Source organism: Schistocerca serialis, chromosome 10, assembly GCF_023864345.2.
Source record: "Schistocerca serialis cubense isolate TAMUIC-IGC-003099 chromosome 10, iqSchSeri2.2, whole genome shotgun sequence".
Classification (NCBI taxonomy): Eukaryota; Metazoa; Arthropoda; class Insecta; order Orthoptera; family Acrididae; genus Schistocerca; species Schistocerca serialis.
Window position 1 is genome coordinate 133,672,876 of NC_064647.1, and position 72,089 is coordinate 133,744,964.

General features: G+C 44.4%; 3 non-coding genes across 3 annotated transcripts; all 3 read right to left on the bottom strand.

The window, feature by feature from the left end:
• Positions 1–50,445: 50,445 nt before the first annotated feature.
• Trnas-uga (transfer RNA serine (anticodon UGA)) lies at positions 50,446–50,520 on the bottom strand. The gene has a single exon. It is a non-coding gene; the product is annotated as a tRNA-Ser (tRNA).
• Positions 50,521–50,746: 226 nt separating this feature from the next.
• On the bottom strand, positions 50,747–50,821 carry Trnas-uga (transfer RNA serine (anticodon UGA)). The gene has a single exon. It is a non-coding gene; the product is annotated as a tRNA-Ser (tRNA).
• A 226-nt stretch (positions 50,822–51,047) lies between these two features.
• Trnas-uga (transfer RNA serine (anticodon UGA)) lies at positions 51,048–51,122 on the bottom strand. The gene has a single exon. It is a non-coding gene; the product is annotated as a tRNA-Ser (tRNA).
• Positions 51,123–72,089: the final 20,967 nt, after the last annotated feature.

Below are 72,089 nucleotides of genomic sequence, written 5' to 3' on the forward strand. Positions count from 1 at the left end.
ATGGTCATCAATCCCTAACCTTTCTTCTATAATAAACCAACATATTGTAGTGGTTAATAAAAAAGAAAAAGAGAAGAAAAGAAAAGGTTGAAAATGTGGGAAGAAATGGTGAATAAAAAGGGGTTTTTAAAATCGTTAATGACCGCGAAAAACGGAAAGAATGAAATGCAAATCGGACTTCGTATTACAGAAAAGCTATCGGACTTCGTGATTTGGAAAAGCTATTGTTGGGGTGGTCTTTGTGGCGTTTCTGAGCAAAAGTCAAACCAATTTGCACTACAAAAATTATTTGAAAGAGAACAGAGAATAACAAAATGTGATTAACAGGGGAAATGGCGTAGATAAGAGTTCATTCATTACCATGTTAATATGTCTTCTCTCGTGCAGCGTTCAGGTCTTGTTCGCCAACTATCTCCTGCTTCATTTCTGTATGAAAAGGTCGTAGCTGCTCCAAAATCTTGCAGGAAATTTCATCGTCCAGGAATTACTAATGTCTACGAATGAATACCATCTTGATATTTAATGCAAAGTATTTTACGGCTGCTTCCATCATCCAAATTTCATACAAGCTTCCACAATACTATATGTCCGCACATCAATAGGTTTTTACTTCTTAATCAGACCAAGACTAGCGAATAAGTTTTTACGTCTGAATCATACCAAGACTAGCTAATAAGTGAAGTTAAGCTTTCGCTCTCAAGAGACAATAGCGGGTAGAAAACAAAAAGGTTTCAATTTTTGTACCTTCATTTTCTTATAAATATTTTCTCTGCCGTCGAGCGCTCATACAGCTGCGACGGTATAATTTATATCTGAGTGAACGAGTGTAGCGCGGCGAAATTCAGAGTCCCGCTACAAGATACTCGTGTAAAAACTTCAGTTCACAGTTGTGATTGCGGATGTATTCTAGCAGCTGACAGCGATCTACTTCATCGCCGTGGGACAGTACCAAAGTTTACGAAACCTGCGACAGCACAAAAATGTTGGGCCGCGCGCCGCTGTTGGCTGACCAGAGCAATACAATAACACAGCTGTGCGCGCTCCCACCACGTTCGCCCCTGCCGCTGAAACATGCAACGCAAAATGCAACGCCGACGTAAAAAATAATCTATTGTTCGAGCTGCTTTTGTTAGGGCGATGCCTAATGAATTATTAAAAATATCCCTTTCCATACAGATTAGCACCAGCTAATCAATGGAAATAAAACAAAGCTCGCGCTACTATGTAACGTTTATTAGCCCGTGCAACGCAACGCATCGCTCAGCCACTGTAATACGTGAACTGAGGTTGCCACAGTGTTTATAAAATCTGGCCATTCTGTGTGCCATTAAAACTAACTTTTTTTCATCGTACGTAGCGTCCTGAAAATAATACTGTTTTAAAAATACGGTAATAGCTATCTCCGCGTCCCATATTGATTGAATTTCAGTGCTGTAAGTAAGTTCTTGTACAGATGTCTGACTGTTGTTGTAGGCGTCGAAGGTCATGAAAGAGAAGCAGAAATTGAGAAGGGACGGAGACACAGTTGTAGGAAATCGCCCATGCTATTCAATCTGTACACTGAACAAGTAGTAAAGGAAACCAAGCAGAAATTTAGATGGCGAAACAAATTTCAGGGAGAGGAAATAAAAACTTGCCGATGAAACAAAAGCATCCATGCCCGAGGGAGGACTCGAACCTTCGACGGGGGGAGCCGCGCGGACCGTGACAACTTGCCACAGACCGCGCCGCTACCCCGCGCGGCAGAGAAATATTTAAGTTAGCTCGTGTGTACGATGTGTGACCACAAAGTAACGGGAATTATTGTTTTTCTTAAAAAATCCTTATTTATTCACCAACATCACTTCGTCCCCTTCAAAGTAATCGCCCTAAGACATAATACACTTGCACCAGCGTTTTTTCCACTGGATCTCACATTTCGTTATGGCGCTCAGCTCCTTCAGCGGTTCTGTTTTTATCTCATCAATAGTGGCGAAGAGTTTGACAGAGCACTGAAAGACCTGAGTCGAAACAAGGGTCCGGGATAGACAACATTCCATTAGAACTACTGACAGCCTTGGGAGAGCCAGTCCTGGCAAAACTCTACCATCTGGTGAGCAAGATGTATGAGACAGGCGAAATACTATCAGACTTCGAGAAGAATATAATCACTCCAATCCCAAACAAAGCAGGTGTTGACAAAAGTGGAAATTACCGAACTATCAGTTTAATAAGTCACGGATGCAAAATACTAACGCGAATTCTTTACAGACGAATGGAAAAACTAGTAGAAGCCGACCTCGGGGAAGATCAGTTTGGATTCCGTAGAAATGTTGGGACACGTGAGGCAATACTGCCCCTACGACTTATCCCAGAAGCTAGATTAAGGAAAGGCAAACCTATGTTTCTAGCATTTGTAGACCTAGAGAAAGCTTTTGACAATGTTGACTGGAATACGCTCTTTCAAATTCTGAAGGTGGCAGGGGTAAAATACAGGGAGCGAAAGGCTATTTACAATTTGTACAGAACCGGATGGCTGTTATAAGAGTCGAGGGACATGGAAGGGAAGCAGTGATTGGGAAGGGGATGAGACAGGGTTGTAGTCTCTCCCCGATGTTATTCAATCTGTATATTGAGCAAACAGTAAAGGAAACAAAAGAAAAATTCGGAGTAGGTATTAAAATCCATGGAGAAGAAATAAAAACTTTGAGGTTTGCCGATGACATTGTAATTCTGTCAGAGACAGCAAAGGACTTGGAAGAGCATTTGAATGGAATTGACAGTGTCTTGAAAGGAGGGTACAAGATGAACATTAACAAAAGCAAAACGAGGATAATGGAATGTAGTAGAATTCAATCGGGTGATGCTGAGGGAATTAGATTAGGAAATGAGACACTTAAAGTAGTAAAGGAATTTTCCTATTTAAGGAGCAAAATAACTGATGATGGTCGAAGTAGAGAGGATATAAAATGTAGACTGGCAATGGCAAGGAAAGCGTTTCTGAAGAACAGAAATTTGTTAACATCGAGTATAGATTTAAGTGTCAGGAAGTCGTTTCTGAAAGTATTTGTATGGAGTGTAGCCATGTATGGAAGTGAAACATGGACGATAAATAGTTTGGACAAGAAGAGAATAGAAGCTTTTGAAATGTGGTGCTACAGAAGAATCCTGAAGATTAGATGGGTAGATCACATAACTAATGAGGAAGTATTGAATAGGATTGGGGAGAAGAGAAGTTTGTGGCACAACTTGACTAGAAGAAGGGATCGGTTGGTAGGACATGTGTTGAGGCATCAAGGGATCACCAATTTAGTTTTGGAGGGCAGCGTGGAGGGTAAAAATCGTAGAGGGAGACCAAGAAATGAATACACTAAGCAGATTCAGAAGGATGTAGGTTGCAGTAGGTACTGGGAGATGAAGAAGCTTGCACAGGATAGAGTAGCGTGGAGAGCTGCATCAAACCAGGTTCAGGACTGAAGACCACAACAACAACAACAGAGTCAATACGATGTCCTTTCAAGGTTCTCTTCAGCTTCGGGAATAGAAAGATGTCACGGAGGGCCATGTCCGGCGAATTCGGTGGCTGAGGCGACATAACTTTCTATGTGTCAAAAAAAAATTACGAACTAGCATTGAGGTGTGAGCGGATGCATTACCGTGATGCAATTTCCTTGAAATGTTTTGCCACAGTTCTGGTCGTTTTCTTCGGACAGCTTCACGCATATGACGCATTACTTATTACTTCGAGGTAGTATTTCTTATCGACCGTACGACTATAAGGCAGGAACTCATGATGCACGATCCTACTGCAGTCGAAGAAAACAGAAGGACCTTCATATATGATCGCACTTGTCGAATTTTTTTTCGGTTTTGACTCTTCAGGCAGTCCACACTGGGCATGATTTCGACGTTTTACCGTTATACCTGTATGCCCATGTTTCGTCACCTGTTATAACCTTCTTTAGAAGTTCTGGATCATTGTCGACTTCATTCACCAATTCCAAATCGATGTCTACGCTACGCCGATTTCGAAACAAATTCTGCTTCTATACGTTGCGTGTCCAAAACATCCGAAAATATAGCTTGCCATGAGCTAAAAGGATATTCCGTCACGATCAGCAACCTCTCTAATGGTGATTCGGCAATTTTACGGAATCATTTCATTTGCTTCTTCCACATTGTCGTCAGTAATTGATGTGCCAGTGCGTCCAGGGCAGTCGTCGTCTTTAACGTCTTCTAGAACCTCTTTCTGAAACGTTTACACCGCTCACAAACTCTTGTCTTACTCACAGTTGATTCACCAAATGCCACAGTCAACATTTCGAATGTGATGCTGTACTTTATCATATTTTTCAAACAAAATTTAATGTTAATTCTTTGCCACTTCTTTCACTAAATTAAAAATTTGCTGAGCACTCAAGAAAACGTCAACAATAAACTAAACATTCAAAACACCTGAAAATGCAAACATACATCAGGAACAGGTGTGTGTGTCTTAAGGCAGCATAACGCCGGCCGTTGTGGCCGAGCGGTTCTAGGCGCTTCAGTCTGGAACCGCGCTGCGGCTTCGGTCGCAGGTTCGAAGCCTGCCTCGGGCATGGATGTGTGTGATGTCCTTAGGTTAGTTACGTTTAAGTAGTTCTAAGTCTAGGGGACTGATGACCCCAGATGTTAAGTCCCATAGTGCTCAGAGCCAATTGAACCATTTAAGGCAGCATAACTAAGAGCGCGCAAATTACCCGACTACACCCATCCAGTATTTGAGAATGAAAGCACTTGGCAACTTCCAACACATTTTACACACAATTTCAAACCTTTTAGAAACCTTTTCTCACTGACACCTCTTACAAAACAATGATAAGAAAACTGATTATCGCTTACTACGTTTTCGCTGTTCATACAATCCAACTTCAGGATGAGGCAGACGTTTTAATTTATTGCTTCATTACTACGGACTCTATTTGCAACACATTTTACAGACAGTATCCACAAATTTCGCTCAATGCACCTCTAAAATTATAGCACTGTACGACAGTTAGTCCAGGAGACAAGACGTCACAAACACCAAGAATCGTGAAAAACTAGCCTTTCGTAAAACGGATTAGCTTTGCAAATGGGCATTCGAATTTTTAAAGAATCGGGGTGGGCAGGCCTTCTGGTTATGTATAAAGTGTTAACAAAATCTCGGCTGCACATCCGGAAGTACAACATTAAGTCGGCACACATTAAATCCGACAGTGGAAGTTTACACTGCTGCAGAAGTTACTCCATTCCTGTCATTACCACGTTAATAGATCCATTGAAGACATGACTGCAAACGAACTGTAAATAATTAGTTAACTTTAGCGCGATATTCGACTAATCAGTTTGAAACCGTATGTATGTTTCACACATAGTATACGCAAAAGCACTTCTTCACTTAACTCATTATCTGTCCAGGTAATTGTTAACGTTCTTCCAAAGTACCACATTTCAAGTGCTTGCCGTTTCTTCTTTTTTTGACCTGCTCGAAAAGCGCAAGGCACACCGCGCTTGCATACAAGACGGTGGAAGGACAGGGGTGGGGGGTGGGGTAGGGGGGTGGATGTCCCAAAACAAGTATCAGTGCGGCCCAAGAAGTGAGCGGCTTTATCATCTATTACACGATCGGTAAAAAAGTTATGATAAACTGAATATTTTCGATTTGAAACTTCCGTTAAACTATGCTGTTCTCTTATTGGTCCCTCCAGTCTTTTTGGTTCTCAAAATGGTTCAAATGGCTCTGAGCACTATGGAACTTAACATATGTGGTCATCAGTCCCCTAGAACTTAGAACTACTTAAACCTAACTAACCTAAGTACATCACACACACCCATGCCCGAGGCAGGATTCGAACCTGCGACCGTAGCGGTCACGCGGTTCCAGACTGAAGCGCGTAGAACCGCAGGGCCACACCGGCAGGCCTGTTTTGGTTCTTCCTCGGTGGTTAATGTTAGTGTTGAGTATAGTGTGAGCGGCCCAAAAATACTCGTCTTCTTTCAATGTGGCTCAGGTAAGTGGAAAGGCTGGACAACCCTGTTGTAGGCTGTTACATCGGGCAAACGGATTTGATTTTTTATGCAGTTCTCCCACTCGTTTAGGCAAATGCTGGGGTGGGTTGCTTCCCAAATTGCGCCCCCGCGAATACGATACAAAGATAGTTAATATTTTTTTTTCTTTTTTTTGAAAAAAAGTCGAGTAATTTGTCTAAAAGTAAGAAATAAAATGGATTAGAGAAATATTTGATGCACCTTAGAATGGTGTTCGAAATCATAATCAGCAAAAGAGGCGTGCCTCTGATCATCTTATTTCTTTTACAGCAGGGTGTCCAACCTTTTAGCTTATCTGGTCCACATTGGAGTATTTTTGGGCCGCACAAAATATGCTTAATAAAAACAATAACCGCTAAGGAAAAGAAAGGAAAGTAATAATCAGATGTACACAGTTAACATATTTAAGTAACTTATAATTTTTTAATTTATAATTCTTTATTCTAAAAAACAAGATGGAATTAATTTGACATTTGATATATGAGACATCAATAATAATGTTATATATAAGTAATTACAAATTACTGAATTAATTTGGGATTTGACTTTGATTTTGGGAAACTAATGTACCAGTATCAGGTTCGGTCGAAGAGGTTTCACGGTGTTCCAGAGGTGTTCATCTGAGATTTTGGTTCTATCTTGACTCTTTGTGTGCTTTACTGCTGAAAAGACCTGTTCATAAACGTAAGTGTTTCCAAAATAAGGTGACATATATAACGCATGGCTGTGCGGGAAGGGATGTTTGTCTCTGAGTAGGTACGATTTGTAAACGTCCAACAAAGATAAATGATCTAATGTTTCTTTAATTTGGATGTCAGACGGCGACTCTATGAATTCCATCCGGAAATCTTCTCGGAATGTATTTACATTCTCTTTAAAAGCTGTCATATAAATATAAGAACTTCAAGCATTTTTTCGAAAATACTGAAATCGATTTTCAAATTCTTGCATTAAATCGAGAAGTATGGCTCCGTATTTGATCCCATGTTTGGGGTTGAGTTTCGGTTTATCATATCTTTAACCAGTAATACTTGGTTTGGGCTGCACTCGGCCGGTGGCGGTGGGGGGGGGGGGGGGGGGGGTTAGGCAGCCATGTTTTAGACAAATCATTTCACAAGACATTTCACCGTTTTTTAAATTTGATCAGAAGGCGTGCCATGCAATTAATTTAAATATCAATCGGTATTCTACCATATAAAAAGTGCTTATGTCAAGAAAAGGGAGAGAAATTTCAGTTTAAGATGTAATTTGAGTTTTATTTTCTCAAGATGAAAGAAAGAATTCAACAATTTCTACGCCTAGCAATAGTTAGGCTTCGAAGAGACGGAGTATTTAGTAATTTATTAACACAGCTAGCAGCAGCAGTTAGTGAAATATTTTAATTTTCTCTCAAACCAGTAATTAAATTCTTCTTCAATTCCCTGATTATTTTCAAACAGGTAAATCCTTTTTTGGAAACTAAGATCTAACGCCGATTAATTTCATGCCCCGTTAGTCCATTTCCCACATTGAACCTTCGGGCAAAAACGCACAGCGTAATTTCTAGGCAGACTTGTTTTCGCTCCTCTCAGACACTGGACCAGAAACGCGATCACACACAGAACATAGTTTACAAACAGACAACGCAGGTGACTCTGCTCGCTCACGATATCCTGACGAATGTGGCGTCAAGGAGGGGGGCATCCGGCCACAAAGTAAACAACGAAACAGAGGCTGTCAAATCCTGAAGAAGCAGATTCCGTTCCAGACTGGATAAACTCTAGGGGAAAGAGCAGAAAATGGTTTCATCGTCTCTAAATTCCGGATGGTCCCTACAATGCTCTACTCCAGATAAACACGTTCAGCAGGGTGTTCGTCATTTTCATATCCATATCCAAGTGAATACTGGAAGAAGTACTTTGAAATGTCCAGTAGAGCTCACATCTACTGACCAACGTCCTCCGTCGCGTGTTACTAAACCCACAAACACCGAAAGCGTCAAGTAGGCATGCCGTGTTCGAGACCTGGTCAGACACAGTTCAGAAAGTTTCAAAATAGGGCATATTCTTCCGATGGGTAAAAAGACACATTTTGGAGTTCTACGTTCCACGGAAAAAGAAGAAAAGAGAGACTCGTTACACTTTTCGTTCCCAATCGTTGTGCTTTCTGTGTATAAGTTCCATCTCTAATGAACTTGGTGCCGATATAACGTCAAACTCTAATATTTCTTAAATAATAGTTGGCCACGAGCGAGTAGGACTCTTGCACTGAGGGTTTCATACAAACTAAGTTACGTACGTTGGTGTCAAAAATTGAAGCAACAAACCGCTATTTCCCCTTCCTCTGTCTAATTTACTATGTAATCATACAAACTGTCAACAGATATCCGTATGATCGTGTTCTGCACAGAAGATGGCATTCCGGGCAGCGGACAACCACGCCCATCAAACGGGGTAGAATTTGTCGGGTAGTCCCACATCCACAATCGCTGTGTACACAGTCGCAGATGATACAGTATGACGCAGAGAAGACGCCTGCAGGCTCTCTGCAGTGGAGAGGCGTTGGAGGAACGGAAACAAGGCAGTCGCAAACTAATGTAGCCCGATGGCTTAAAGTGAATCGTTCTGTTATTTCTCGGATGTGGCGACAGTTTGCAGAGACCGAAACTATATCCGAAAGAGTAGGCAGGTCCGGCCACGTGTGGCATCAGAAAGAGAGAACCGTTATTTAGCTGTAAGGTACCCCTCGTAGCATCCACTGGACGTATATATTTATAGGGGCATAGAGGCAAATGCTGTACAGAAGACTTCGGTAGAGTGACGTTTATTGTCGCAGACTTGCTGTATGTGTGCCTCTGAGACGTCTTTACAGACGGGAACGTCTACAGCAGAGTTGTCAACTTGCCAACTTGTCTTCGAACAGTGGTCCAATGTTCTTCTCACAGATGAGCCCCGAGTTGGTCTGGACAGTAATTTTCGACGGATTCGCATCTAAAGGGAATGCGGAACACGATTTCGGAACCCAACCATTGCGGAAAGAGACTGATATCGAGGATGATCCCTCTACATCTACATCTACATCTACATACGTACTCCGCAAACCACCATATGGTGCGTGGCGGAGGGTACCTCATACCAACACTAGGATCTTCTCTCCCTGTTCCACTCCCAAACAGAACGAGGGAAATGCCTATATGCCTCTGTACGAGCCCTAATCTCTCTTATCTTATCTTTGTGGTCTTTCCGCGAAATGTTAAGTCGGCGGCAGTAAAATTGTTCTGCAGTCAGTCTCAAATGCTGGTTCTCTAAATTTCCTCAGTAGCGATTCACGAAAGGAACGCTTCCTTTCCTCTAGAGACTCCCACCCGAGTTCCTGAAACATTTCCGCAACACTCGCGTGATGATCAAACCTACCAGTAACAAATCTAGCAGCCCGCCTCTGAATTGTTTCTACGTCCTCCCTCAATCCGACCTGATAGGGATCCCAAACGCTCGAGCAGTACTCAAGAATAGGTCGTATTAGTGTTTCATAAGCGGTCTCCTTCACAGATCTTCCCAAAATTCTACCAATGAACCGAAGACGACTATCCGCCTTCCCTACAACTGCCATTACATGCTTGTCCCACTTCACATCGCTCTGCAATGTTACGCCCAAATATTTAATCGACGTGACTGTGTCAAGCGCTACACTACTAATGGAGTATTCAAACATTACAGGATTCTTTTTCCTATTCATCTGCATTAATTTACATTTATCTATATTTAGAGTTAGCTGCCATTCTTTACACCAATCACAAATCCTGTCCAAGTCATCTTGTATGCTCCTACAGTCACTCAACGACGACACCTTCCCGTACACCACAGCATCATCAGCAAACAGCCGCACATTGCTATCCACCCTATCCAAAACATCATTTATGTAGATAGAAAACAACAGCGGACATACCACACTTCCCTGGGGCTCTCCAGATGATACCCTCACCTCCGATGAACACTCACCATCGAGGACAGCGTACTGGGTTTTATTACTTAAGAAGTCCCTAATGTTGTGGGCAAGGATCATGTTGAGCACTCGAAGGCTTCTTTATGAAATTGTACGGGTGAATCGGTAAGGTTCAACTGCCGTCAGGTATCGTCGCGAGATTTTGGGACCGCGTGTTAGGTTGTTGGAAGGTGCTGTGGGGCCAGACTTTGTATTGATGGACAATAATGCTCGACATCGAAGAGCACGGGTGGTCGATGTTTCGCTCTTCCGATCTGAACCCCATAGAGCACCTCTGGGATGCACTGCGAAGATGGGTTGTTTTGTATCCCGCCTGGAAGGCGGCGCGTGGGTCTGCTCCTGTAAACTGAAGAGTAGGTCGAATGTAGAGTAGCAGCAGAAAAAGGTGAAATGCTTGGTACTGCAATTAGGTTATAACTCTTTTACTTAACTTTGCGTACAGATGGGCACGTGGGTGCGAAGCCGTTCATCCATCAAATCTAACAGCTACTAGAAGTTGGACAACTATAATTGAAGTAACTGGAGTAACACAGTCAGTAATTGCTAGCCCCCTATGAAGTAGAAACAATGTTGCTAGGTCGTCTCCGCGGAATCAAATGGGCTCAATCTGGAGCGGGGCTCTTAGATCTGCAGAGCGCCGGCTAGAGGGCGCTGTCGTCTGGGTCGGTCTCGTAGTGCCAACCTAAGAACTTGCACCTAGGCCGTGGCATCGCAGCTGTCGATACCACAGGTTGCATCACGTCAGCATCCACCAACAACTCCCCAGCCTTGCGAGCAGCTCTGCAGGAAGAATGGGCGTTACTGCCTCAATGACATCATTCACCGTATGTTCCGTCGTTGTCCGGCCTGTGTTGCTGCCACAGGTGGACACATCATATACTGAGTACATTAATCAGTATTCGGAATGTGTGTGCGTTAAATTGGAAAAAACGAAGAACATTTTTGTCTACCGCTACGCATGTTGTAGTTGCTTACGTCTCTATTCTTTACATGGTATCTATTTTACTATCTCCTGTTTATACTGTTTTATGGTAAAATAAAGGCAACCCTGTAAAGACTCCGTTTGTTGCTTTAATTCTGGACACTAGTGTGTACAGACAGTCCGTCCATTCCGGAAATCGGGGATCTCGTTATTGATACTGGCAAGATATCGGTCCCAGGCGTGCCAAGACCTTCGAGAATGTTTTACTTTCATGTTTGAAGTCGGATAACAAATGACAAAAAATATATTTTTTGTGTGATACAATTGCAAATTATCAATTTTCTGCCTTTTTTTGATTTACTTGTAATGTGAAACCTTTCTTCTTGGCAAATTTCATGATTCTATGTCAAGGGAAAGAAAGCTACAAATTTTTAATGAGTGAGTTTGCGAGTATCAAAAAATGTGACATAAATTCCACCTTCATACGTCTACACGTTCCAGAGAAAAAGGATTTTAAACACGCGGACATACTGACAGACGACAAGAAAGTGACCCTAAAAGGGTTTAGTTTCTACCGACTGAGGTAGAAAAAGTCTCCTATTGCAAATGAATGTACGCTACACATTCGCCCCGAATACATGACGTACTGCGTTCACAAAGAGTTACTCACTTTACATGTGGAACGAGTGAGCTGGAAAAGAACCGAATGAAAGGCAGCTTTATTTAAACTGCGAGACCGCAGCTGAAGGCCGACGCAGTCTAACGCGATTCTGCATGCAGAGATGCGTCAGCAGATCCAATAAGTCAGCCGCTGCTGATCTCGACAGAAAAGTTTAAAGTCCTAAAGTGGAGCCGTCAGCCGCTTCTGCCGCAGTCCTGGGGCGGATCCCGGCTCTAATGACGTCGTTGTAGACGTGAGGCTAAACTCTGAGCTTCCTTCCCTCCTTGCTCCATAGCTTCTACGAGGAAGCTAAGCCACTCCATGCCGCTTACTATCTTTTGCAAAAACACTAGTTCGCATACAGCTTGTGGCGGTGTTGCCTTGTGTAATGAGAGCAAGCAGAAAGACACGCAAACTTGTGGCCTCATTAATTTTGACTGTGCTGGGCTGCTCGGAGATACGGCACTGCGGGCAATAGAACCACACACCCATACCCACATCTCTGCTCCTTTCGGTTCTTCCGGTTTTGCAACACACCATTCTGCACTCTGAGGAATTCAAGTTCCGGCATCTATACATATTATAAATTAAAGACCTCCGCCTGGTTTTCCTGTCTCTATGTGAAGGCTAAACAGTGGAACTACTGTAGAGATACTCACAGGGGTTTCACTAATGGATAGACCATATCACGAGAAAGGTTTGTGTGTGTAATTTATATGCATCGTCGTGGTGAGTGTGCGTACGTAAAGTCAGTACACTGGTCTACGCACTACGAATGTGGACTGCGTTGGAAGTTCGAAGCAAAAATGGCAGAACACAAGTGGTCAGAACATTTTTCCTTGACAAGCGATTGTTTACAGTTCCTTTTACGGTAGGGTAACATGTAACTGTTTGGTTAAGTTGATGGCAGCTACTGAATGAGAGATGTGTAGTGTTTACATGTTCAATTTGTTTTTAAATTACGGTGCTTTCAACTGAAGAACGTATTTTTGTTGTTGAACGTGTGTTTCAAATGGTTCAAATGGCTCTGAGCACTATGGGACTTAACTTCTGAGGTCATCAGTCCCCTAGAACTTAGAACTACTTAAACCTAACTAACCTAAGGACATCACACACATCAATGCCCGAGGCAAGATTCGAACCTGCGACGGTAGCGGTCGCGCGGTTCCGGACTGAAGCGCCTAGAACCTCTCGGCCACTCTGGCCGGCGAACGTGTGTTTCGACAAGGCGATAAATACACGGATTTAGTTCAACACGTATTGATGAAAAATTCTGAGAAACAGCTGTACCTTGTGGTAACGCATCCACCGAGTTAGAAATTTCGAAAGACAGGCTCACTGTCAGATGCCGAACGAACTGGAAGAGCAACTGCTGAATATTTCTGACTCTATGCAGCAGAGCCCAGCAAAATCATTCCGCAAGCTGGCACGAGAAAAAGACATCGGGCTTACAACCGAGCATAAAGCGGTTAGGCAGACATTGCATTATCCTCTTCGCTTCACGCGCGTCATATACAACACGTGGAAATGGTGACATTCATTTGCATGCAGAACGCATATAACGCTAAAGATACACGCTCCAATACTTTCCTCACCTTCTGGAAGTTTCAGCGCTCTGTATCATCAATCACATGTAGTAGAAATGTTACAAGGATATACGTATTATTCTACTAGTGGAGCTAAAGAGGTTATTCCCGTATAAAGTGACAGTAATGCAAGAATTGAAAAATGCAGAGCATGACGAGCGAATCCGTTACCGCCTGTGGTTTACGTCTTCTGCTGAGAGGAATACATTGAGTTCTCGATGTCGCCTTCTGGCGAAATAAGCGCTGTGTTATTTTAAGAACGAGTGTGCCGGGCCTTACCCCAGTTCACTACTTCCGGCGCCACGTCATCGAAAGCGCTTGCGACCAGCCTAAGAAAGGACTGCCTCATAAGCTAAGAGTGAAAAGATGTATTACTTTAAGAAAAAAATAAGTGACGCTAAATAATGAACCTAGAGAGCTAAAAACTGCTCAGAATGTGCAAATGTAAGTCACAATTGAAAGCCACAAGTCTCAACTTGATCAGAGCAATATTCTGGTCAAAATTCGAGTTTTTACGAATATTGAAGGCGCTTTTTTTTAAATATTAGAAAGATGAAAATGCGTATGTAGACTAAGTTTGATCCAAGAATCTGTGACACTACTTGTGACACCAATAAGGTGCCTCTATTAGTTTCCAAATTATATACTAAAAAACAAATTTGGAACGAAAACAGCCTTATTCATAATAGACCAAGTATCATTTGTATTTGTGACAGAAAGTTCTAATTACAGCAATTGATTACAATTAATAAACAATACAGTTGTACCAAGTTTCACGACTTTACTATAAATAACAATCATTACAAGGAATCTTAAAGAGGCAGTTCAGAGGTCATGTTTTACTGTCAGTTCCGTCCTAAAAATGCTAGCCGGCAAAGTTTAAAGGCAGTCAAGCTAAAACTATTTTAGAAACTAAAAATAGCTTAATTATATTCATATAAAAGTTAAGAGTACTGTAAATTATTAAAAGACAGAGATATTAATTAACAAGAGTCCGAGAAAGGGGCCATTTAGATGCTGCTGCCTGCGCCTAGAGCGGTTGATAGCAGATGTTCCGTTCAGTGGTCCGCTGCGCCCATATAAAATACGGCCACAGGGGAGGCACGGAGTGGAGATACTTACGCACTGAGATATCAATTTGTCCGCGTCAGTCAAACGCCTGCATGCGCTGTGTCTCAGATCATGTTACAGCCGGGCAGACAAATGGTTCAAATGGCTCTGAGCACTATGGGACTTAACTTCTGACCTCATCAGTCCCCTAGAACTTAGAACTACTTAAACCTAACTAACCTAAGGACATCGCACACATCCATGCCCGAGGCAGGATTCGAACCTGCGGCAGTAGCGGTCGCGCGGTTCCGGACTGAAGCGCCTAGAACCGCTGGGCCGCTCCGGCCTGCCCGGGCAGACACCAAAACTGTTTTCGGTAGAAGTAGGAAGTGAAATCGCTAGGACTGTATATCGTACTGGGTCACTTAGCCTTCAAGGAAGTAACTGTTTGTGTGCCGCCCGTAATGATGACAAAACCACAAGGCAAGTGGCGAGATTATTTTCCACTTTTAAGACAAGCAATTAACTTTGGTGATTAGAAGTCAGGGTGATAGATCATTTTACTTGGAACTTCCCACAGAGGTCACCTCTTAGCTGTTAATAGCGTTGCTTCCTATTGGGACATTACCATTATTTTTAGGAATATTGTTATAATTTGTACGTGTGAACTTTTACTGAATATACCAATCAGTTCAACGTCAAAACTTTTATTTATACTCATTGGCCCTGATCCTGCTGAGTAAATACCAAGTAGGAATATTTTCTTTCAGTGAGTATAATGAGTAATGTGGACTTTCAGACTGGAAAAATTACAGTCACTGTGTTCTCTATCGCTTTCTGGCTCACCGCGCAAAAATACACTGAAGCACCAAAGAAACTGGTATACGCATGCGTATTTAAATATAGAAGACAACAAGTGTCTGGTGCCTTTTTTTTATTATTATTATTATTTTTTTTACTGCCGCTACACTGGCCAGTTATCAAGTTTTAAGTGAGTTGGAACGTGGTGTTACAGTCGGCGCACGAGCGATGGGACAAAGCATCTCCGAGGTAGCGATGAAGTGGTGATTTTCCCGTACGACCATTTCACGAGCGTACCGTGAATATCAGGGATCCGGTAAAACATAAAATTTCCGATATAGCTCCCACTGCAAAAAGGTCCTGGAAGAACGGGACCAATGACGACTAAAGAAAATCGTTCAACTTGATATAAGTGCAACCCTTCTTCAGATTGTCGCAGATTTCAGTGCTCGGCCATCAACAACCATTCAACGAAATATCATCGATATGGGCTTTCGGAGCCGAAGGCCCACTCATGAACTCTTGATGCCTCGCCTGGGCCCGTTAACACCGAACAGTGGACTGTTGATGACTGCAAACATGTTGCCTGGTCGGACGAGTCTCGTGTCAAATTGTATCGAGCGGATGGACGTGTACGGGTACGGAGTATCCATGGAGCCTGCATATCAGCAGGGGACTGTTCAAGCTGGTGGAGGCTCTGTAATGGTGTGGGGTGTGTGCAGTTGGAGTGTTGTCGGACCCCTGGTACGTCCAGATTCGACTCTGTGGGGTGACACGCACGTAAGTATCCTGCCTAATCATCCATTCATGTCCATTGTGCATTCCGACGGGCAATTCCAGCAGGATAATGCGACACCCCACACGCCCAGAATTGCTACAGAGTGGCTCCAGGAACACTCTTCTGATTTTAAACACTTCCTGGCCACCAAGCTCCCCAGACATGAACATTATTGAGCTTATTTGGGATGCCTTGGCCGGCCGTTGTGGCCGAGCGGTTCTAGGCGCTTAAGTCTGGAACCGCGTGACCGCTACGGTGCAGGTTCGAATCCTGCCTCGGGCATGGATGTGTGTGATGTCCTTAGGTTCGTTAGGTTTAAGTAGTTGTAAGTTCTAGGGGACTGATGACCTCAGATGTTAAGTCCCATTATGCTCAGGGCCATTTGAACCATTTTTTGGGATGCCTTGCAATATGCTGTTTAGAAAAGATCTCGACCACATCGTACTTTTACGGATTGATTAGATTATTTAGCCAGCGCCCTACAACTATCTATACACACGACGCCTGATTTCACATCTGGTAATATTAACATAGAAAACAATCGATTATGGTCAATGGAGACTTCCCGTGCTGTGATTGGAGCCTCACTGGATGATCAGAAAATTGGAGCATGGGTAGCAATATGGCGCATTGTTGGATCTTTATTTTTTGAAGAAACCTTAACAGTGAACGTTACCGTTTCATGAGCCACTATTTCATTGGGCAATTAAAAGGAAGACGAAATAAACTACTCACGGATTCAACATTTGGCGCCACTGCGCACACGGCTAACAATACTGTGCTTCTTCTGGAAGGGCTTTTTGGGGAACGCGTCATCTCAAAAAACAATGGCCCTCGCTCGCCGGACACCACTCCACGAGACGTCTTTTAAAGGGAGCAGCAGAATCTATAGTGTATCGCAGTCGCCCACACATGCTTTTTGACTTAAAAACTTAAATAACTGCATACGTGTGAAGCATAACTAACATTACTCGCCGATATCTTATCTGATCAGTTTGATTTTCAACATCCGTCTACAGCACAACGTCTCAACGCAGGTGGCACGTCAATCACCGTGTTAGTCACGTGAATCTTGTACCACCTATCCTTCAACAGCGTTGTCACGCAATATACAAAGTTTCGCCCTGGTAACTCTTAGTTGGGCCTAACAATATCTGCATCACTTCGTGTAACTGCTGTAACTGCGAACAGCATTTAACTGCATTCTACATTGTTGTCACATAATGTAACACTACGGTATACATAAGCATATTTCATAGTTTCGAATCATCCTTTTGTTTCGAGGATTTCGAGCTCGAGACGCAGCCGGTTTTTCGGAAGAAAGTATGAGAATTAAGATAGCAATACAAACCATTCCAACTATCTGATGACTTAATAAACATTCCTTATAGCCTAGGGTTTATGACCTCATAAATGAGCCAACCATGTTAAAATACTTAATATTATAAGATTTTGTAGTCTGCTTAAGGAGACTGGCTATATGTCTCATCTGAAGTCACTTTGTCATCACTAACTAAAAATATCAAACATCTTATGAACCTTCTCAGTGTACAAAGTAAGTTAAAAATGCGTTTTAATCTCATCTATGAGGGCTATTTGGAAAGTAAGTTCCGATCGGTCGCGGAATGGAAATCACTGTGAAAATTTGATGAAGCTTTGCACAGATCTTTTGGGTAGTGTCTCTAGTATGCCTGTCAATCACGACGCATCGCTCTTTTCAGTTCTGAGCACACAGTGAACACGTAAAGGTGCCTAGAACTATAGTGTTTCCCGCCACGTATGAGGACCTGGTGAGAGACTTCGCCTGATGTCGTGCAGCCCAGATAACACAGCTGTCATGCGTTTCATTCTTCGCGACAATTCTCGGTCGCACCCTACAGGGGCAATGAAGATGCTACTGCAGCGTTTTCTATGGGAAGTGTTTGATCGCCCACAACACAGCCCACAATTGGCTCGTCTTGAGTTTCGTCTCCGTTCACATTAACAGCTGGTTATGAAGACAACATTTTGGCACAGTCAAGGAACTGAAGACGAGCATACAGAATTGGCAGAAAAAGACAAGCGGCTACCTTCTATGACGACAGTACTGGAAAGTTGGTACATCAGCGTTAGTCGGAATGGTGACTATGTAGAGAAGTAGCTGCAAGGTGTAGCTTACTGTCCGCAGCTCGTGGTCGTGCGGTAGCGTTCTCGCTTCCCGCGCCCGGGTTCGATTCCCGTCGGGGTCAGGGATTTTCTCTGCCTCGTGAAGACTGGGTGTTGTGTGATGTCCTTAGGTTAGTTAGGTTTAAGTAGTTCTAAGTTCTAGGGGACTGATGACCATAGATGTTAAGTCCCATAGTGCTCAGAGCCATTTGATTTTGTAGCTTACTATTGCATATAAAACATTTTTGACCTTCACAGTGACTTCTATTTCGCAGCCGATAGCAAGTTACTTTCTGAATAGCCCATGTATGTTTGTAAAACGAGGGCCCTTTAGGGTTTTCTTTTATTTTTGGGAACAGAAAAAGCAACATGGGTTCATGTGTGACGAATATAAAGGCAGCAACATCTATACTACCAAACGACTATACCGGTTCATGGTGCACAGTTGCAGTTGCATATTGCCTACTTAAAGGCTTACAGGGCAACAAAAATTTGATTTCAATATTTCTTGTAATTATTGAACGAATTTAAAAATTTAAATGCTGTCATATTCCACTCATTACGAGCCATACTTTTGCGTTACAGTTTTAACACAGCGATACAAGTATTACAGTTAGAAACTGTGACCTGGTGTTGAAGTAGTGTAGCTCACAGCACGCAAATTACGCCAACTATATTCGTACAACATTGGAGAAGGAGAGCACGTAGCAACATTCAACGAACCGCACATAACTATAAAAATTTTACGAACTTTTTCTCTCTAACATATTTAAAATCAGGTACATGGTCCAGTCACATTAATGTGACCACCGCCCATGTTCGACATATGCGTGCATTAACCGCTCACTGACGTTAGATGCTGTGAAGAGTACGTATATGAAGCGTGGTGGGTGAGACAGAGAAAATAGTTTAATCGTTGTCATAATGCAGGAACATAGGGATTTATATGGTGTCCATTGGTTTTTGAGCCTCGGGTGGAACCTAAGTTTGTTCGGCTGCTGCTATCAGACGTTTGAAGGCGCGCACCAGAGAGGCGAACACAAAACTTCATTAGACTTTTCTTTCTCATCCACCCCGCAAACCGGATGTCACACCTTCCGACTCCTATCTGCTCGGCCCAATGAAGGACACACTCCACGGGAAGCGGTACGTGTAGGATGGGGAGGTTGTTGATGCAGCAAGGCGTTGCTACCGCCGTCGACCAGTAGAGTGGTATCACGTGAGTGTATAGGCCGTCCCAATAAGGTCACGTGAAGCTGTCGCACTGATTGTGTTGAAAAATAGAGTTTTGTATCAAAAGAGTGGGTAATAATAGGTTGACATTGGAATCCTAGCTAAAAGTAACCTACTTTCAGAAAAAAAACGTCTGGATTACTTATTGAACATACTGCTCTGGACGGTCAAAAGTCGCAGCGGAGTCGTTTCGGCGCTGGTGTGCACTTCAATCAGCCCGTGACTTCGCTGCTCGAAGATCGATGGCTCATCTCTACGTTCCCGCACAGGCAGGCAAGACTCGAGACTGGTCCGCCTTCGTCGCCCGATCCATCTCCATCAGCCTGAGGCGGCAGTGGGCCAAGCCGGAAATCCGCCGTAATATCAGACCGCGAGACACTGGCGCCACCCGCTGCAAGACGCAGCGAGCGCGGAAACCTACCCGACCTGTTGCCTCGGCCGTATAGCTAGCGCGTTTCGCGCGATATTAATAAACTTTCCGCACCTTCACTCTCGCCAACTAGGAAGTTACGTAGCGAATCGAAACTAACATCTCCACGTTTCCAGACAGTTACGATAAGCTCGGCGAGCAGAATATTATTCGGCCCCTTTAAACAGTCACACTTCTTGTTTCGGAGCGCTGTAGATGGTGTGAAGCTGGAGCCGGTGACCATATGACTACAGCTGACGTGTGATGCTGATGACTACGACACGGTCGTGTCTCCGCACTGCATCGCGGTCTTAAGCCCCCATATTAAAATATTAAGAGGAGACTGTGGAGAAGGGTCACGTAAAACGCGAACGGGAAGGGAAGCCACATAGAATGTCCTAAAAAAGCTACATACACAAAACAAACAACGAAAATAACAGATTTAAAACTGTCAATAAAAAACGGAAAAAGCAGTTGAAATAATTAAAATAATACAGCATATAGCTGTGGCCGGCTGACTGCTCGAATAAAAATGGATGAGCCAGCTACTCTGGGACACACTAACGTCTGCAGCCCAAAACCTTAGACTACTGACACTTCAGAAAAATTAGCTAAAATAGAGGACACCTATATTTCCTTCTGCCTGTTTTCTTTTTTAGCGCCAACCTCTTCATCTGAGAGTATCATTTGCAACCTACGTCGTCAGTTATTTGCTGGGTGTATTCCAATCTCTGTCTTCCTCTAGTGACACGGAATTATTCCCTGAAGTCTTAACAGATGTCCTATCAACACGTCCCCTCTTGTTGTCAGTGTTTTCCATACATTCCTTTCCTCCCCGATTCCGTGGGGAACCACCTCATTCCACCCCTCATTAGTCCACCTAATTCTCAACATTCGTCTGCAGCACCACATCTCAAATGCTTCGATTCTCTTCTGGTTTTCCCACACTCCACGTTTCACTAATATACAAATCCAGACGTACAATCTTAGAAATTTCTTCCTCAAATTAAGGCCTATGTTTGATAATAGTACATTTCACTTGGCCAGGAATGCCCTTTTTGCCAGTGGCACTCTGATTTTTATGTCCTTTCTCCGGCCGTCGTGGGTTATTTTGCTGCCTAGGTAGCAAAACGCCTTATCATCATCTCCTTCGTACTGATTAGACTGCTCCATTGAGCAGATCCAGTAATTTTTCCTCATTTAGACTGAGGATAGCAATGTCATCAGCGAATCTTGTCACTGATAGTTTTTCACCCTGAATTTTAATTTCGCTCTTCCTTTTACTAGTATTTCCGTCATTGCTGTTTCGATGTACAGATTGAACAGAAGGGGCGAAAGACTACATCCCTGCCTTACACCCTTTATAATCCTATAATTTCTTTCTCGGTCTTCCACTCTTATTACTCCCTCTTGGCTCTTGTACGCCTCGTATTTATCGTCTTCCCTACAGATTACCCCTATTTTTCTGAGAATTTCGAACATCATGCACCAATTGACAATGTCGAACGCTTTTTCCATGTCGACAAATCCTATGAATGTGTCTCCATTTTTCTTTGGTCTTACTTCCATTATTAACAGCAACATTTGAACTGAATCTCTAGTGCCTTTACCTTTGCTGAAGTCAAACTCGTCGTCATCTAATACGTCCTCAATTTTCTTTTCCATTCTTCTGTACATTATTCTTGTCAGCAACTCTTAATGGAGTAGGAAGCAATGTGTCAGCCGCCAGTGCCCAATCCTGAGAATAGTCAGGGCCACTCTGAGCAGCAAGAGGAACGATACGGCCGGATAGCTGGTTTCGCCAACCACGATTCCTCCCACAACTGCATGGATCTCCCACTCATTAGTGTAAGGACAGCCAGCAGGGGAACGGCACATTATGTTCTCATCAGTTGGTCACGTATGAGCTGGATCGTTTCCTCTGCTGGGCACATGCTGCATTCATTGTAGGATACCAAGCGGATGGTTCAAATGGCTCTGAGCACTATGGGACTCAACTGCTGTGGTCATAAGTCCCCTAGAACTTAGAACTACTTAAACCTAACTAACCTAAGGACATCACACACATCCACGCCCGAGGTAGGATTCGAACCTGCGACCGTAGCGGTCGTGCGGTTCCAGACTGTAGCGCCTTTAACCGCTCGGCCACTCCGTCCGGCTACCAAGCGGATCTGAGGAGATGACAAACTGTTTGCCCTGAAGATATTTCATGCGATCCGGTGGCTTCAGGGTCACATGGAGCTCTGCGGAAAATACAAGCGAATCCTGGCTCAAATGGCTCTGAGCACTATGGGACTTAACATCTGTGGTCATCAGTCCCCTAGAACTTAGAACTACTTAAACCTAACTAACCTAAGGACATCACACACATCCATGCCCGAGGCAGGATTCGAACCTGCGACCGTAGCAGCCGCGCGGCTCCGGACTGAGCGCCTAGAACCGCTAGACCACCGCGGCCGGCCAAGCGAATCCTGAAGACACAGTCGGGGAACACTACTGAATAGCTGAGAGAGTCCCCTTGTTTGGAGCAAAATGCTAAAAAACAAAGTTTCAAACGTAAAATCGGGCGTACAATCTGCCTTATAATGAGTCAAGTCTAAACTAATTGTGGACATCTGTAGGAATCAGGCTAGAGATCTGCTCCAACCGTGATATAACACTTCAAAATTAGGCACACAATAGTCAGTTGTTACCACGAATCCCCCAGGACCTCATCGCTCGGGGACGAGTATAAAACAGCCTTTCCATTGGTGCCCGAGCAACGGCCTGGTAGGCAGATATGTACGGTTTGAAGAGTATTTTATAGTCCTGGCGCACCACCAGGAATCATCACCTGGTGTAAAGCGATGGTTCACTATCCTCGGAGGAAAGGCTCCCTATAGGGTTGGTTGGAAACGCTCCAGTGGCCAGCAGAATTCCTACACGGTGCACCACGTCAATCGTTTTTAAATAAGACCGTCATGCAGACTACGTGCACCCATAATCACTCTGAGATTGCACGAAGGCCTTGCAAATGTGCAGCATACAAGGTCGGTCTGCTGCCCAGGAACATTGGCTACGACATTTTAAAGTGCTGAATGATTGGAGGAATCGTCTTCTCAGGTCAGGTCTGGAATCAAACGTGAGGCCTAGAAACCTCATCGTGTTTGTAAAAATTAGAATCGTGACCATTCCAGGAGAGCCAGGTTATAAGGAAGGAGCGATGTCCTGAATCCATCCAAAAAGCGTCTACGGAACTGGATTTTAAGTTCCAGACAAGGCGGTGGCTGACTATGCGTTTTGCAGAGTAGTGTATAATAGGGATCACACTTTATGAACACGGAATCAATACCAACAACCAATATAACTACTCTTCGCATTTAACACACCTGAGTTCAAGATATTAATTATATTGATCCGTGACTTCACATACACCACCGCACTCGGCTAAAGGCACCAGTGACAGTGGAGTTTTTGTCTCATACGCTGTGATCGATCAGAGCCGAGGAGAATCCACGCTAGCCCGCATCTCGTGGTCGTGCGGTAGCGTTCTCGCTTCCCACGCCCGGGTTCCCGGGTTCGATTCCCGGCGGGGTCAGGGATTTTCTCTGCCTCGTGATGGCTGGGTGTTGTGTGCTGTCCTTAGGTTAGTTAGGTTTAAGTAGTTCTAAGTTCTAGGGGACTGATGACCTAAGATGTTAAGTCCCATAGTGCTCAGAGCCATTTTTTTTAGAATCCATGCTACCTTATAAGGTCATGCTTCGTTCAGCCAATGAGACGTGGAGATGCTCTCTCCAGGTGAAATATCACTTCTTACCCGGCATCCAAGACGTCAACAACGTCGCACAATACTCCCCAACTGTAATGCTTCTGACATATCGCATAGCGTTGCAACTAGTCCAGCACCAATTCAGCTTATTTCCTCCTGAGACATGATGTCCATTATAATGGACATAGAGTTTTCCGTTCTGCTACCGCAAACTCTGCATTTTCCGCCGTAGTAGCCATGGTCCATTTGAATGGGCCGTATGGTGCAACTATAATTGCAACGTGTTACCATAGCACGTCAATACTCCTTCATTACTGTGCATTTTTCGAAACTTCTATCGTGAAAATATGTACCTACTGTAAACGACATCTATAGATGTTGCATTATGGTGCATGATCCTACTGTCAACAAGAACTCGTTACCAAATTTGTGGCCATCATGTGAGCTTTGTTGTATAATAAATTTTGGTAGTACTGAATGTTTCTTTAATTATGTTTACAAAATAGTAATGTCCACTGTAATGTTATGGTTACAAAATACTAACGTCCAGTGTAATGTTCCTACGCACTACCTATGCTAATTTCCAGCAAAATTTCTTGTGGTTGTTGCTAAATGCCATTTCCTGACTACGACGGTTGGAACGTTTAACAGTCGCAACTCTTTATTTGCAGCTCGTACAAAATAGATTCGTGTTTCAAAGTTTTACTGACCTTCAAAGCAGTCACCAGCATTGTGTAAAAACCGTTGCAAGCGATGTGGAAGTCGTAGGATACTCTTAGCAGTGCCAGTTGTGTTGACAGTTCGAGCGGCGCGGTCTACTGCCCGACAAATTTGTAGCAGTTCTGAAGCGAATGCCGTGAAGTAATTTCTTCAGTTTAGAGATCGAGTTGAAGTTACGAGGTCTTAAGTCAGGGGAGTGCAGTAGGTGGTATAGCACTTAGCAGCCCCATCAGTCAAACAAATCAGTTACAGCTTGCACTGTACGTGCTTCAGCATTGTCCTGCAAAATGATGGTCAGGTCTTGTAGAAAGTGTTATCACTTCTGTCTCTATGCTGTTCATTTTTGGAACCCAACCTACGACAATGCTGGTGACTACTTTGAAGGTCAATAAAACTTTGAAACACGTATCTATTTTGTACGAGATGCAAATAAATAGATGCCACTATTCAAGTTTCAACCCTCGTATTATTATTGTGTTTGTAAACACAATCATTTTCTCGAACAATAATTAAGTCATAAATGCCCAGAGAAGTTCATCTAACTGCAGACAAGACACTTGATAATCAAGGACGTTGGGCTGTTGACCAGTCAGAGAAGACTAATTGCTATTGTAAAATAGTATGACCAAAAGCCAGTCGTAACTGCATCGACCAAGACTGGAAAATAGCTTATGAAACAACGTAAAAGATGGTCGAAGAAAGATGCAAGATATATTCAGGATCCACGGCCAGCAGTAATCGGATGCTACAGTAAAAATATGGGTGGTATAGACTTGATCCACAGGATAATGAGTTTTTACAGGAACTACATCGTAACCAGAAAGTTCAAATGTTTGTGAAATCTTATGGAACTTAACTGCTAAGGTCATCAGTCCCTAAGCTTACACACTACTTAACACAAATTATCCTAAGGACAAACACACACACCCATGCCCGAGGGGGGACTCGAACCTCCGCCGGGACCAGCTTCACAGTCCATGACTGCAGCGCCGAAGACCGCCCCAGAAAGTGGACCGGAAGAAATATTTTTCATTTCACAGATCCGGGAATAGCTGGATTCAGTACAGGATTGACCGAATTAAGAATCAGGGGGCAAACAAGAATATCCTGCAGTAGAATGCGCAGAGATTTTGTTACGTGGCGAAGATCGAAAACGTTCGCAAGAAGAAGATGAGGACTCAAGTCCTAAAAGGAAAAAAACTATTGCCCTCACAATTACGCTCACCTAATGTAGCGAGTTTGCCAGAAATGACTGAGTTGAAAAATAGTGTGAGGTGTAAGAACACTGGCTGCGGGAAGAAAACCAAGATAGAAAGCCACGGCTGACAAGCTTCCCTCTGTCTAACATCACAGAACAACTGCTTCTCGACTATAATTACAAATAAAACTGTCAAAATTTACGTCTTTATTTAATTTATAGTCAGTGTATAGATGGTATCTGTCTAATAAGACAGTATTTTTCTAGGCAAACTGCCAACAAAAAAGCTTTTTTACATTTTTCATTTTTTTTCCTAAAAATAATGATTTTTCTTTTTTTAACTGTAAAATTTTTGTCGTTTCACTTTGACTACATTCCATTTATAGGTTTATATCCGTTTCAAATGAAGTCGTGACAATTGCCGCCAGGTCTCAGGAGGATAAAAGTAACAGCTAGTGCCTAGTTATACCAAATAGCATGCCGAAGCATCGAAACACCACCACCTTCCTCCACGTCATCTAAGCTATCCCCAAGTAACACACGGAAACAAGTGTCTAAATTCTTCCGGTCAGAGCAGCTTCCATTCTGCACAAAGCTGGCCAACGCTTCGCAATAACGCATTCTGACGTGGAGCCACAGAGTTGTCGTTAACGAATAAATGAATGAATAAAAACGAATAACATCAACAATTCCGGCTCCGACGGACGGGCGCCTGTGTACGGAACCGCCCGCTGGTCCGTGCAAAATTCATTTCCAACTCTAAGGCAGAGAGTTGTCGGCGTGGCGAGCGAGTCCGAAGGGACGCCGAGACGTGGTTGTCAGGTCAGGGAGGCACAACAACAACAACACAAACAACAGCAGCTGCAGCAGCACTGGAGCACGTCCATATAACAGCGGCAGGCCGACAGCCAATTCCGCCTGATTGCAATTCACATTTATTTCACATTTATTAATATATTTATTTATAGCCTCGGAGGCGGCCGGCCACACACCCATCCTCTCTCTCTCTCTCTCTCTCTCTCTCTCACACACACACACACACACACAAACACCGGCACACTGCTGTGAGATAGTCAGCATGCAGAGGGCGTTAATTAATATTATTTTCCGTGGCGTAAAACGCAGCTACTCGTCCCAGACGGTCGGCCTGCCTCCCTGCGAGTGCAAATTAATTACGAATGGCCGACAGCTGGCATCACCTAACGTGATGTGTGTGTATGTGTGTGTGTGTACTGTACCATTAAGCCAACCCTAGTGTCAACTTGTGCACGCTCAGCGATCGGTTGTCGACCACTACATTCCCCGGGTATCGTAACGCCTGTCCATCCAAATCAGCAACAAAGATAAACATTAAACAAAGTAAATACATCCTCGGTATGGACCAGTAACCCCCACACCCAGTTCATTAAAGAATCGCACTCCAGTGCATAAAAAAAGTTTCAAACGTTTCAATACAGAAACCTAGTTTTCCTCGACCAAGTGTGGCATATTGATATAATTTGTAACTATCTTCAGTGGTATATGTGGGTACGGTCTGCAAAATGAGTATCAAATAGAGTTAGTAGTTAACAAGTAGGGAATTAAATGGTTCAAATGGCTCTGAGCACTATGGGACTTAACATCTTAAGTCATCAGTCCCCTAGAACTTAGAACTACTTAAACCTAACTAACCTAAAGACATCACACACATCCATGCCCGAGGCAGGATTCGAACCTGCGACCGTAGCAGTCCCGCGGGTCCGGACTGTAGCGCCCAGAACCGCACGGCCACCGCGGCCGGCTAGGAAATTAAAACACCGTGTTTGTTGCTGAACTTTACCCGCATGAACAACGAACATTAAGTAATCGATAAACTGTCTTCGTTAATTATTTTGTGGGGCTGCAAGGGAGAAGAAGTTTAGAAAACATCTGAAATTGTGTTCAAAGTTTGTTGGAAGACCCTAAGTGTTCCAGTTATCAAACTTTGGATGAGTATTATCTGGATAAGTTGCGCTCCGTTTCAAGAAAGATTAGTTTTTCATGCATCTCAATGTTTATGGCACCATATCTCTTAAATTATATGTCGTCCAATGATATAATTTTACACATACATCCTACAGCATATTTAGATACTGTCTGCAAAATGTGTTGCGAATACAGTAAGTAATAAAGAAGTAAAAAATTACGCCAAGGCCAATAACACAGGGGTCCCAGGAGGAACGATCAATATTTATCAATACGAAAGGAATGATCATAGTAAGTTTAAAAAAATAGTAATCACAGGCTAAAAAATGCACCCTTAAGAGCTATGAATACTTCTGCAACTTCAATACGGTGAAATCTCTCTCTCTCTCTCTCTCTCTGTAAGGGAAAAAGTTTAGAAAACGTTTGTAATTATGCTGACTATCTCATAGCACACATTTCCACATCTATTCTACTGCGAGGACTTTGTTTACCGTATTTTCGGACGAGGTAGTATGGACCAAAACAACAACAAAAAATTGTCCAGTAAACATGGGTTCTAAAATGCATACCTTAAGAACTAAGAGCAGTTGTTCAGCTGAAGAGATGTGTTTCACAGTAGCGACGATTAACAAGTGCTCACACCTCTTAAGGTATGCACTTTATAGCCTATGTTTACTGGACTTTTTGCTTCGAATGATCGTCCCTGCCATATCCCAAAATATTGGCCATTTCTCCTTAGGCCTCTTGAGAGTAACCGCTTATTTTCCTCTCATTATTTTATGAGTGGTGTCAGTGGGAAAAGGTTTCGAAAAGGTTCGAAATTACGAGTAAAGGTTGTTGAAAGTTGCTAAGTGCTCTCATTCTCAAACACTGAGGAATAAAGTCCGGGTAATTTGCGCGCTTTGAGTTCTGCTGGCTGAAGACATACAGACACTTTGTAATTTTAATATTCGACTTGTTGCGTCAAACCTGTAACGTACGTTATACCTGCTAACAAGTAAATTACCACAGCATTTCAAATTTTTAAATTCGTTCAGCAATTATATGATATACTGAAAATGGAATTTTTGTTGGCTCTGGAGGGTCTCAGACAGAAAACCTGCAACTGGGATAGAAGCCCTTCAGCGTTTTACTTATGCGTAGAGTTGTAAAACTACTGCGCACTACCGTACGTAAGTGTAGATTACCGCATTTTTCCCAGAGGCATTCGCCAGTTAAGATCGTAACCGCGTTAACTGTACGTTAGGTGTGTTGCATACCTATCGAGCGTTACCTCATTTCGATCGCCTCGCTTATGCGATCAGTATCTTACTAAATTCCCCTACAAACTAGAAGCGGTGAAACGTGTAGAAAGCGATTGAGGGTATACAGAGTGAGTCACCTAACATTGCCACTGGAAATACCTCCCAAACCACAACAAACACTGAATAACCAATTCCACAGACCGAAAGTAAGGAGTGGAGCTGGTGGAATAGGTTAATACAGACCGTTGAGAAATGCACGGAAGTATGATTTTCAACATATAGTTATATTTTTAATAGAAACCTGTTATTATTTTTAGCACAACTGAAAATAGGAACACATACTTAATCAATGTCGTTTGTTACATTGTAAAATGTTATGTACATCCGGAGTAATTTGTATCGTAATGTTGTCGCACGAAAATTCAGACGTTCAGTAGTGTGTTGTAACGAACAAGATCTGTAGGGGTATGTTTACGAAGATTACGAGATTGGCTGTTTCAGTGTCTGCATATAGCAATTGCTGCGTTAGTCCTTGTACTCAAAATGACTGTAGTAGTCTGTGTTACCGGACGCCTGGATCGTGTACTGTACGCAAGTTAGAAGAGAAGTATGCACAGTAGGAACATGAGAAGGTTTCAAGTACAACAGTATGCACGCTGTTGTAAGAACTGTAAAAATGGTTTATTTTAACTATGAAAAGGCAGAGATGATATCCATGGCGAGTGTAGACAAAATGCAGCTGCCACCTGCAGGTTGTACGCAGAAAGGTACCCGGACAGAGACCATCCAACGAACCGCACATTTGAAAACATCTACAAATAATTGTATACAACAGATATGGTCGTAACACGCAAACGGGTCCGTAACAAACCCATCACAGGAGAAGCAGGTGCAGTTGGTGTGCTAGCTGCTGTTGCCGTGAATCCACACATGCGTTCACGTGACATCGCTACAGTGAGTCAAAGTAGTTTAACGCGCATACTTCATCGTCACAAATTACACCCTGTTATGTGTCGCTACATCAGCAATTACATGGAGATGACTTTAACAATAGAGCGAATTTCTGTCAATGGGCATTCACAGAGAATGTGTTGCAGTTCCATCTGTTTACCGATGAAGCAGATTGCACAAACCACGGTGCAGTGAATTTACAAAACATGCATTACTGGTCCGTGAACAATCCTCTCTGGCTTCGATAGGTAGAGCGACAGCGGTCGTTGGAGTGTAAATGAATGGTGCGGAGTAATTGGCGACCATCTCATTGCTCGTCATTTCACTGAAGGCACCCAAACAGTTGCCAAATACGTCGAGTTTCTACAAAATGATCTGCCAACATTGCCACAAATGTCCCGCTGGAAACGCGCATGTGATATCGACATGATGGTGCTCCTGCAGATTCTGCGATGAACACTAGGCCGTCCCTTGACAGAATGTTGGACGGGCGTTTCATAGGACGTGGCGGACGCATAAATTGGCCAGCCCGTAACGTAATGTTTCTTCTGTACCTACGTTACATCGCTGTTCTTTTTGTACCCCTAATTAATTCGTTTCTCTCCAGTACACACGACTGAACTGCTGAGAAGTCACTCAAGCATCAACTTTACGTTACAAAGTACTCTGGATGTAATTAACATCTTACAATGTAAGAAATGGCAATGATTAAGTATTTTTTTTTATTTTCAGTGGTGCTAAAAATAATAACAGGTTTCAATTTTTAAAAATGTAAGTATGTGTTGAAAATCATACTTCCGTGCGTTTCTAAATGGTTTATTGGCCAGCCCCTCTCCTTACTTTCGGCCTGCGGAATTGGTTATTCAGTGTTTGTTGTTGTTTGGGAGGTGTTTCCAGTGGTAATGGTAGGTGACTAAAGGTCGACGTAGACCTCCGGGGCATTTTTGTTCTACATAGTTATCCACTGCTAGTATTTATAGTAAAATTGAAACTGTCAATGTTCAGTTCAGGCTACAATAGAAAATTCTAAATTTGTAACCTGAAATAGAGGAATCTTGTAATCAAAATAAAAACCAATAGAGATTTATCGTACAGCGCTGGAAAACGCAATTTATTGAAAAAAAGGGTAAAGGTAATAAAATGCAAAATAAAAAGAAATCATACATTGCTTCAATACATCGTCGAGTTTACATAAAACATGTTTCTGTTATTCATAAACGATTTTCACATCCTTATTCATAAACAACTTCCACATTTATCAATAATAACAGGAAACTCTTAGCTTTGATCGTGATGAACGTCCTACTGAGTACACAATAACAAAAATGATGATATATATTTGAGCATGTTACCAAAGTAATTGCTTTGCTTAACATGAAAGTGCAGAAGTTGCGCGATCAACTAATTTTTATTACTTATAAAAGGCAATTTATTTTTGTACGTATATAAAATAAACAACGAAAAAAAAACCAGACATTCTATTACGTTCCTTTCCCTACCAATACTACTGCTAATCCTACCATTTACTACGTCATTTATGTCTTGTACCAAAACTACCGCCGGCTGCGGTGGCCAAGCGGTTCTAGGCGCTTCAGTCTGGAACCGCGCGACCGCTACGGTCGCAGGTTCGAATCCTGCCTCGGGCATGGATGTATGAAATGTCCTTAGGTTAGTTAGGTTTAAGTAGTTCTAAGTTCTAGGGGACTGATGACATCAGATGTTAAGTCCCATAGTGCTCAGAGCCATTTGAACCAAAACTATTGATCCGTAGTTTCGGTAGGGCACAACGGATACTAGTTATACGAGTACTGACCACCCAATAAAATACTCGCCTCCGGCATAACATCGCTTGTCTGTAACACTATGTCTCCATGTTGCTGCATATGAGTGACCTTGTGACGCGACTGCGATTTAGTTCAAACTGTTAACTTGCCCGAGACTTGGTTTCCTGCACCCTCCTTAGCAGCTCCTAACGAAACAATCGCGCGCTGGAGCGGAGTACAGGCAGAAATAAGTCAGAACTGAAGCAACTTTATAAAGTGCTTTACTCGATTAGGCAGTGGTCGAAAACGCTACGGCTGTATTCGGGTCAGCTCCGCCTTACAGATGGGGCCGGAGTTGCGGGCACTCCACTAACGCCACTGAGGATATAAGCGGCAGCCGAAGTTTGCAGTCTGATGGCTGCGGCACGTGATGTGGGAGAGATGGGCCCTCTCGGCAAACTCGCGCCACGTCAGAGGGCGGGGGGAGATTGGCTGCTAACTTGTGGCGAGTATGGATGCCATCACCGAGATGCGCTCTACGTCACTTCCTAGATTGCTCTGGGCGCTCGTTCCGCTGGCCTGGAGGGTGGGTCATCGAGCTGCATAGCGAACGCGTACCTATAATAATGGCTCATCAGCGGTTCAGTTCCAGCTACAGGCTGCGTGTCTAACGGGTTACAGGCGCAACAAAAATTTTATTTTCAGTATTTCACACGATTACTGACCGAATTAGAAACCTAAAATGCTGTAAAAATCCACTCATTAAGAGGTATAATCCAACGCTAAAGGTTTAACACACTAACAAAAGTATTACAGTTATAAAGTAAGGCAGCGTGTCTCACGCTGCGTAAATTACCCTGAATATATTCATCCAGTATTTCGTAATGAGAGCACTTTGTGACTTCCAACAAACTTTGCTCATAATTTCAAACCTGTACGAAAATTTTTCTCTCTAACACCCAACACAGGAGGATTAAAGGAACAAAGATTATCGTTTACTACGTTTCTGATGTTCATATTGCTTTTCCGGCAGATTAAATGCTGCATCATCTTTCGGGCGTGCATATGGGATATTACTATTCAGAAATATTTTATGGCTGGTGCTGTACAGCTTTAATGAATGTTAAGACCTGCAATATACAATACACAGCTGTAGCAGTTTATTTTAGTAGAGACGATCAATTCAGTCTAGGTTCAAAACACCACCGGGTCCATAAACCATCTTAGTATGCATTTGTGTAATTTGAATAATAGTTATCAGATGTAGACCGTTCCACCATTGATATTAGCAGTATATAAGTAATATTATGCCCATTTAATCTCATAGACTTTTTGCCTGGTATACACATGCACTGGACAGAGTAGATCAAAGATTATTCTTATTCTTATTATTGTTACTCGTATAATCTTTGACCTACTCAGCTCAGTGCATGAGTATACCACGCAAAACAGTCTACGAGGTTAAATGGACATGCACGTTACGTATACACAGCCGCTGTTAGTGGTGGAACAATGTACTTCCGATGACTGTCATTCCAGTTACGCAAATGCATAGCTGAGATGTTTTGCGGACTCGATGATGGTCTGATCCTAGAGCGAAATCGATCGTCTGTAATAAAATATACCGTTACAGCTGTATTGCATAATCCAGTTCTTAACGTATTAGTCTATTAACTCTTGTTCAGATATTTCGGCTGACATCCTAATAGCCATTCTGAAAGGGAGTCACTTGCAAGATTTTTAAATCACTTTACACAATCCCGTCGAGTAAACGTTGTCCTGACGTATACGCGTTTACTCCACTTGTGTAAAGTGATTTAAAAATCTTGCAAGTGACTCGCCTTCAGAATGGCTATTAGGATGTCAGACGAAATATCGGAACAAGAATTAATAATCTCTGGAATGCACACAGGAAAGAAGATAGAATAAAATGCTGTAATTAGTAGCGACACAGGAGATAGACAGACACAACTTCAAACATCATCTGCTGACATAGGCAGGCAGGTGTTTGTCTAAGTGATTGCTGTCTAAAAAAATCCCCAGATACGAGTCTTTGAATGCTGGCTCGTATTTTGACTGGCCCAAAGGTGGAGACATAGTGTAACAGACAAGCGATGTTATGCCGGAGGCGAGTATTTTATTGGGTGGTCAGTACTCGTATAACTAGTATCCGTTGTGCCCTACCGAAACTACGGATCAATAGTTTTGGTTCAAATGGCTCTGAGCACTATGAGACTTAACATCTGATGTCATCAGTCCCCTAGAACTTAGAACTACTTAAACCTAACTAACCTAAGGACATCACACACATCCATGCCCGAGGCAGGATTCGAACCTGCGACCGTAGCGGTCGCGCGGTTCCAGACTGAAGCGCCTAGAACCGCTGCATATGAGTGACCTTGTGACGCGACTGCGATTTAGTTCAAACTGCACGTCGGTCAGCGACCCTGAATATGGAGTAATACATCGCCGAAATTGGTACCCCAATAAAATACACTGAAGCGCCAAAGAAAATGGTATAGACATGTATATTCAAATACAGAGATATGTAAACAGGCAGAATACGGCGCTGAGGTCGGCAACGCCTATATAAGACGACAACTGTTTAGTGCAGTTGTTAGATAGGTTACTGCTGCTGCAACCGCAGGTTACCAATATTTAAGTGAGTTTTAACGCGGTGTTATAGTCGGCTCTCGAGTGTACGGTGAATATCAGAAATCCGGTAAAACATCCAATCTTCGATATCGCTGCGGCTGGAAAAAAATCCTGCAAGAACAGGACCAACGACGACTGAACAGAATCGTTCAACGTGACAAGTGCACCCCTTCCGCAAATTGCTGCGAAATTCAATGTCCGGCCATCAACAAGTGTCTGCGTGCGAACCATTCAACGAAACATCATTGATATGGGCTTTCGGAGCCGAAGGCCCACTCCTGTGCTCCTGATGACTGCACGACGCAAAGCTTTACGCCTCGTCTTCCCGTCAACTCCGACATTGGACTGTTGATGACTAGAAACATGTTGCCTGATCGGATGAGTCTCGTTTCAAATTGTATCGATTGGATGGACGTGTACGGGTATGGAGACATCATGAATCCATGGACCGCGCATGTCAGCAGGGGACTAATCAAGCTGGTGGAGGCTCTGTAATGATGTGGAGAATGTGCATTTGGAGTGATGTGGGACTCCTGATACGTCTAGATACGACAGGTGACACGTACGTAAGCATCCTGTCTGAACCCCTGCATCCATTCATGTCCATTGTGCATTCCGACTGACTTGGGCAATTCCAGCACGACAATGCATAATCCAGTTCTTAACATATTAGTCGAGAATTGCTACAGAGTGGCTCCAGGAACACTCTCCTGACTTTAAACACTTCCCTTGGCCACCAAACTTTCCCGACATGAACGTTACTGAGCATATCTGGGATGTCTTGCAACGTGTTGTTCAGAGATCCCCTCCATCCCCACGTACTCTCACGGATTTATGGACAGCCCCGCAGGATTCATGGTGTCAATTCCCTGCAGACTACCTCAGACATTAGTCTAGTGCATACCACGTCGTGTTGTGGCACTTCTGCATATTCGCGGGGGCCCTACATAATATTAGGCAGGTGTAGCACTTTCTTTGGCTTTTCAGTGTAAAAATTTGGAAATCTAGACGGCTGAAAGATGAGGGGTTTGACATTTTGTACTGAACAGTCGATGTCCCGCAAACATTTGTGAAATGAAGGGCACACAGTATATCGACTGCGGTCTGCAGGTCGTATCTCTGGTGGCCAGGCGACGCTCTCGCTCCGTGTCTTCCTGTTTGAGATATATATACGTGGCGGGCGAGTACGGAACGGAGAGTCAGTGGGGATCGAGGAGAAAGGAAGTCGGTTGGAGCAAACGTCTGTAGTGACGCGCCGGTGATCCGTGTCTTGATCGATTCGCTCTGAGGGAACCGTTGCAACGGAACAGGCTTTGATAATGATTAGTTGATTACGGTGATGTGAAAGTGCAACTCTTTCCATTTGTCGGGCCGTGCTGTGTGATCTAGCTTAGCGACGTTAGCGGGCTCTTATGTTATTCCCCTGCCCCATGTGATTCTTCTCTGACTTGTGAATTTGTGCTTTCCGGAAAGTCTGGATCCGCCAAGATGTACCGCTTATGGAAATTGTCTGAGCCTGCCCACTTCGGCGTTCGCTGAGCACCCCGTATCTTAGTTGAGATCTCCAGGTGTGACGATTGTGGGGAAAGTTTTTTATTGTTTGGTTTTGTGTGTGTGTGTGTGTGTGTGTGTGTGTGTGTGTGTGTGTGTGTGTGGTGTGAGGTTTTCGGTCGCTAAACAGCGTGGCCATCAGCGCCCAACGCATAGAAACAGGAACACATACGGTGAAGGGACGAAGACTGACAGCAAACAAGGAGAACGGCTAAAAGACACAGGCCTGACGCAGTTCCAAATCCTCACATACAGAGGCAAAACAAGTGGAAAAGAAACGCACTAAAAATGAAAGGAAACACAAGGAAAAGAGAACAGATATCGAAGTGAAACAAGTAGGTAATCGTGACTGGCGGACCTCTTACCTAAAACCTGGGTGAGCCAGTCACCCAGCTGCACATTAAAATCCTCTCCCTAAAATCCGAGGCAACAAATTGGACAGGACACAAAACCGTAAGACCTTAACCACAGTCGTTGCGTCGTCTTGCAAAATAGAGGGCAAATCCGGTGGCAAGGAAACCACCGCCCTCTGGTCAGAGAATAAAGGGCAGTCAAGTAAAATGTAGCGGACAGTAATCTGGACGCCACAAGCACTGCAGATTGGGGGGTCCTCCCGCCGGAGTAAAAAACCATGCGTTAAGGGACTGTGCCGAATGCGGAGGCGAGTGAGGAGAACCTCATCCCGCCTGCATGACTGGTAGGACGTACGCCATGGCCCCGTGGTGCCCTTGACCGGACGCAGCTTATTTTCACCAACTGCCAGCCACTCCTCTTCCCACTGACGCATAACACGAAAACGCAAAAGGGAGGTAACAGCATGGAGGGGGACGGCACATTCAACAACGTGAGGGAGGGAACATGCATCTTTGGCAGCCACATCCGCCAGTTCGTTTCCCCTAATACCCACGTGCCCCGGCACCCAGCAGAAACAAACCTCCTTCCCCTGCCGTTGCAGGTGGAGTAGGGCATCATGGATGTTCTGGACGACCGTATCCGCTGGGTACAAATGTTGCATGCTCTGAAGGGCACTCAGGGAGTCAGAACAGATGAGAAACTTAAGACTGGGAACACATCTCATAATGATGTTTCTACTTGCCAAATGATGCGTAACGATGTTACTCCCAACGACTGTGCAAGCGGTGAGAATATGACTGGTACGTGTGCCGTTATAAACATTTACGATTAGGTGCTCTTTTAACTATGTTTTGGATTCCTATCTGGCCAGATGTATTAGTATACTGGGTGCAATGCCGGAGAGCTGTGAAATTGTATGTGTTGGCACCCTTGGGTGTTTTCGGGCGACATTTCTTACCTGGTTCTTAGAGTCTGATCAGGTTTGCGAGCTCTCTTGTACTGGTATCTGACCGTTATATTATTAATAGAACCAGGATTCAAGACTGGTGTTTAAAAACCACTTAAATTATGTTTGTAGCTTGCTTATGTTAGTATACTTATTCTTGGTTCTCAGCAGTGTTTAAATTGTATTATTCTTGAACTTCTTAGTTTAATCTGTTAATAGCCGTTCGCCGGATGTTGTAACTTACTCTGAGATGTTTGTTCAGGCTGTTATTTGCTGAAAGTGTGTTATCGAACTAACTCATCTGTTGCTGTTTCTAGGCATCTTCTGGTCGCATGACGCTTATTTTACGAGCGCCCCGCTGTTGCATGATGGGTCAGCTGGTGTTTCTGCAGCCTTAATGCGTGCAGTTGGCGCGGCCAGACAAGTGTGAGTACATCGGCGGCAAGACATTACTGGCCGGCATTTGGGATCCGCCGCTGCCGTTGCCTCGTGTGAGGCAGTTATACGGCACAGCGACTGGTGATTGCTGTCTATGTAAAGTCTGTTCTTCTCTAGATTACATGGGCCTCAATCTTTTCACAGTTCGCGTATTTTTGTCTTTTGACTTGGATCCCTTTTGGTGCCGTGCCCTATCTCTACAGAGTTTTCCTTAGTCAGCCGGGTCACTGGCTGGTTCTTGTATAGTTTAGATTTGTCAGGTTTCGTACAAGACAGTGTTAAATTTTGATTTATAATTTAAAACCATTGTGTTAGCTTGGCCATTTAAAGTAGTTTAACCATTTTACCGTTACTAACTGGATGCTAGTCATTGTTGCATTTGACCTTTTAAAGGCATCGCTTTAAATCTGTAAGCTCTGTTAAAGTACCGTGTAAAATTTTGGTCTGTAATTTAAAACCATTCCGTCAGCTCACACATTTCAATTTGTTTAAAAATTCTGCCTGTTACTAAATGTGTGGTATATTCTGTTAGCTTGGGACGTTTAAATTGTTTAAACAATTTACCTGTTATTAAATTAGCGCTAGTTGTCGTTACATTTGATCTTTAAAAATGTTATCCTTAATTAAAAGCATTCTGTTACTTTGGGACTTTAAACCGATTTAAACATTTACCTGTAGTAAAATTTGTGCTGGCAGTTACTACATCTGACCTTAAAAATTTTTGCTTTAAATTTGTCAGGTCTCTTAAGACACCGTGTTAAATCTTGTGTCTGTAATTCATATCATAGTGTTAGCCTGGTATCATTTTGCTATTATTGTTTTACAATTTGTTAAAACTGTTTAATAAATCTGATTCACTTGGCAGATATTGAATTCCTGATAACCTGTCTCGATGGAGCCCACAAATCATAAAGTTTTTACCACTTTTTCCTGAACTTTTCTGATTTTCCTTCGTCTCCTTTACTGGTTGCTCTACGCACAGATTGAATAACATGGCAGGTTGGCTGCTCTGTTTTCAATTACTCATTCCCTATTATGTTCTCTGATTCTTAGCACTGCGGAATAGTTTCTGTACATCCTGTAGACAGCTCACGTATTTTACCCCTGTCTGCGTGAAAATCACCAAGAGTTTGTCCTATTCAGTGTACATGTGGTGGACAAAACCATGGGAACGCCAAAAACCAGCATACGTTATTATGTAAGACGGTGTAGGAAACCTCTTGTCATCCTTCCGATCTGATCATGTAAGTGTAGAAAAGTTGTAGAATGTTCTGAAAGAGATAGTATCAACAGCAATTGAGAGATATATACCACATAACTTAATAAGTGATAGTACTGATCTCCCATGGAGCTCGTTGTTGCAGAAGCAACGAAAAAAGCATGCCAAATTTAAAAGAGCGCATAATCCCCAAGACTTGCAAAGTTTTACAGAAATTCGAAATATGGCGCGTACTTCAATGCGAGATGCTTTGAATAATTTTCTCAACGAAATTCTGTCTCGAAATCTGGCAGAAAACCCAAAGAGATTCTGGCCATACATAAAGCACACCATTGACAAGACGCAATCTATACCTTCACTGCGCGATAACAACGGTGAAGTCACTGATGACAGTGCCACTAAAGCAGAGTTATTAAACACGGTTTTCCGAAACTCCTTCACCAAAGAAGACGAAGTAAATATTCCTGAATTCCAATCAAGAACAACTGCCAAGATGAGAAACATAGAAGTAGATATCCTCGGTGTAACAAAGCAGCTTAAATCACTTAACAAAGGCAAGGACTCCGGTCCAGATTGTATACCAGTCAGGTTCCCCTCAGAGTATGCTGATAAAATAGCTCCATATTTAGCAATTATATAGAACCACTCGCTCACAGAAAGATACGTACCTAAAGACGGCAAAATCGCTCAAGTCACACCAGACCCAAAAAGGGAAGTAGGAGTAATCCGCTGAATTACAGGCCCATATCACTAACGTCGATTTGCAGTAGGGTTTTAGAACATATACTGTATTCGAACATTATGAAGTACCTCGAAGAAAACGACTTATTGACATATAGTCAGCACGGATTCAGAAAATATCGTTCTTGTGAGACGCAACTAGCTCTTTATACTCATGAAGTAATAAGTGCTATCGACAGGGGATGTCAAATTGATTCCATATTTTTAGATTTCCAGAAGGCTTTCGACACCGTTCCTCACAAGCGTCTTCTAATCAAACTGCGTGCCTACGGAGTACCGCCTCAGTTGTGCGACTGGATTCGTGATTTGCTGTCAGAAAGGTCGCAGTTCGTAGTAACAGACGGAAAGTGATCGAGTAAAACAGAAGTATAACCCGACGTTCCTCAAGGAAGTGTTATAGGTTCTCTATTGTTCCTGACCTATATTAACGACATTCGAGACAGCCTGAGTAGCCGTCTTAGATTGTTTGCAGATGATGCTGTCATTTACCGTCTTGTAAAGTCATCAGATGATCAAAACGACTTGCAAAATGATTTAGATAAGATATGTGTATGGTGCGAAAAGTGGCACTTGACCCTGAATAAAGAGAAGTGTGAAGTTATTCACATGAGTACTAAAAGAAATCAGCTAAATTTAGATTACGCGATAAGTTACACAAATCTGAGGGCTGTAAATTCAAATAAATACTTAGGGATTACAATTACAAATAACCTAAATTGGAACGATCACACAGATAATATTGTGGGTACAGCAAACCAAAGACTACGATTCATTGGCAGAACACTTAGAAGGTGCAACAGGTCTACTAAAGAGACTGCTTACATTAAGCTTATCCGCCCTATTGCTGCGAGGTGTGGGATCCGCATCAGATGGGACTGACGGATGACATCGAAAAAGTACGCAGTTCGTTTTGTATTATCGCGAAATAGAAGAGATAGTGTCACAGACATTATACGTGAATTGGAGTGGCAATCATTAAAACAAGCGCGTTTTTCGTTGCAACGGGATATTCTCATGAAATTTCAATCACCAGTTTTCTCCTCCGATTGCGAAAACATTCTGTTGGCACCCACCTACATAGGGAGAAATGATCATCACCATAAAATAAGAGAAATCAGGGCTCGCACGGAAAAATTTAAGCGCTCGTTTTTCCCGGTTGCCGTTCGAGAGTGGAACGGCAGAGAGACAGCATGAAGGTGGTTCATTGAACCCTCTGCCAGGCACTTTATTGTGAATAGCAGAGTAATCACGTAGATGTAGATTGAAAACAGCTTCTCGTTGTCTCGGAATGGGTAAATATAAGTCCTATATGATTTTCAAGTTAGTCTTATACCTTTGTTTCTGCAAAATATTGGGAAGTCCAGGTGACGGTGATGTAGACGGACAACGACCACGTAACGTTCTCTCCAAAGCAAACCACAAAGGCTCAATAAAATCGAGATCTGCTGGCTATGATGGCACTTGTCCTCGTACTCACAAAACCATTCCTGGACGATGCGAGCTATGTGGACAGCGTCCCTGCGCTATTGCAACACAGCGTCACCACTGAGGAACCAACACTGCACCATGGAATGGACCTGATCAGCTGTAATGCGACACTGCACACTACCCGTAGGGCTCACGGAATGCCACCATACGCGTCATCACCGGTCACCCGCCACGTTTCACTCTTGCAACGTAAACTGGCCCAGAAGTTGGAAACAGCGTAAAACAAGACTCACCCCACCAAACGAATCTACTCTGCAGGAATCAACATGGATTCCGGAGACAGCGATCGTGTGAGACCCAACTCGCTTTATTTGTTCATGAGACCCAGAAAATATTAGATACAGGCTCCGAGGTAGATGCCATTTTCCTTGGCTTCTGGAAGGCGTTCGATACAGTTTCGCACTGTCGCCGAATAAACAAAGTAAGAACCTACGGAATATCAGACCAGCTGTGTGGCTGGATTGAGGAGTTTTTTGCAAACAGAACCACAGCATGTTATTCTCAAAGGAGAGACGTCTACAGACGTTAAAGTAGCCTCTGGCTGCCACAGGGGAGCGGTATGGGACCATTGCTTTTCACAATATATATATATATAACCTAGTAGATAATATCGGAAGTTCCATGCGGCTTTTCGCGGATGATGCTGTAGCATACAGAGAAGTTGCAGCATTAGAAAATTGCAGCGAAATGCAGGAAGATCTGCAGCGGATAGGCACTTGGTGCAGGGAGTGGCAACTGACCTTTAACATAGACAAATGTAACGTATTGCGAATACATAGAAAGAAGGATCCTTTATTGTGTGATTATATGATAGCGGAACATACACTGCTAGCAGTTACAGGGTGTTTCAAAAATGACCGGTATATTTGAAACGGCAATAAAAACTAAACGAGCAGCGATAGAAATACACCGTTTGTTGCAATATGCTTGGGACAACAGTACATTTTCAGGAGGACAAACTTTCGAAATTACAGTAGTTACAATTTTCAACAACAGATGGCGCTGCAAGTGATGTGAAAGATATAGAAGACAACGCAGTCTGTGGGTGCGCCATTCTGTACGTCGTCTTTCTGCTGTAAGCGTGTGCTGTTCACAACGTGCAAGTGTGCTGTAGACAACATGGTTTATTCCTTAGAACAGAGGATTTTTCTGGTGTTGGAATTCCACCGCCTAGAACACAGTGTTGTTGCAACAAGACGAAGTTTTCAACGGAGGTTTAATGTAACCAAAGGACCGAAAAGCGATACAATAAAGGATCTGTTTGAAAAATTTCAACGGACTGGGAACGTGACGGGTGAACGTGCTGGAAAGGTAGGGCGACCGTGTACGGCAACCACAGAGGGCAACGCGCAGCTAGTGCAGCAGGTGATCCAACAGCGGCCTCGGGTTTCCGTTCGCCGTGTTGCAGCTGCGGTCCAAATGACGCCAACGTCCACGTATCGTCTCATGCGCCAGAGTTTACACCTCTATCCATACAAAATTCAAACGCGGCAACCCCTCAGCGCCGCTACCATTGCTGCATGAGAGACATTCGCTAACGATATAGTGCACAGGATTGATGACGGCGATATGCATGTGGGCAGCATTTGGTTTACTGACGAAGCTTATTTTTACCTGGACAGCTTCGTCAATAAACAGAACTGGAGCATATGGGGAACCGAAAAGCCCCATGTTGCAGTCTCATCGTCCCTGCATCCTCAAAAAGTACTGGTCTGGGCCGCCATTTCTTCCAAAGGAATCAATGGCCCATTTTTCAGATCCGAAACGATTACTGCATCACGCTATCTGGAAATTCTTCGTGAATTTGTGGCGGTACAAACTGCCTTAGACGACACTGCGAACACCTCGTGGTTTATGCAAGATGGTGCCCGGCCACATCGCACGGCCGACGTCTTTAATTTCCTGAATGAATATTTCGATGATCGTGTGATTGCTTTGGGCTATCCGAAACATACAGGAGGCGGCGTGGATTGGCCTCCCTATTCGCCAGACATGAACACCTGTGACTTCTTTCTGTGGGGACACTTGAAAGACCAGGTGTACCGCCAGAATCTAGAAACAATTGAACAGCTGAAGCAGTACATCTCATCTGCATGTGAAGCCATTCCGCCAGACACGTTGTCAAAGGGTAATTTCATTCAGAGACTACGCCATATTATTGCTACGTATGGTGGATATGTGGAAAATATCGTACTATAGAGTTTCCCAGACCGCAGCGCCATCTGTTGTTGAAAATTGTAACTACTGTAATTTCGAAAGTTTGTCTGCCTGAAAATGTACTGTTGTCCCAAGCATATTGCAACAAACGGTGTATTTCTATCGCTGCTCGTTTAGTTTTTATTGCCGTTTCAAATATACCAGTCATTTTTGAAACACCCTGTACTTCTGTAAAATATCTGGGAGTATGCGTGCGGAACGATTTGAAGTGGAATGATCATATAAAATTAATTGTTGGTAAGGCGGGTACCAGGTTGAGAGTCAATGGGAGAGTCCTTAGAAAATGTAGTCCACCAACAAAGGAGGTGGCTTACAAAACACTCGTTCGACCTATACTTGAGTATTGCTCATCAGTGTGGGATCCGTACCAGGTCGGGTTGACAGAGGAGATAGAGAAGATCCAAAGAAGAGCGGCGCGTTTCGTCACAGGGTTATTTGGTAAGTGTGATAGCGTTACGGAGATGTTTAGCAAACTCAAGTGGCAGACTCTGCAAGAGAGGCGCTCTGCATCGCGGTGTAGCTTGCTGCCCAGGTTTCGAGAGGGTGCGTTTCTGGATGAGGTATCGAATATATTGCTTCCCCCTACTTATACCTCCCGAGGAGATCACGAATGTAAAATTAGAGAGATTAGAGCGCGCACGGAGGCTTTCAGACAGTCGTTCTTTCCGCGAACCATACGCGACTGGAACAGGAAAGGGAGATCATGACGGTGGCACGCAAAGTGCCCTCCGCCACACACCGTTGGGTGACTTGCGGAGTATAAAGGCAGATGTAGATGAACGAATTTCTTCCATTGCTCCACACTCCAGGTTTTACGGCTTCGGCACCACGTGTTCTAATTACGGGCATTCGCATCACTGATGTGTGGTTTTTGAAATTCCAGCTAGCCCTGCAATTCCTTGCTTGTGGAGCTCGTTTCGTTTTGTTTTGCTGCCGACAGGATTTGCGAGTGCGGCAATTAGTTATGGAGGGACCATCTTCTTATTTTTCGTCACAGTCGTCTTCAATGACCGACCAGCGTGATCACTCAACACACACTTTCGTCCACGTTGTGGCTTAGGGGATGATGTTTTTCGCTTTCCCTGTAACGCAGTATAAGTGTTTCATACGGTGCCTCTTGAAAATCAAACACAGCGGCTACCTTGTTGACGGACGCATCCATCATACGCGCACCGACAATTTGCCCACCATCGAATGCACTTATCCCAGACATAATGCACTTGTAAGTACACATAATATTGTAGTGATCAAAACTGACAAGTGGAACGTATTGAGGGACAGTGCACAGGTACCGCTCGTGGTCAATTACACCGGCGCAGTAACAAGCACGCTCTGGTAGCATCTGCATTTATGGGGAAGCATGCGCTTCTCGTGTTGTTTCCGTTTTCGGCCACCCTTTTATACAGAGTAATTCGCTGTCAAAACTAATTGCAATTACAGGAAATGAGGATGCAATGTAATTTTTAGAGCGAGAGAAAGTTTACCTTACAAGGAGGAAAAAACGTCAAATCGCCTGTGACGGTGGCGGGCGCGTCGAACGCAGCTCCATCGATTGGGAATAAACTGCGACATGTGAAAAAGAGCCCTTTTGAACGAAAGCGTACACGCGTCCACGGTCAAAAAGAGGAAAATCTGTGAGAATAAATGGGCTCGTTAAAGCGCGCGTTTCAATGCTACGTTGATCGATAACGAGTTTGGATGCGGTAGGTGTTTTTTTTCTAATGACTTGTCGCGAATGGCGGAAAAATGGGTTCAATGTGAGACGAAGCGGGTAAAATACAACACTGTATTTAAATTTAATTTCTCTCATCCCAGACCAACGTTTTAGCGACCAAAATATCCGTGGTAGCGTAGCACGTCTCTTTTTTTTCTTTTTCTTTTAAATGGAAATATTACTTTCCGCGTGAACGTCTATAAACACGCGACAGCTATAATCTTTCACAAATAAGTTATACATTAATAAGTTTCCTTTAAGTTACGTCTATGGTCACAATCTTTTCTGTTTAACAGATTACCGGTTTCGGTCTTTAATGACCATCATCAGATCTGTCTCATAAAATCACATCACATGCACTCGTGCATGTATTTGACGATGCTGGTGCTGGTTCGGCATTTAACAGTTGACTATGCCACTATGGCTGCAGTGCATTAGGACTTTGATTTTATGAAACAGATCTGATGATGGTCATTAAAGACCGCAACCGGTAATCTGTTAAACAGAAAAGATTGTGACCATAGACGTAAATTAAAGGAAACTTATTACATATACGGGTCATTGTGTTTTTTTCGCGACGATGTCGCAGCTTGTGAAGTTATACATTAGTTTGTGATTACGGTTCACACCCTGTACTGGAGCACTAATTCAAGTGCATCACCGTCATTAGTCGCTATAATAAGTGCTGAGTGCTGAAAACTCATTTCTTCGTTAGATACTTATGTAACTGTATCTCCATCCACCACGATCTTCCGCCCTCCTTAACCCTTTCAGTAGTTCATTTTCATTTCTGTGATGAAAATTTCGTACTTTGTGTCCAAATAGAATTTATTTTTAGAAACTTTTTCATATAGCAGAGACCAAAATCGGACTATCCAAGTCTTGGATCGTCCATTACAGAGGACACTGTGACTTAAATGTGTAACTCATAGTTTTACGAATTTTAGATTGTGTACTTTTAATTTCTAAAATTATTATGCCATGTGTTCTTATAGGAATGCATTCTTTAAATAATGTGCTTCTAAAAATGTTATGAAAACTTATTACAAAAAGCTCTACGAAAGTTACATGATATCGGCGACATTTTATTTTCATGGAAAATTTATTTTGCATGGAATTGTAGAACGCAGTTTTGTCCTGTTGCTAGACAGAGATGGAACTTGCATTTGGTACACTGCATGTGCGTTTTAGTGTTGCACCTAAGATCTTTGCATCTAGATGCCGATTTTTGCAGATCAAAGCAGGAGCATGTACTGGGGTAGCTCTATTTGAAGATCTGTCCTGTCTTCTTTAGCGTCCGTTTTCGTGTCATAATCAATAATGCTGCAATGTAGTTGCTGTTCAGCAAAGGATTTCTGTCCAAGACTTCTGACAGAAATATGTTCTTCCAAAATGAGAATGTTAGAATGTGTATCAAAATCAGGCTCACCGTCATGATTCTCTCAATCCGAATTTTCCTCCTCGAGATAATCAATTGTCTGGGAATATTCATTATTGCTGTCAGCCACTGAAGAAACACAGTCATCATCTTCAAATTCTTCAAGATCAGGTGTATCACTATTTTCCAGAATTTCTAAAATCTCTTCCACACGGAGGTGCTTTTTTTTTTTTTTTTGTAATTTCTAGCCGTCGTTGAAGTAATACCAAGTAATTACTAACAACAAACTATTGTAAAAATTAAAGGAAATGCTTACAACCAGCGCACAAGCAAAACGTCGATTGTCGTAAGAAACCAAAGATGAGGATGGCTATAGAAACTTTGTCCACTGTGATTGACGATCATTTGAAACTTAGAGTTGCAACTACAATTCCGCCTTCTTACGATTGTAACTAGTTTTGAAATTATGGTAACCTCTTTCAACTTTGTTGAACATTTAGGAAAAAGTTCATAGAATTCTAAAGGCTAAGTAGTCACAGTTTGCCACAAACTTTCCACAACCGACATTTTGTGTATGCCTTGGAAGTTCAAACGTCAGTCAACGGATGCCACTGGAATGCAGATTCGTAGATGAGAACGTCCACTACAAAGTACGCTATGCCCAGTGTCTTCCTCAACTTTTAGAACTGGCATATCGACTGAAAATAAATTAGTCCGCTACAATGGACGATTACACTATAAGGGTTAATATAATGCGAAGAAATTGTTGCTCTTCCTCGTGGTCTCATGCCTTAGATTTTGCCTTCCAAGATGGTCTATTCTAAACTATCCCGTCCCCATCTCACAATGTGTCCAAGTAACTGGAAGTATCTTTGATTGGTAGGGGGTTTATCTCTTGTGATGCTAAGTTCTTGTATAATGGAAACATTGCTTCATCTTTGTGTCCATAGATACACGTAATATCATTGTACCACTCTTCGAGACTGCTACGGTCGAAGGTTCGAATCCCGCCTCGGGCATGGATGTGTGTGATGTCCTTAGGTTAGTTAGGTTTAAGTAGTTCTAAGTTCTAGGGGAATGATGACCTCAGAAGTTAAGTCCCATAATGTTCAGAGTCATTTGAACCACTCCTCGAAGCGCAATTCGCTGTTTTGGATACTGCCCGGTTCTGACAGATTTTCCTGAGTTTCATCATTGCGGCTCGGCAAATGACGACTCGTCACTGATCAGAGGTCAAGACAATTATTTACTACCTCCAGATCATTTAAATAATCTGTAAGCTGGCTCTTATTTGAACATTGTCGATTAATAACCACCACCACACAACTCGATTCTTTAAAGAATCGAACCGGCATATATACGACATCTTGAAACGTCTCATTACTTAACATAAGAGTTAGTGTGTTAAATATTTGACGCCAAGCAAGCAAACGAGAAAAAGTTTACGAAAAGTTTCAAATTAGTCCACAAGTTTGTCGATTGTCACTAAGTACTCTCATGATGAATATGGCGCAGGTGGTTTGCGTTTCATTTTAAGCTGCAACTGGTTTTCACGCGTCTCAGTGTTTATGACGTCATATCTCCTGAAGTATGTACCGTACAATGATACAACTTTCAGGTGAATTCAGCCGTATAACTGGATACTGTCTGCAGGCTGTGTTGCGAACAGAGTCGATAGTAATGAAGAAATAAATTAAAACCTAATATCTGATGCTCAAGTTTTACTGTGTGAACAGCGAAAATGTAGTAAGCAATAAATTTTTCTCCTTTCATCATTTTATGGGGGATCAGAGAGAAAAAGTTTCATAAAAGTTTGAAATTGTATATAAAGTTTGCTGGACGTCGCTAAGTCCACACATTCGCAAATACTGGATGAATAAAGTCCGAGTACGTGCGCGCACCCCAGTGAGACGGCGCAATGGTTACACTGGACTCGCTTTCGGCAGACCGACAGTTCAAATCCGCGTCCGGCCAAACCGATTTAGGTTTTTCGTGATTTCCCTAAATCGCTTCAGGCAAATGGCGGGACGGTTCCTTTGGAAGTGCACGGCCGACTTCCTTCCCCTTCCTTCCCTAATCCGATGGGACCGATCGATAAATTCGCTATTTGGTGAAGGAGGAGGAGATCAGCGTTTAACGTCCCGTCGACAACGGGATCATTAGAGACGGGGCACAAGCTCGGATTAGGGAAGGATGGGGAATGATATCGGCCGTGCCCTTTCAAAGGAACCATCCCGACATATGCCTTAATGATTTAGGGAGCACGGAAAACCTAAATCAGGATGGCCGGAGACGGGTTCGAACCGTCGTCCTCCCGAATGAGAGTCCACTGCGCCAACTCGCTAGTCGCTGTTTGGTCCCCTCCCCCAAATCAATCAGCCGACCCACTTGCGCGTCGTCATTTAACGCTGACTCCAGACAAACACAGTTTCTAACTAAAATACTTGTCTTATTGTGCTCAACTCTTAACAGAAAATTGTACCTGCTATGACAGCATTTAAAATTTTTAAATTCGGTCAATAAGTACGCGAAATATTGAAAATGAAATTTTTCTTGCCCTTGGAATCTTCTGCAAGTGGTACTGTTTTCCGGGAGGGAAGCTTAGAAATACAGATTTCAGACATATACACGCAGCAAGCTGAAGACGATATTCAGCGGAGGGTAAGTGCATTGTGGGTGGGTGGGGCGAAGGATTCGTAAAATGTGTCAAAAAATGGTTCAAATGGCTCTGAACACTATGGGACTTAACTTCTGAGGTCATCAGTCCCCTAGAACTTAGAACTATTTAAACCTAACTAACCTAAGGACATCACACACATCCATGCCCGACGCAGGATTCGAACCTGCGACCGTAGCGGTCGCGCGGTTCCAGACCGTAGCGCCTAGAACCACTCGGACACCCAGGCCGGCAAAATGTGTTAAAAACAGCAGCTTCATCCGATAAATGCGATTCTTTTTTTAATTTGCAGAATAATCCAAAAAGATGAATCGACATACGTAAGTGCGTATTTATCGGGCAGTCAAGCAAAAAACTTCGTCTGTATTGTGGCGTGCTGCTTATCAGCAAAGCGAACTACTAGACGCTACACTGTTACACATTAAAATTGGAACATCATGAAAGGGGCATGCCACTAATGTCATAATGTCAGTAAGTGTGCTACATACTCCGATATGCAAAAGATAAGAATTTGGGTGGAACCGCTGAATAGGTAGTAGTAACTCAGTCTAAATTCTGTATAAGAAAAGGTTTTTGTTCAGAAACCAAATTTGAACATTGGTTGCCTGTGAGAGGATAATATTGTGCCTCATGTAACAAGGAGAAACGCCTGCCAATACGTTGTGTTATCCAACAATGCCACAATTGTCAGCAGAACATACGTTTTTCTCGTGTTGGGGCCAGTGACCTACACATTTTCAAGATCTACACGACGTTACCTAAAGATAACATAAGACTGCACGCGACTCTCAATGTCTTGACCCTATCTCCAAGTAGACAGTGTCCTGCTGCTGCAATGGCCAACACATCAGCACACACGAGCGTAACGCGGAAGTGACCAATTACAGTGGTAGGCATTAAGTTCGCAACACCTGGGGGCAAAATAAATCACATTTTACTCTTTGCACACACCAGGCAGATGGGATAACTCTGATTAAATTCTTGGGTGATCTATTGGTAGACAGGCGGCGAAATGCAGTACACTGGGCTGTCACTTTGGCTGTAAAACTGACTCCCTCCTGGCTGAGCATCGAGTCGAACTGAGCTTGGATGACAGCATCAGTTCGCGCTGCTTCTGTGCTCTGTGTCAGAGGTCAGCACCGTTGTGCTGGCTGGTGATTGCTGGAGGGCCCATCTCCCGACAACACGTGAGTAGATGTCTTAGTCGCTGAAGTACACTATCTGATAAAAAGTTTACACACACCTGTCAGTGTGGAGTGTCCACCGTTCTCCTTTATGATGACTTGAATTTTGATGGGGACACTTTCAGTGATGTGACTGACTGTCTGTAGAGAAATGGCAGTCTATACTTCAAGAGCCCAAACCAGAGGAAGTAGTGAAGTTGGACGCTTGAGTCTGGAGCGAAGTCCACCTTGAAGCTGATCCCAGAGGTGTTCAGTTGGGTTCACGTATGGACTCTGGACAGACCAGTTCATTTCAGGAATGTTGTAGTCCACAAACTATTGCCTCAATGATGCTACTTTATGACAGGGTGCATTCTCAAGCTTATAGTCATCTGAACTTCAATGAAATTTTCACTATACAGCGGAGTGCCGGACCGAGAACTCGGGACCTTTGCCTTTCGCGGGCAAGTGCTCTACCAACTGAGCTACCCAAGCACGACTCACGCCCCGTCCCCACAGCTTTACTTCTGCCAGTACCTCGTCTCCTACCTTCCAAACTTCACAGAAGCTCTCCTGCGAACCTTGCAGAAATAGCACTCCCGGAAGAAAGGATATTGCGGAGACATGGCTTAGCCACAGCCTGGAGGATGTTTCCAGAATGAGATTTTCACTCTGCAGCGGAGTGTGCGCTGATATGAAACTTCCTGGCAGATTAAAACTGTGTGCCGGACCGAGACTCGAACTCGGGACCTTTGCCTTTCACGGGCAAGTGCTCTACCAACTGAGCTACCCAAGCACGACTCACGCTCCGTCCCCACAGCTTTACTTCTGCCAGTACTTCGTCTCCTACCTTCCAAACTTCACAGAAGCTCTCCTGCGAACCTTGCAGAAATAGCACTCCCGGAAGAAAGGATATTGCGGAGACATGGCTTAGCCACAGCCTGGAGGATGTTTCCAGAATGAGATTTTCACTCTGCAGCGGAGTGTGCGCTGATATGAAACTTCCTGGCAGATTAAAACTGTGTGCCGGACCGAGACTCGAACTCGGGACCTTTGCCTTTCACGGGCAAGTGCTCTACCAACTGAGCTACCCAAGCACGACTCACGCTCCGTCCCCACAGCTTTACTTCTGCCAGTACTTCGTCTCCTACCTTCCAAACTTCACAGAAGCTCTCCTGCGAACCTTGCAGAAATAGCACTCCCGGAAGAAAGGATATTGCGGAGACATGGCTTAGCCACAGCCTGGAGGATGTTTCCAGAATGAGATTTTCACTCTGCAGCGGAGTGTGCGCTGATATGAAACTTCCTGGCAGATTAAAACTGTGTGCCGGACCGAGACTCGAACTCGGGACCTTTGCCTTTCACGGGCAAGTGCTCTACCAACTGAGCTACCCAAGCACGACTCACGCTCCGTCCCCACAGCTTTACTTCTGCCAGTACTTCGTCTCCTACCTTCCAAACTTTACAGAAGCTCTCCTGCGAGCCTTGCAGAACTAGCACTCCTGAAAGAAAGGATACTGCGGAGACATGGCTTAGCCACAGCCTGGGGGATGTTTCCAGAATGATATTTTCACTCTGCAGCGGAGTGTGCGCTGATATGAAACTTCCTGGCAGATTGCTTGGGTAGCTCAGTTGGTAGAGCACTTGCCCGCGAAAGGCAAAGGTCCCGAGTTCGAGTCTCGGTCCGGCACACAGTTTTAATCTGCCAGGAAGTTTCATATCAGCGCACACTCCGCTGCAGAGTGAAAATCTCATTCTGGGTATGTGGATCCCGTCTGCGAAATGTGTTGCGAATAGAGTTAGCAGCGCAGAAGTAATAAATTTCAACCAGATGTATCTGGCGGGAGTTTTTGGCGCATCTCATTATTTGTGAAGTCATATATCATGAACTATGATACGTAGGTGGTTCTTACCCTCACAGCTGACAGGAAAGGATACGTATAGCAAGTTTGGTGGAAATCGATCCAGTTGTTTAGGAGCAGATGTGGAACACATACGTACATTTTTATAACATATATGGATTGTTGCTAATCTGTGTTGGCATTATTTTCCCGCAGTTGTTGGCTAACTCTGTTTGACCCTGTGACGAGGCAGTATAGTTGCTGCGTGCAAAAACGTCTCCTCAAAATACGAACCACCTTCGGTGGAGCATTTGCTAAGCACAATATCCGTTTTCACGTCAGTAATATCCACTATTTTCCATGCTCCCGTGCATACTGAGAACAAGACTTGCGTTCTGTCTCGCAGAGTATTTGGCATTTTAAGCGTAGACCGAGTGAGATTGGATTTCGCGTCGGGCAGCGAACCTTATCGCGCGACGGCCTCCTTCCAGAGGCGGCGCCCGGGCCGGGAGCAGACTTACGGCCTCTTTCGGCAAACGGCTCTCCCTCCACTGCAGTTCCGCCGGCGGCCGCGCTCTCGCAACCACTCCGGACCCAGCCACGCAATATCTGCTCGCCTTAACGCCGGTTGGCAGCACTGCCGCGAGCGCAAGCGCGCCATTACAACTTGCAGTAATTGTGCGGGCCCCGCAAAGTGCCGTGCGGGCGCCGAACGTCTCGCCGTATCCTTTCGTCTCGCCGGCGTCCACCCACTCCAGTCGCGGGCGTAATTTTGTACGCAATGCTGAAATCGTCCACCAAGGTGGAAAGACCAGTACGTACGTTCGAGAAATACTCTGTTTACATTTACCAGGGTCGTATGACAAGTAATACCTCCGTGCGCTCTACTCCTCAACAAATGACAGCGCTGACGTGTAACTTGGTTTCAACGCGCTGCTCGGACTGTCCGCTATAGCTTCAGCCCTTTTTTTTTTATCTGCTGTTGATCTGAGAACCACACGGTCATAAAAAATGGCTCTGAGTACTATGCGACTCAACTTCTGAGGTCACTAGTCGCCTAGAACTTAGAACTAATTAAACCTAACTAACCTAAGGACATCACACACATCCATGCCCGAGGCAGGATTCGAACCTGCGACCGTAGCGGTCGCCCGTTTCCAGACTGTAGCGCCCAGAACCGCACGGCCACTCCGGCCGGCCACCACACAGTCATCTCAGATATTATATAATTAGCGTTACTATTTATAGTGTAAAAAGGTGACACTGTCATCAACTGCAGGGCTGGTTCGGATAACTCAATGCTATACTAGCCATTATCCTATTGAATATGGTATGCCGTTACCTAGATCAGTCAGTCGGGTGTACCCAAAGTTGTAGGTGAACTCCAAGCAACGATACAAACATTGTCAGAGGTGAAAGAAGTGATAAGTGGCAAATAAAAGTCCTAGCACACACCTGGTATCGATACTCAACCTTTTGAACCGTATGTATAACAAGTTAGCAAACCCGGCAGTGCTACACAATTGCTAAATATGTACGGGAGTTGGATGTACGTCCTAATCTCCTTCTTCCCACGCTCTCCGTGTCCTCCTCCCCCACACTCTATCGATCTACTTCTTCTTACTCACTCTCCATCTGCCCTCCTCTCCCCTCCTCTCTCCCTCATCCTCCTGTCCCTTCTCATTCTCCTCCTCTCCCTCCCCTCTACCCCCTCCTCCTTGTCCTCCTCCTCCCCCCTTTTCCTCTCCCTCCTCCTCATCCACATCCTCCTTGTCCTCCTCTTCTCCCTCCTCCTTCTCCTCCTCCTCCTCCTCTCTCTCTCTCGAGTCCTGTTTATTGTTATTGCAAATTCATGTTCTGAAATAGTATTCTACTCATTAGTAAGATTATATCTCTTAATAAACGGATTATGACAGCATTTTAAAGTTTTAAATTTGATCAATAATTACGTGAAATACTGAAAATTGAACTTTGGTGCCGATGGAAACTATTAAGACAACCTGCAGAAGAGACTGGGTGACCACTCTAGCCCTTCAGTAAGATACAGGTTGAACATTAATAAAACCGACAAACTGAAGAGACAGACTGGAAATGGAGGGAAGAATGTCCCACGAACACGTGGCCGGAAATGAATCGTTGCCACGGTAGATGGGACTGACGAACGGCAGCTCCTCTGACCGCGTGACGTGTGTTCCTTGGGTGTTGCAGGCTGTGTGAGTGAGGCGGCGTACTGTAAGCAGCTGAATGGTACGGTAGTCATATCGGAACAAGTCGAGATGGCCAAGCAGATGGAAACGCTCGAGAGACAGCAAGGGTACACCAGAACACGTACCTCCGCAGACACCAGCCACATCACACAACATTTCAAGCCCTTTTTGGGAGTTTGTGTGATCGTGGATCCTTTCAGACAGACCAACGCGCACGAAGGTGACGCACTGTGCGTAAGGACCATGTTCTTCAGCATACTGAGACAAACCCTAGTACAAGCTCCAGGCAAGTGTCCCGCCAACATGTTGTGCACCAAACTACGATTATGTGTATCCTGTATGACAACCGCTACTAACCCTATCACTTGAAATCGAATCTAGGGCACTTTGAACATTTGTTGCGAGGTGGATGCGACGCAGCTCTGAACTGTGTTACGGGACGATTAGTCACATTTCCGCACACACGTTATAGGACCTTTTCCTGCCCCATTTCCAATCCGGAAACTGTCCCTGCAGTATGTCGGTTTTATTAATGTCCACTCTGTATAAATCTACAAACTACAAGAAGTCTGAGATTACTGTTAATTTTGCCTTCCAGGTCATTAACATAAAACAGAAACACCAAGTGTCCCACCACACTTCCCAGGAACATTCCTGAAGCTTCTCCTGTATCTGTCGATCACTCTCCAACTAAGATCCGTACCGCGGTGCAAAGTGACATTTTCGCATTAGCAGACATTCCGGAGGGGGAAAAAAGGATAACTGCCAGATAAAAATGCTGGCAGTATACCTGTGATCGAACCCGACACCTTTGTGTTTCGTTTCTGACATTTTAGAACTGAGCCAACGACCCACAATGTATAGGATAGCCAAAATAGGCCGGAAAATATTTCACGCACCTTATGATAGGCAACCCAGCTTATATCATATGCCCCATGTGTGGACTATGTAAGCTGGGTTGCCTATCTTGAGGCGCGTGAAATCCGGCCTAGTTTTATTCACAAAATTATTATCCCACGACCACACTCTCTCCCGTGCAAATACTTACCCCCGCTCCCTCCTAACACACGACCTCCCACTCACATCACAACCTTAATTTTGGACACCTTATACATAAGTCTTCACATTTATTTTATTTTATTTTATTTTTATTTTTTATTTTTTTTTTTTTTTTGTAAGAAAGTTCAATAGCATTTGAACACCCTGACATCAAAGGTAGAGAGAATCGTTGTGATGTTGCGAGGTGCCCTGCATCAAGACGTTAGAAACTAACCAAGTAAGGAGTTCGGTTGGTGTTCCTCTCGGTGGCAAGCGAGCACTATTTGGCTAATCTCCTGTCACACTCCGCACTCTCAGTATGTCCATCCTCCCGATTCTATACAGAGGTTACGAAAAATATTCTTGGTACGGTTCGTTTAGTACTTAGGCGTATTGAAACAGCTGTCTGCCGCTACCTATCGTGTGATATTTGTCGATACTACGACGCCGTGCGGTAAGTCTACTGATGGGTTTGGTGTGGGGTGGCGGTGCGATGGGTGGACTGCTATGGCCTGTTATGGGGTTGTGAACCTCTGAGGGCTACGAAGCCTCTCCGTCGTTTCTAGGTCCCCGGTTCATTACACAATACACAAATGCTACTGAACTAGGATAGACATTACACATCGTGCGGCGATTCTCACAACATGGTTTTGGCCAACCACGATGCGAATGCGCCTTCTTATAAACGGGTAACGTTGTCACTCTCTGTCACTCTCTCTCTCTCTCTCTCTCTCTCTCTCTCTCTCTCTCTCTCTCTCTCTCTCTCTACTGAACACTTACATTCCTTGTCTGCGAATACATAGTTTCATGGCGAAATATATTAATAAAATGGTCTCTAGTTTCCAGCCACGTCCATTGGTTAAATGTCCACGAGCTTTCGGCCAAGTGCTCTGCGGCCAGCCTACTCACTTCGCATTATGGTCCCACACGAACGACTTCATCAACGGAATGAAACGTCTGCGCCTTGGAGAAGGGCATATAATAGTGAGCTTTCATGTGCTCTCATTATTCACGCGCGTTCCCATCAAAGATTCTACAGATCTGCTCTCTGAGCTCTTTAACGACAGACTTGTGGATTTATTTAACCAAATTTCACATTATCGTATTTTCTGTGTGGCCGAGAATAATTTAACCAGACGGATGGCGTCGCAATGTGCAGCCCATGGGCTCCAGTTGAAACCGAAATGTTTACAGAGCACTCTGACGGCATTGATTTCGACAAGTTGCGTTTGTCGATACGTCGACGATACATTCGTTCGTTGGCCTCGTGGATGTGAAAAGCTGGAAGAATTCTTGGATCACATCAACATCCGTGACAACAAGACGTTCAGGATAGCAGGTAGATACAGATGGTGCCATGGCATTCCTTGACGTCCTCGTCCGCCGAAAAGCAAATGGGTGTCCCGACCGCAGTGTTTACCTGAAACTCAACCACGAGACTCTCGTCAGAACGCTACCAGCTAGCGCCATCGATCGCAGAAACGTCCTGTTCTGAGGAGCCTGATACCTCATACGAAAGCCACTTCAGACGCTGAAAACATGTCAAAGGAATAGAGCCACGTACCCAAAATATTCACTGAAAACGGGTGCAATAACAGACAATTTTTGCAAGCCATCTCTCCGAAGACACATAAGCAGAACGACACAAAAAGCTTGCGTTTTCGCCCTTCTGTGGCTCAGTAACATGAAAGACTAGCCGGCACCTAAAGAGCCACAAAATTTCATAGGTCTTCAGGGCTCCAGCAACTTATGAAGCCTGCAAAAGGCGATGCAGGCCACAGAACTCCACGGGTATATAAAATACCGTCTTGGTGCGGACAGTTTTACGCCGGGTAGACTGGGCGTACTATCATACAGCGCAGTGAAAACATGAGAGGCTTTTCACCTTCGTTATTTGGAATTTTGGAAATTTGTGGTAAGGTCTTATGGGACAAAACAGCTGAGGTCATCGGTGCCTAAGCCTACACACTACTCAATCTAACTTAAACTAACTTACGCTATGGACAACACACACTCCCATGGCCGAGGGAGGACTCGAACCTCCGACGGAGGGAGCCGCAAGGACTGCGACAAGGCGTCCTAGACCGCGCGGCTACCCCGCGCGGCTCCTTTGTTATTCTGATAAATCAGCGCTAGCAGAGCATGCTCTGGAGAACAGACACCGAATTTCATTCGACTAGAAATTTGTTAGTAATCGTACAAATGGATTCTTGCATAGCGTTATGCAAGAAACTCTCGAGATAAAACTTTCTGACACAAAAACGACCGTAGCTTGCAGCTAACTACAGTTTGGAACCCGACCATTGTAAGGCTGAAGTGGGTGCGCTGTTCGCGAAATGAAAACATTACCTTATATGGCGCTGGAGTAGCCATTCGATTTCAATTCGTATAAACGTGTGTTTGGTCAGTGGTGCAGTGTCTGTCACAACAGACATCCCTTTGACAAACCTGTCCAGTTACGCTCCGAACAACAGAAGTAGTTTCCAAATGAATGTGAAAAATGAAGTAAATAGGTTTACAGTGGCGTACGTGATCCCCGAAGAGCTCGAATGGATAGCGTCAAAATAAGGTGTTTTATTGGTGTACTCTGCGTTCCGTGTGGACGGACGTTCAAATAAAAGACTGCTCGGCGCTGGGTTCCCGCAAAGCGAACCAACTGCTCGCAACCAAGGTCGAAATGTATACGAATATAGAAGCTAGCGGACACAGAGGTTTTGGGGAGATGTAGCGCAAACTCATACGGTGGAGGTGGGTGATATGCCCACATACGGGAGGCTTATAAAATGCTCGCGTTTGCCAAGTGCTATGGGCACTATGGGACAACATCTGTGGTTATCAGTCCCTTAGAGTTAGAACTACTTAAACCTAATTAAGGACATGACACACATCCACGCCCGAGGCAGGATTCGAACCTGCGACGCAGCAGAAGCGCGGTTCCGGACTGAAGCGCCTAGAACCGCACGGTCACCGCGGCCGGCGTCAACGTGCAACAGCCACTCACATGCAGCACGAGGCAGGCACTAGGAGTGGAGGGTATATAAAGCGAGTCAGGTGGTAAGAACAGCGGAGTCGTTGTCGTATTCGAGAAACGGATAGATTACTCTGACGCGCAAAAGAGCGTGATCATTGGTCACCAACGGTGGAGGCATTTCCGAAACAGCTAGGTTTGTACACTGCTGGCATGCCGCCGTGGTTAAAGCATATAGTGCATGGCAAAATGGCGCTATGCAAAAAGACGCCAAGGGAACTGTTGCGCACTACAGGCCATAGAAAACAAGTGTTAACGTAGGCTGCGGAGATATTTACGGGTGAACAGACGTGCAACTGATAAGAGACTGACAGCCCTGATGACCCGGGGCGGCTACCAACAGTGTCTCCTCAAAGATCTTTCGGTCAGAGTTGCAGCGTTTGGCCCTCCACAACACCCGCCTGGTTCATCGACCCATGCTGACTGCTATTCATCAGCGACGAGGGCTGCAATTTGCACCCCAGTACCGCAACTGGATGTCCTTTTCAGATGAATCTCGTATTATGCTCCAACGGCGTGGGAAGCAAACACTCTGCAACAACCGTCGGAAGGGTCCAAGCTGGAGGAGGGAGCCTTATGGTTTGGTAAATGTTTACGTGGCACTCCCTAGGTGATTTCGTCTTTCTGGAAGACACAATGGATCAACACAAGTACGACGGGCGTTTGGAAAGTCCGTGTAAAGTCCGAGAGATGGCACCACCGGCGCGAATCGAGGTCATGTTTAGTTAGTAGCATCTTTGGAAAGAACGCACACCAAGTTTCAGCGATACTGGTCTATTTCTTTGTGTTTGGCATTCCTGTGAATCAAGGAAGTCGAGTGATTGTCAAAAAATGGACGAAAACGAACTTCATGTGATGATATAAACATTACTTTATGAAAGGAAAAACGCCTCAGGAGACTAAAAAGAAGCTTGATAAACATTATGGTCACTCTGCACCTTCGATTAGAACAGTTTATAAGTGGTTTTCAAAATTTTCGGAGTGGCCGTATGGGCACAAGTGATGCTGAACGTTCTGGACGCCCTGTGAAGGTTACGACTCCAGAAATCATTGATAAAATCCATGATATGGTGATGGATGACAGAAGCGTTAAGGTGCGTGAGATTGCTGGTGCTGTGGGCATCTCGAATGAACGGGTACATAATATTTTGCATAAAGATTTGGACATGAGAAAGCTATCCGCAAGATGGGTTCCGCGATTTCTCACGCTTGACCAAGTACTTAATCGTGTGAAGTGTTGCAAGGATTGTTTGCAGCTGTTCAGAAAGAATCCACAGGACTTTAAGGGGGGTTTCGTCACTGTGGATGAAACATGGATACATTAGTAGACTTCTGAGACCAAACAACATACTAAACAATGGGTCACCAAGGGAGAATCTGTACCAAAAAAGGCGAAGACCATTCCTTCGGCCGGAAAGTTTACGGCGACTGTCTTTTGGGATTCGTAAGGGATAATCCTCATAGACTATCTGGAAAAGGGTAAAACTATTAGAGGTGCATATTATTCATCGTTATTGGACAGTTTGAAAACCGACCTGCAAGAAAAACGCCGGCGAATGAACAGCAAAAAAGTCCTTTTCCATCATGACAATGCACCAGTACACACCTCAGCAGTTGTGGTCGCAAAACTAATGGAAATAGGATTCCAACTCGTTTCACATCCCCCCTATTCACCAGGCTTGGCTTCCTCGGACTACTATTTGTTCCGCAATTTCAAGAAATGGGCTGGCGGGACAAAGATTTTATTCAAACGAGGAGGTGATTGCAGCAAGTAATAGCTATTTTGCAGACTTGGACAAATCCTATTATTCGGAAGGGATTAACAAATTAGAACAGCGTTGGACGAAGTGTGTAAGTCTAAAAGGAGACTATGTCGAAAAATAAAAAAGGTTTACTCCAAACACGTAAGTAGTTTTTATTTTTGTACGGACTTTTCAAATGGCCCTCGTATGCATCTGTACTTGGGGGCAATGTCAACCCATTCATGCAGTATGGTTTTCCTAGGCACGATGGCATCTACAAGGACCACAATGTGTCAGGTGGCTCGCAGTTTACGTGCGTGGCTTGAAGAGTACCGGTACGAGTTTAGCACATTCCTCTTGGCCACCAAACTCCCCAGATTTAAACCCAATCGAGAATCTGTTGGACCACCTCGACCGGACTATTAGCGCCATGAATCCTCAATCTACAAACCTAGCACAGGAGTCAGCATGGCTCGACGTCCCTGTCGGTGAAATCTCGCTGAGCCTGGGTTTTAACGAACATTAAAAGTGGCAGGTATTCATCTGGACACAACCTGTTTTTCGCACGCAGACCTCTACGTTGGAGGAATACGTATATCGAGAACCAGGAGCCTGTACCTAGACGCAGAGAACAGTCTCGGAAAGTTGTTTACGGACACTTATTACGATAGATTTACGGCTCTACACACACGATTATGACGTTTTCCGTTCTAGGCATGTCGCCAAACAGTCGTGAAATTATTTGCTGCGTTCTCACGCACATTTGTAATTCGCTGATCGGTGGTGCCTTTTTTTTCTTTAAGTAAAAGAGTGACGGCTTATGAGCAACATGTATTCTATCAGCGCGGCTTGCTGGACCGGAAGTGGCTCGTGCTCAATACTTGCAAGAGATAAGTTTTGTTATGGTGCATACGCGTGGATGGTGAGTTTCGGCATTAGCATTTATTTAAACTGTTTAACCGCAGGTGACACCACGGGGTACAGCTAGTAATTATACGAGTGGCGTTCCATAAGTACTGCAACGCTTTTTTTCTGAAAGTAGGTTGCATTTATTGACTATTCCAATACTCCATATTATTACGCATTTTTTAGGCTACAAAATCACATTTTTCAACATAGTTTCCGTTCAATGCGACGGCCCTGTGCTGTGTTACTGGGAGAGCCTGTATGCACCCTACCGGTCGGGTCCGCAGCTCGTGGTCTAGGGGCTCTGGATCGCGGGGTACCGGGTTCGATTCACGATCGGGTTGGGGATTTTCTCTGCCCGGGGACTGGGTGTTTGTGTTGTCCTCACCATTCCATCATCATTCATGAAAGTAGCTAGATTGGACAGTGTACAGATTGGGAATGTGTACGGGCGCTGATAACCGCGCAGGTGGGTGCCCCCACAAACCAAACATCATCATCATCTACCGGTCGGTGTAGGAGCTAACGCCTTGCTGCATCAACAGTCTCCACATCAACCACGTACTGCTTCCCGCAGAATGCAACTCCTTCATTGGACCAAACAGATGGAAGTCTGAAGGTGCGAGATTCGCGCTGCAGGGTGGATGAGGAAGAACAGTCCAGTGAAGTTTTGTGAGCTGCCCTCGGGTCCACAGGCTTTTGTGAGGCCTTACACTGTCGTGGAGAAGTTCGTTTGCACTTTCGTGGCGATGAACACACTGAAGCCCTTTCTTCAATTTTCTGATGGTAGTACAGGACACTTCAGAGTTGATAGTTGGGCCATGAGGAAAGACCTCTAGCAGAATAACGCCATCAGAGTTCCAGAAGACCTTCGCCATGACTTCACCGGGTCAGGCTACGGGTTTGAACTTCTTGTTGGGAGGCGAGGTGATGTGGCGCCACTCCATAGAGTGCCGTTTTGTTTCCATTTCGAAGTGATGAACCAATGTTTCACAGCCCGTGACGATATTCGACAAAAAACTGCCATCATCAGCCTCATAACGCGCAAGGAAATGCACACAGGCGGTCCTTCGTCGCCTCTTGTAGTTTTCTGTTAGGTGGCGAGGAACAAGTGAGCACATCCCGGTTAGTACCCCGACTGATGGACGAGTTTGTCAGCGCTACCAACGGAGACGTGAAGTTGAGCAGCGAGCTGTTTACTTGTGATCCGTCAATCACCTTGTATGAGAGTGTCCGCACGTTCCACCACTGCAGCAATCACAATTATGCGCGGCCGGCACGAGGGCGGTCGGAGAGGTTTGCCCGACCTTGCTGCGATGATGACATACGCCTCGCTCAACGACTCACCGTGATTTTTTTCACTGCAATGTCTCTGTCGACATTCTGCAAGCGCGTATGAAATCTGTGAAGCTCTGGTTTTCCACCGCAAGAAATTCAATGACACCTCTCTGCTTGGAACGCGCCTCCGTTAGCCGTGGGGTCTAGGTCGCCTTGTCACGGTTCGTGCGGCTGCTCCCGTCGGAGGTTCGAGTGCTCCCTCGGACATGGGTGTGTGTGTTGTCCTTAGCGTAAGTTAGTTTAACTTTGATTAAGTACGTGTGCAAGCCTAGGGACCGATGACCTCAGCAGTTTTGTCCCATAGTCCCTACCACAAATTTCCAAATTTGCAACTCCGTTACAGACGACATTTTGAAGGCTACGTGCAGTGCGCCCACCTATCGGAACTTCATGAAATTATAGGCGCTGGAACGGAAATATTGTACGATGTTCCACAACAAATTCTCCATTGTTCAGCCGAAATTGGTCGAGACGAAAAGTGTTACATTGCTTATTGAACACCCCTCGTTTGTTACTAGCGACCCGCCCCGACTTCACATGGGCAGCAATACGGATGTATCTACGGCAAACTGGTTCTCTGGCGTTGCAGTGATAAGTTATTAATACAAACCTTATTCGTGAATCAGTCTACCTACTGGTGAATAGGATTAGTGAAATCCCTATTGCAGCCACTGACAGTCCTCACATACGTACAGAAGAACCGTGGGAGGGGGATTTAATTCATCATATGTAATATAGACAGACATGTACAGCTTTTCTGCTCTCTGTAATTGCGGCGTCTGTTTACTTATTTTCCCGCCAGGTACCGCCTCCCCTGCAGCTGACAAGCTCGCAGTTGTCACAAAGCCACGATACGTTACTGCAAACACCAATTAAATATGGAACAGATAATAATATGTACATTACACATTCATCATTACTACAATAATAAATTATACACAAAGAACGTTCCTCGTCAATTCTGTGTCTATGCATTAGTGAAAACTGTATTGAAATCCTGAGAGTAGTTCCTGAGGGTAGCCTTTAGAAACGGACGAAAAACGCGGCGGTGGCCTACAGAAATGTATTGAATAACGTCTTATTAGGGTAAGACTATGACCTTGCTTTTGCGTTGTTATTCACTTGCAATCACTGGTATGGCGGGCAACTCTGAATAGTGCGCTTCTATGACAGGTATAGCTGTCATAATAAACATGATGACAATTTTGGGAGTGGTTCTTTAGTACAACCAAGAACATATTTTTGCAAAAATATATTAATATTTTAAAAAAGTCATTTGTTCACTTGATTTTGCAAGCTTTAAGAGTGCAAGCATCTATCTTCGGCTACGGGAAGGAAACAATTTAATAGTCCTGATTTGGATGAAATTATATGAAGTATCCCGCTTCCCGCAAAATCGAACTCACTTTAAACCCCAAAATTCCGGGAACAATTATTTTAGTAAGAACCTTCAACATCGCAGCGCGTCAGCAATCGTTGGTTAATATATTTAAAAACTAAAAAACCCGCCTCGATTGCGAAAAAAGCACCAAGTGTTAACCCAGGTTTCGGCGTAGATAACTACACCTTCTTCAGAACAACAATAAAACCCACAAGTGCCTACGAAGACCTTTGTCAATCATTAAAAGAACACCATAGCTATACATTTATGGCGGGTCATGGCCCATTGAACATAGGCCAGTGTGAGGTGGAGCGTACACTATTAAGTTAAGTAGTGGTTCTGACTTTGTACATATGTACTGTTTGTGTTTTCCTTTTCGTTTTCGTTTATAAATGTATAGCTATGGTGTTCTTTTAATCATTGACAAAGGTCTTCTTAGGCACTTATGGGTTTTATTGTTGTTCTGAAGATGGTGTAGTTATCTACGCCGAAACCTGGGTTAACACTAGGTGCTTTTTTTGCAATCGAGGCGGGTTTTTTAGTTTTTTAATAAATTATTTTAGTAGTCTTGGCGGTTTTGCCAGCTGAAGTGCCGCGGATTGGACGCGTCGCCAGTGGAAATATGACAGGCGAATGCAGACTTAATTTACATTAGTCGTTATAACGAGTTAGGTCGTGTATCGGATACTACAATACTGTTTCATGCGATGCATCGGATACTACAGTAATGTTTTACTGTGTATCAGGTACTACAGTGCCGGTATTAGCGCTCAAATTTCAACAAATCATTTCCGTAGTTGCAGGCTACATAAATTTTCAAAATTTCATGTGTTTGTCGTGGGAGTCACTAGGCTGTGCGTAAATGCCGCCCGGGTCGTTCCCTCCTTCGAACCCAGAAAAAATGTAGTTACTGCAATCTAACACGCCTATAAGATTCATTAAATACACTGCGATTGCTGTGTTTTCAGCTGCTTGGGCGATACGATAATGACGTGCACAGTGGGGAATGATTAATGTGTAACAGAGCGGACAATCTGGAATACACGGTAGCTTCGGCTCGGCAGCGTACACGACCGGGACTCGTGTGTTTCATTACGAGGAACAGTACGGAGGATTACGATCCGGTAATTGCTAGCGTTTCCAGAGCGCCCAACGCGCCACTGACGAGGCAGGTGGAAAATTCTCCTCGGCACATAAACCGGCCTCCAGCAATCAGCATACGCAGGTTAATGAGATATCGTCGGTGGCCGCTAGTGCAGAAACTTTAATCAGCGCTGCACGCAGCTTAGCCGCGGAGCCGCGCGCCAACCCGCCCGGAAAAAAACACTCATCGCCATTTTCCGGTCTAGCGAGGGGGACAGAGTTTTAAAATCTAATGCACTGAAAGGACGCCCACCGGTCCGTAGCGCGGAATTGCGGCGTAGTAGCTGCTTTTGGTGCCAGCCTGCCCAGCAGAACACGTATGGTCGTGTGTTTTTGTCTGAGCTTCGGAGTGCCCACCACTTAAAAATTAAACATAACACGGAAAGCAAAGCTCACATGCACTGTAATTACTGCCAAACTGTACACTCCGTTTCTACTTCCATTCCCCCCCCCCCTCTCTCTCTCTCTTTCTCTCTCTCTCTCTCTCTCTCTCTCTCTCTCTCTCTCTCCCTCTCTCGCTACTTCTCATACAGCGGAGATGCCTCAGTTGGCTCAGACTGCAGTCATTTATGTGTGTGTGCGTGTGCGTGCGTATTGTCTACTATTGACGAACGCCTCACTGAACCAAAGTTTTATTTGTGTCTCTTAGATGTGCCTATCTACGACTCGGTATCTATGCTATATAGTGAGTAGCAACTTTTCATAATACTGACATATTCGATCCTGGATTTTCCATTGTTTGATATACACTGAAGCACCAAGGGAACTGGTATAGGCATGCTTATTCAAATACAGAGATACGTAAACAGGCAGAATACGGCTATTTACGACAAGTGTCTGGCGCAGTTGTTAGATGGGTTACTGCTGCTACAGTGGCCGGTTATCAATACTTGAGTGAGGTTGAACATAGTGTTATAGTTGGCGCACGAGCGATGGGACACAGCATCTCCGAGGTAGCAATAAAGTGGGGATTTTTCCGTACGACCATTTCAAGAGTGTACTGTGAATATCAGGAATACAGTAAAACATCCAATCCGCGATATCGCTGAGGCTGGAAAAAAATCCTGCAAGAGTGGGACCAATGACGACTGAAGAGAATCGTTCAACGTGACAGAAGTGCAACCCTTCCGCAAATTGCTGCAGATTTCAATAATGGCCCATCAACAAGTGTCAGCGTGCGAACCACTCAACGAAACATCATCTATATGGGCTTTCGGAGCCGAAGGCTAACTGCACGACACACAGAGCTTTACGCCTCGCCCGGCCCGTCGACACCGACATTGGACTGTTGATGACTGGAAACATGCTGCCTGATTGGAAGAGTCTCGTTTCAAATTGTATCGAGCGGATGGAAGTGTGTGTGTATGGAGACAACCTCATGAATCCACGGACCCTCCATGTCAGCAGGGGACCGTTCAAGCTGGTGCAGGCTCTATAATGGTGTGGGGCATGTGCAGTTCGAGTGATAGGTGACCCCTGATACGTCTAGATACGACTCTAAAAGGTGGCACGTACATAAGCATCCTATCTGATTACCTGCACCCACTCGTGTCCATTATATATTCCGACGGACTTGGTCAATTCCAGCAGGACAGTGCGACACATCACACAAGCACAGAATTGCTACAAAGTGGTCTCAGGAACACTCTTCTGAGTTTAAACACTTCCGCTGGCCACCAAACTCCCCAGACATGAACATTATTGAGTTGTATCTAAGTGCGAAACCAAGCAATCTTAAGAAAGTTATTGAAAATTTCAATACTGATCTCGATGCACTATCAAAATGGGCACAGGACATAGGACTAAAACTAAACCCATCTAAAACCCAAGCGGTACTTGTTGGTCACTCTAAGCTCATTAGCCCAAAACATCGGGAATCCGTACCATCTCTTATCCTAAATGGAACAAATATTAACTTCTCTCCCTCAACAAAGAGGTTGGGAGTAATAATAGATGAAAATCTAAATTGGACAGAGCACGTAACTGCAGTGTGCAAAAAAGCATCAACATCCCCTGATGTCCTACAAAAATATAAAAAAACTCTTCCCTTTCGATCTGAAAAAGAAATTAGTACAAATGCTTATACTCCCAATCACTGACTACAGCGATATTATCCTACAAGGCCTCTCTCAGGAAAACTCGCGACGTCTGGAACTGGTCATGAATGCCTGCGTCCGATATATCTGCGACGTTCGACTTTTTGATCACATTTCACCAGCATATGCAAAATTGTCCTGGCTACGTGCAGACAAACGCAGAGATTTCCATACACTCTGTCTCATTTACTGCCTTATAAATGTACACTGTCCCTCATATCTCTCCTCGTCCTTAACGCTTATGTCGGAACAACATGACAGAAACACACGTTCCCATCATAATAAAATCCTCTCTGTTCCACTGCATCGCTCAGTCACCTTCTCCAAGTCCTTTACAGTAGCGTGAACCCGACTCTGGAATAACGTCCCTCGTTATGCTAGAGAACTTCAAAACATGTCCGGCTTCAAAAAGCAGTTAATGACGTATCTACTTAAGCAACAGTAATGCCTTCCTCTGTATATGAATGCACTTCACCTCATTACTTCCCTCTTTCCCCCTCCTTAAATCTCCCTTCCCCAAAACTCGCTATACTAGTAAACGTCTACTTTACACACCAAGATATTAATATACATCTGCACAAATCTTCATTGCTATTGCCAATTTTTCTCATGTTTATCATTATTATTTGATTTTTTTACTGTTACTATTATTGCTTTTATTATAATTTGTATGTATAGCACCTGTTGTAAAACTACTGCCAGTACTTACTTTATTAGGTCTTAGTCATTACTCTTTATTCATATTATGACTAGAGTAATCTAATTTCCTTTTTTTAACTATTGTCATGATGTTACTCTGATGTGTGAAATGCTGCATGTGTGAAACACTGGTCTGATATAAGAGAGGACCTGATGGCCCTAATCTGATCAGGTTAAATAAATAAATAAATATACACTCCTGGAAATTGAAATAAGAACACCGTGAATTCATTGTCCCAGGAAGGGGAAACTTTATTGACACATTCCTGGGGTCAAATACATCACATGATAACACTGACAGAACCACAGGCACATAGACACAGGCAACAGAGCATGCACAATGTCGGCACTAGTACACTGTATATCCACCTTTCGCAGCAATGCAGGCTGCTATTCTCCCATGGAGACGATCGTAGAGATGCTGGATGTAGTCCTGTGGAACGGCTTGCCATGCCATTTCCACCTGGCGCCTCAGTTGGACCAGCGTTCGTGCTGGACGTGCAGACCGCGTGAGACGACGCTTCATCCAGTCCCAAACATGCTCAATGGGGGACAGATCCGGAGATCTTGCTGGCCAGGGTAGTTGACTTACACCTTCTAGAGCACGTTGGGTGGCACGGGATACATGCGGACGTGCATTGTCCTGTTGGAACAGCAAGTTCCCTTGCCGGTCTAGGAATGGTAGAACGATGGGTTCGATGACGGTTTGGATGTACCATGCACTATTCAGTGTCCCCTCGACGATCACCAGTGGTGTACGGCCAGTGTAGGAGATCGCTCCCCACACCATGATGCCGGGTGTTGGCCCTGTGTGCCTCGGTCGTATGCAGTCCTGATTGTGGCGCTCACCTGCACGGCGCCAAACACGCACACGACCATCATTGCCACCAAGGCAGAAGCGACTCTCATCGCTGAAGACGACACGTCTCCATTCGTCCCTCCATTCACGCCTGTCGCGACACCACTGGAGGCGGGCTGCACGATGTTGGGGCGTGAGCGGAAGACGGCCTAACGGTGTGCGGGACCGTAGCCCAGCTTCGTGGAGACGGTTGCGAATGGTCCTCGCCGATACCCCAGGAGCAACAGTGTCCCTAATTTGCTGGGAAGTGGCGGTGCGGTCCCCTACGGCACTGCGTAGGATCCTACGGTCTTGGCGTGCATCCGTGCGTCGCTGCGGTCCGGTCCCAGGTCGACGGGCACGTGCACCTTCCGCCGACCACTGGCGACAACATCGATGTACTGTGGAGACCTCACGCCCCACGTGTTGAGCAATTCGGCGGTACGTCCACCCGGCCTCCCGCATGCCCACTATACGCCCTCGCTCAAAGTCCGTCAACTGCACATACGGTTCACGTCCACGCTGTCGCGGCATGCTACCAGTGTTAAAGACTGCGATGGAGCTCCGTATGCCACGGCAAAGTGGCTGACACTGACGGCGGCGGTGCACAAATGCTGCGCAGCTAGCGCCATTCGACGGCCAACACCGCGGTTCCTGGTGTGTCCGCTGTGCCGTGCGTGTGATCATTGCTTGTACAGCCCTCTCGCAGTGTCCGGAGCAAGTATGGTGGGTCTGACACACCGGTGTCAATGTGTTCTTTTTTCCATTTCCAGTAGTGTATCTGGGATGACTTGCAACGTGCTGTTCAAAAGAGATCTCCACCCGCTCGTACTCTTATGGATTCACGATGTCAGTTCCTTCCAGCACTACACACATTAGTCGAGTGCATGTGGATTCGTGTTACGGCACTTCCGCGCTCGCGGGAGCCGCATACGATATTAGGCAGGTCTACCAGTTTCTCTCTCTCTCTCTCGCTCTCTCTGTCTAGAAACAGCACGTCTAATCCATCTCGGCATCAAGCCGGAGTGAGATTCAACGTGAACAGGAAATAGTCCATTACCCTCCATATCGAGGTAGGTGCGGACACAAATTGCGAGCAATTTTAACATTAACTTTCTAAATGTGGTAGCGAAAACAGGATTAAATGGTTCAGTTGGAGAAGCAAGAGAATATATTTAAAAAATCATTCCACAAAACTTTAAGCAACTTGAAGTATCCCCTGCATTCTTCGCTGAAATCAACAGACTTGTAAAAACTCTAAAAAAACAAAATCTCTTACGATGGTAAAAGTATTTAAAAACAGAATTTTGAAATGTTATTCTAACTTAATAAATAATGTCCTTAGTGATACATGTAATGCATCAGTGGTACAAGCAACATTCCCAGACTCATTAAAATAAGCCTCTTCATGAGTAAGATGACAAGGAAGTCCTAAACAATTGTCCATTGAGTTTGCTTACTGACACCTTTTTTCCAAAATATTTAAACATTCTCACATTTACGTACAAAAAACTTATTTAGTGTTCCACAGTTTCAATTCCAAAAGCTTTTCTCGACCGAGAATGCTATTTATGCATACGCTCATCAAATACTACAAGGCTTAACCAAATAACGACTGTCCGTATTTCTTGTGATTTTTCCAAAGGCTTTTGACTATGTGGATCATGTTACACAGTCTGATAAACTCAAATTTTATGGAACTGACGGCTTCATAAATGGTTCAAATGGCTCTGAGCACTATGGAACTTAACATCTAAGGTCATCAGTCCCCTAGAACTTAGAACTGCTTAAACCTAACTAACCTAAGGACATCACACACATCCATGCCTGAGGCAGGATTCGAACCTGCGACCGCAGCAACGACGCGATTCCGGACTGCCGCTCGGTCACCGCGGCCAGCTTGTATTTGGTCGTAGCAGACGTCACATGACATCCGTTGAAGTTCGTTGCTGATCCTTTCGCGCTGTTTTTTTATTACAGAGACCAGCCAATTCTCTGACCGAACACGCTGAGCTACCGTGACGGCATAACATTAGAACAGGGACCCACTGTCGCCCCTAGACTACACGTGCTATATTGTGATATCTGCAGAGGACTTTATGAGTTGCAACGAACCGAATAGCTGTACCTAGTAGTTCCTTAGAAATAAATTTTTGTAATCAAACAAAGATGTTATCCTTACACTGCACCTCATTCATATCGAATAAGGGGCAGCACGGGGAAATATAGAATCGCTGCATCTCCCGGAGTGTTTCAGCCACTCGGCACACGTACAGGGTGAGGGGACATTCTTCTACGTGTCCACTTGTGCGTTGGGCTTTTGGAAGGTTACCAAGTGATCAACTGGTGGCTGGTCTTAAAACTGGCCATGGGGCACTACCCGTGGTATCATATTTGCGTTAGATATCGGTCATCTAAATGCTGCCTCACTTAACCAAATTTCGCGGTGGAGTCTTGTCAGAAGGACTAGTCAAAGCTGTCTCGTGCGGAAACTGGTTTCGAGAAGATGGCGAAACTCGGCATAATCACCTCTGCGTCGAGCGACTAACAGCGAATCCAACAGGTTGCCGATTCTGCGAATACTTCCAGCAGTAAATACGTCCATCTCGGCACAACAACAAGATGCCCGTAATCCTGCGAGGGCGGAGAATATCTGTCCGCAGATTTCTGTAACATACGACACTGATCATATGAGCCGGAAACAGCTACCGCCCTGGGTGACGTAGCAAAACACGAGTCAAGGTTCGCACACTCTACAGGAATAGAGCTGCAGCCGGCCGCTGCGGTCGAGCGGTTCTAGGCGCTTCAGTCCGGAACCACGCGAATGTTACGGTCGCAGCCTCGAATGCTGCCTCGGGCATGGATGTGTGTGATGTACTTAAGTTAGTTAGGTTTAAGTAGTTCTAAGTTCTAGGGGACTGATGACCTCAGATCTTGTCCCATAGTGCTCAGAGCCATTTGAACCATTTTGAATAGAACTGTACATCACTATGGAAAGTTTTTAGTGCGAAATTTGGAATACCGGATACCCAGTATTTACTAACGAACCCTTGTTGCCATTCTCGATTTTAGTGTGGGGCGGCGAACACAAAACCGGTTGTAGCAGAAAAAAAAAGATTCATTGGAAGAATATTAAGAAAATGGAATTCACCAACAAAAGAAGTAGTTTAAAAATCCTCTGTCGACTTATTTTTGGGCACCGCACGTCTGTGTGTGACTCTTACCAGCTGATGTTCGTAGGGAAGATGAAATGTGTGCTGGTTCACCATTGGAACGCAAATATACCAGTGATTCGACACGTCCTTTATAGGATACAGGAAGTTCGTGGCAGCAGATGTCTGCTCACAGGCCATGCGATATGTTAGGCGTGGATCTGGCGCCATATAGCACCTCAGATGTGTTCCACTGGGTTTAGTTCCGGTAAATTCGGTGGCCATGAAATTAACATGCTTCTCAAACCATTATAGCAAGATTCTGATCTTATGACACAGACAATTATCTTGCTGGAATATGCCATCGCTCTCGACCTTTAGTGCCTTCGATTACTTCTACAGGTTCACGGAGCTCAGATGAATGTCACCCGCAGCAGAATACTGTACCCAGCACCACACGTCCGTGGTTTGGAGCACGTCTCAAGCAGCCGGTCGGATGGATGGCTGTCTATCTGGACACGACCACCGATCGACCTTGTGCAATACAAAGCACGACTTGTCCAGCTAAGCGACACGTGTCTAGTGATCTACGGTCAGACGTAATGTTCCCATGCCCGCTTCAGCCGTATCTGATGACGTCGCTGGGTCAACAATATTTCCTGAACGTTGAGCTCCGAAACACTTGTGCTGCACTAGGATCGTACTCTGTCGTCATATCTGCTACAGATCGCCATCTGTCTTGGTTTTCAGGGAGGGTAAACCCCAGATATCCTCGCTCTATGATGAGGCATCGAGGTCCGACAACTTGTTGCCTAATCGTGGTTTCACCATCCTACAATCGCTTTTCGTAGATTCTCACACTAGGACGCCAACGGTTGACCACATGCGTCGCCGTTTCACAGATGCCCATTTCCAGGTCTTCTGTCAAAGTCGCTTATGTCAGCGACGCCTCATCTA